This window comes from Paramormyrops kingsleyae, chromosome 19 (assembly GCF_048594095.1).
Source record: "Paramormyrops kingsleyae isolate MSU_618 chromosome 19, PKINGS_0.4, whole genome shotgun sequence".
Lineage (NCBI taxonomy): Eukaryota > Metazoa > Chordata > Actinopteri > Osteoglossiformes > Mormyridae > Paramormyrops > Paramormyrops kingsleyae.
The window spans coordinates 21,038,469-21,099,416 of NC_132815.1; the positions used below are offsets into that span (position 1 = coordinate 21,038,469).

The 60,948-nt window shown below is 47.9% G+C and overlaps 2 protein-coding genes and 1 long non-coding RNA gene across 3 annotated transcripts; 2 read left to right on the plus strand and 1 right to left on the minus strand.

Moving 5' to 3' along the window:
* Positions 1-23,255: 23,255 nt before the first annotated feature.
* LOC111841769 (uncharacterized) lies at positions 23,256-24,507 on the minus strand. Its single transcript, XR_011984051.1, has 3 exons — positions 24,268-24,507; positions 24,080-24,171; positions 23,256-23,598 (listed from the first exon to the last, which is right to left on the minus strand). It is a non-coding gene; the product is annotated as an uncharacterized lncRNA (long non-coding RNA).
* A 5,726-nt stretch (positions 24,508-30,233) lies between these two features.
* Positions 30,234-33,388, plus strand: actc2 (actin, alpha, cardiac muscle 2). The gene is made up of 7 exons (XM_023807746.2): positions 30,234-30,367; positions 30,851-30,995; positions 31,191-31,515; positions 31,816-31,977; positions 32,168-32,359; positions 32,734-32,915; positions 33,063-33,388. Exons 2-7 carry the CDS (start codon positions 30,867-30,869, stop codon positions 33,204-33,206), a joined length of 1,134 nt encoding a protein of 377 aa, XP_023663514.1. The 5' UTR covers positions 30,234-30,367; positions 30,851-30,866; the 3' UTR covers positions 33,207-33,388.
* A 2,203-nt stretch (positions 33,389-35,591) lies between these two features.
* Positions 35,592-38,414, plus strand: gjd2b (gap junction protein delta 2b). The gene is made up of 2 exons (XM_023807727.2): positions 35,592-35,964; positions 36,381-38,414. The coding sequence occupies exons 1-2, from the start codon at positions 35,894-35,896 to the stop codon at positions 37,222-37,224; spliced, it is 915 nt and encodes a 304-aa protein (XP_023663495.1). The 5' UTR covers positions 35,592-35,893; the 3' UTR covers positions 37,225-38,414.
* Positions 38,415-60,948: the final 22,534 nt, after the last annotated feature.

Sequence of the window (60,948 nt, forward strand, 5' to 3'; positions counted from 1 at the left end):
TTTGAAGCTGTCTGCCTGCTCCTTGGCTTCGTATCTAAAGTTCTTTTTGTTCTATGAGGGCTGCCTGAGACCATGGGCACACTGTCCTTACAGTACTGGCATAAGCTGCCGGAGCCCATAGACAAGCCTTTGAGAGGCGGAGTTTGTGAAGCAAACCAGGTGAAAGGGGTGGGGCCACAGGGTGGCAGTGAAATAGGCCACGCCCAGAAGAAGGCATGACTGTGACTAACTGCAGTCTAGCCCTCTTCATTATTCATGATTGTTTCAGTTATATTTTTATATGAATGGAGATTGGTTTTGCAGTGTTTGTTTAGGCTGCCTTTGACTTTGTCTCTAAGCCTTTTGACCTTGGTGAGCTTCAGAGGGCAGAATAAGGCATAAATACCGAGATCCACAGCGGATACAGAGAAAGTCGCCCCCTCGACCGACGACTTCACCGCGATCAGTCCAAACGGATGTGGGGAGGGTCGGGGACGGGATTGCGGAGCGTCCTGCGAGATCACAGCTCGTCTCCCCCCCCCCCGGCTTTGTTTATCCCTGCATTTGTGTAAATGTCCTTAAGGGGGAAGCTTTGCTTTGACCCACTAACGTAATGAACATTTTGTCTCTGCTTCAGTTTGCGCTCCACCGGGGAGGACGGCCTCTGGGCCTTTGAGCAGAGGTCCCACTGACAGCAGCACGTTCTCCACTAGAAGATACGGAGAGAACACAGCACTCTGGGGGCCGGCCGCCATGGCCGGGAGCCGTGCTTCAGTGTGGGTCCTGTGCCGGCATGCAGGCCGCGCTCCTTACGCTCTCCGTGTCTGGCCGGCCACGTCCCCTGTGCCCAATCCTTGACCCTGGCTTGTGGGTGTCGCCTGGAGACAAAGCTCCCCCAACCCCCCCGTGTGACCAACACCTCCGCTGCCCTGTCAGGATGGAGCAGAAGCCATTTATTTGTGCAAAAGGGTATTAATAGAAGCCTCAGCATGCTGTGATGCGGGAGATGGGGTCCCTCGGCCAGGATCGGAGTGCTGAGAATTTTCGGGAGCAGGGTGAGGGCGGGGATTGGGGGGGCGGGCTATTTTGGCAGGATTGTCCAGGGCATCTTCCAACACTCGATCCGTCTCTGGTTTCAAGGACGCTGCCTTGTGAGAGACGCAGCCCCCCGTAAGAGTGGCCTTATGTGTCAGCGATGTGATGAGATCCTCCTCCAATATAGCTGTTCTGGCTGGAAGATTCATCACTATCGGCCCACCGTGCTGACGTGTGACAAGGTGTAGGGGCGCCTATTCCTCTTCATGCGGAGGATCGTGTGTCTGCGCGTGTGTCTGTGTGAGTGTGTGCGCATATGAGAATGTGAGTGTGCACCTGTGTGTGCGTGAGTGTGTGTGTGCGTGTATGTATGTGAGCATGTGTGAGTCAGCACATGTTTATGTGTGTCTGTGTGTGTATATGTGAGTGTGCTTGTTTTACTGTGTATGTGAGTGTGAGATTATGTGAGTGTGTGTGTATATGTCCTTGTGACCTTATGTAAGCATGTGCTGAGTAGGTGTGTGAGTTTATGTGGGCATGTGTGTGTGTCTGTGTACGTGTGTCGCTCGGCACCCATGGCTGCGTCCTTTGGTTCTTCACCAGCGTTGTCCCACCCTCCCCACCTGCATTCCCGTCCCACTCGCTGTGGCTCAATCCGGATGCCGCCGTTTCCGGGGGGGGCTCCGCAGTCGCCCCCGCACGTGTGACTCAGGGATGGGGACGCGCCTCTCCGGCCTCCACAGTGGGACGTGCTGGGTTAGGTGAGACCCACGGCCTGTCAGCATGTCCAGCGCCGCCGCCCGTCTGTCAGCGGTGGAGCCCCCGCAGTGGTGGAGCCCCCGCAGCGGCAGCGGCCTTGGCAGGTGATCACCCCGAGACCCCGGGGCTCTGGCAGGGTCGAGTTACGCTCTGAAGGGGGCATCTGGCTCGGCAGCCTGAAAACAGAAAACATCACGTCCGCCTTTGCAGCAAAACAGTGTCAGAGCAAGGAATGTGTATCTGAGAGCTGGGGCTCTTCTCACAGATCAGTGAGCACCATGAAACCCGGCCTTCGGCTGTGATGCGTTATTTTAGCACAGAATCAGAAAAACATCCCGTACATCTTTGCTGTAATAGCACATGTAATACCTTGATCACATGCTTCTTAGCAGCAAACAGCCGTGAAAGCAGTGACATCAGCTCACAACTCCCATGATGCACTGCAGTGCAAACTGATTGACACTCAGTTTGACTACTGCAGCATAAATATAAACCAGGGAAAACAAGTGATCCTCATCTCATGTGACAAGGGCCATTTCTGACAATGTCCCTGCCTGCCTGTCTCTGCTTCTCGAACTGCCCCTCTCTCCATCTCCCCAAAACTCCGGTCGTGTTGGGTGGACCGACGTCCGCAAACAATGGTGTGCAGCTCCGAGGGATGATGGAGGTGAGGATGGCCGACGACCGTGCAGGTTACAGCCTGGTAATTGCGATAATTGATTTAATCACTAAGCTTAAACTGACCTCCATCGTGAAACAGGTGGCGTGAGGCACGAGCGTCATTTCGCTGAGAGCTTTCTCAGCCCCGGGGGCAAGAGCTGACCTCATTTCCTGCCTCCCTCACAATCGTGTTTCCATGGATAAGAAGACAGTTAATGATTTGAATCAATGATCAGCTGAGTAACAAACTGACCCAGGCTTTAGTGCAAGATCAAGGGGTGACGGTCGAGGTGAGGGGGGAGGGGGAGTCATGTGACCTGTACTGGCTTGGTGTCCTGTTGCTATGGCTCTTGGGGGGGGGGGGGGGTTGCTCTCGACTGAGGCTGCCTGTTCTGTACTTCTCTGTCCTTTCTTTGTAGTCAATTGAATATGACTGCAAGGCCTCATTAACCCTTAGCTACACGATGCATCTCCCGGCTCCCGTCTATTATGACTGAGGGCCCTGATTTACTCGCTCTCTTTGGAAAGCAGGTCTCTGATTTACAAAGACAAGAATGCCCCCTTCGTCTCCCATCGCACACTGAGAAACACCCCCCCCCCGCCCCTTCCAGCGGCACTGGGCCGGGGGACTGGTGCATCTGATCACGACACACATCGTCCTTCTGATGTCTGCTGCCGGGGTGCGGCCTTGATGTCTGCTGCGGGGAGTGCCTTTCCGGAATGCCTTTCCCCCTGCGTCCTTTCACGCGGGACCCGGAAGTGCGGTGCTGGCTGCATGGCGCCGGTGCCACATCGCCACGCCGAACAGAACGAGCACTCACCGCAATTTTGAATTGCGCCCTTGAAAAACATACCAAGCAGCTTCATCTACCAAAAAAAAAAAAAAAACCATAGCAAAGACTGCCTTCATTTCAGTTCTGTTTTTGACCGAGGCCATGAAACGTAACTATTTGAGAATATTCAGAATCCGCAGGGTATTAGTTCAATTCCTTGATTCTGTAGCTTCTCGAAAAGTCCTTGATAAATAAAGGAATATCACAGCCTCTGGTAGCGGCGCTGAAATCCCGGTCTGTCCTCTCGTGTAACATAAGCTGAAATGTCATTAACGGCCGGCAGAGTGGGGAGGGAGACGATGGGAGGGAGAGCTGTTCCTGCCGGTGCCTGGGGCCTGGCAGGGGAGGGGAATCGAGGCTCTTTATGTTCGGTGTGTTCGATGGCAGGATGCCGGTCCGCGGGGTCATATAACACCCCGACGAGCGGGACTGGCTCGCTTGCGGGGACCGTGCCAGCAGGGGGACAGGGGCCCGGAGCCGGGTTCAGGTTCAAGTGACCCCACCCACTTACCACCCCCCCCCCGCCGTGCTCACTTTTTCCATTCACTGCCGCAGGGAACTCTGCTTCTTTTTGCCAGCACACTGCACATGCGTCAGCGCGTCCCACTGCAACCGCGATGACTCAGGGTCTGTCGGAGGGCCCCCTGCTGGAGCTGGTGGTGAAGGACACGCGCATGCACCCTAATTATGCGGTCACATTCATTCACAGTAACTCTAATCCCACAGCTCGCGTTAACTCACACTTAAGGCTAATTACCGGCTCTCGTTAACCCGCAGTTACTGCAAGCCTGCCTGCCACTCCCGCCGCGTCCTGCCAGTACCACTCTGCTGCTGTTTTTAACCCCGTGAGTAGCTTGCTGCATTATGGTTGACCTGAAGCCACAGTTGTCATGGTGCTTTTTCTGACTGCAACGCAGCTGTAAAACGCCAAGGTCAGTCTCCCGTCTTCAAGCCCCCAGGGGAGTTTTCTGCTGTTGGACCAGCTGCAGGAGCCTCCTTGGTGCTCATGCTCCCAGTACGCATGGTGGACCCTTCAGATGGCCTGTGTGCCCCCCCGCCACAATAAGCTGCTCTATAACAGGACGCCTACCACCCATGACCAGGAGCGTGTGGGGCAGGCGGGCTGGGGCTGGGGCTGGGGCTGGGGCTGGGGCTGGGGGGTGCCTGGACAGGTGCGGCCCACTCCCCTGGCGTTCCCCACTCCAGGCAGCCTGCGCATTCCCAGCTGGTGACACATTTAGGCAGTCAAAGCCAACATTGTGGCATATCCACATATATCCCCTGCCTGGCCAAACCTGGCCCCATTTGTCTCCATTACAGACAGGGGAAGCAGGTCTTTATTCTGCTCCTTTGATCCTGATTGGGTTGCGGGTGGGAGTCCTTGGGGGGGGGGGGGGGGCTGCTTTGTACTCGTTGCTGTGTACATGAATCAGAGTCTGCATTTCATTTGGGATCTGCATCGTACCTTAATGCGCCATGAGCTGCAGGGATGCAGTACTGAGGTGCTGGAGTGTGAGTACTATGTGCTCTGTACTCACACAACTCACTCCAAGTGTGTGTGACTGTAGTGCCTCACTACAGTCACACACACACACTGCTCACTCCTAATGTGAGGTACTACAGTCACACTAACACCACCCATTCCTAGTATAATGTACTGCAGTCACACAGACACAGCTTACTCCAAGTGTGATGCACTACAGTCAAACACACACTGCTCACTCGTAATGTGAGACACTACAGTCACACTCACACCTCCTCTAGTGTGAGACACCACAGTCACACTCACTAGTGTGTGACACTACAGTCACACTCACACTTCCCCTAATGTGTGACACTACAGTCACACTAACACTGCCCACTCCTAGTGTAATGGCTCTTTTCCACTGTCACCAAAAACAGAGCTGGACTACAAACTGATGGATTTCCATTGTATATTATGTGAGCTGTAACCATGCTGAGACGGTCCTGCTTAATAGCAGTGAGCTGTAACCATGCTGAGACGGTCCTGCTTAATAGCAGGGCCAAAAGCATGACTAAACTAAGCTGGTTCCATCACCCACATCTGATTGATCAAAACGTACGGAGATAACTGTGATCTAAGTCTATATTCATGGATTATCTGAAGGAAAAATTGCATATTCCATATATTATGCATTATTTGTAGTGTCACACATCACAATGTATCGATGCATTCCCGATAATTCAGAACTTGAAAAGTTCCCACCTTCTACATAAAAAAGTACAATAGAATGAGAATTTACGCAAGTGATTGCTAATTCCACTAGTGTTTCATACTTGCATAACATGGTGATTTTCACAGATGTGCTTGCGGAAATTAGCACATAGTAAATCAGGATGTCCACCACGAGAACAGTAAATAAGCGACTCTTCAGTTTTTTTTGGTTTCTCTTCCGGACGGTTCCTCAGTTCCTGTATTCCATTTATAAAGTGCCATAAGGTACTACTGTCACACAGTCACTCTAACACTGCTCACTCCTAGCGTAAGGCACTCCTGTCACTCACATCGCTCACTCCTAGTGTGAGACACTAGTCACTCTAACACTGCTCACTCCTAGCGTAAGGTACTCCCGTCACACACATCGCACACTCCTAGTGTGAGATACTACAGTCACTCTAACACTGCCCATTCCCAGTGTAAGGTACTGCAATCACATTCACATTTGTTGTGTGATGTCACTATGAAAGGCATTTGAATGACACTATTTGGTCAGTGATAGGTAGCTATAACACCCTGGGACTGCTTCACAGATCCTGCCAAATGGTCTAGTTAGAATCCTCAGGGTCCTCATACTTCACCTTCACACTCAGACTTACGTCAGATTCTTGAAATATATGGGTTAATATATGTCTCTCCCGAAGCCTGGCTATCCCTTATCAAACTGAATGTGAACTTTACTGTCGTCTTACCACACAGCAGTATACAGAGAGACGAAATGGCAAAGCTCAGGGTCCCCGGTGTACATATACTGCAAATAAGTCAAGACATTGTGCTCAGACACTCCGGATTATGCAATATATAGGTAGTAGGGCCATACCCCAGTACAACTAACTACCATAAATACACAGAGACACATTAAATTAAATTTAACTAGTCTTGCTCTTAGTGTAAACCTCAGCTTGGGTGGGGAAAGCTCTGTATGCCTGAGATGTCTAGAGCATCGTGTTCTAAAATGGCCTGAGTACACAGATAGCATCATACAATTATGGATAATAATTTAGACCTGAGTATACAGTATGATAGCAGAATGGATTCATAGCTTATACAAATATGCAATCAGGGATGGGGAAATGGATGATTCTAACAGGAGTAATAGTGAGACAGCAGACCAGCCTGACCTGCAGGGAGGAGAGCCTGACCAGCAGGGAGGAGGAGCCTGACCTGCAGGGAGGAGGAGCCTGACTGGCAGTGAGGAGGGCCTGACCTGCAGTGAGGAGGGCCTGACCTGCAGTGAGAAAGGCCTGACCCACAGTGAGAAGTTGTTGACTGGCAGTGAGGAGGGCCTGACCTGCAGTGAGGAGGAGCCTGACCTGCAGGGAGGAGAAGCCTGACTGGCAGTGAGAAAGGCCTGACCCGCAGTGAGAAGGAGTTGACTGGCAGTGAGGAGAATATGACCGGTAGTGAGAAGGACCTTTTCTTTGTCTGTCTGTTTTCATTTCCTTACTCCGTGCTGAACCAGACGCAGTCCTACATCTGCACACACATGCTGCCTGTGTCCAATTTCTTGACAGCCTCACTGATGCACCGAACTCACATGGTATCATATGTCATGGGTCATGTGACAGCACCTGGTACACAAGGAACGTGATTGGACGATGTAGATGGGGCAGATTAAAGAAAAGGGTTATGAGAGGAGTAAAAGCATCGAGGAAAGGATGGAGCCCGTGTTTGTGTGGGGGAGGGGTGGTGAAAATAGGACGTGACGTCATCTCTTTTGCTTTTGAATGCACATTCAAGCCGAGTCCTCGACTGAGCGGAGTGTGATTCCTTTGTGGCTCCATGCATGATGCGCATGGCATTACTGAGACACCCCCCCTCCACCCACTGAGCCCACACACAAAGCAGCAGGTGGGAAACACTGCGGTAAAACCGCACATCCACGCCAGCAGTCACTGGCACACCTGCAACTGCTCATTTTTTAAAGCCATTATCTCCCATCTTAATTATGGCGAAATGCACCTCCAGATTCATGCTTATCATCGCGTCGGTGAATCACTGTGTGAGTAGCTCTAAAATTAGCACAGCCTTCTGTAGTCCCTCCCCCGGCCGCCCGCACATTGCTCCCGGTGTGACACCTGCTAATCACTGCTGGAGCAGCCCCCCCTATGCAGCAGTGCTTGTTATTTCCTGTTCCCACTGTTCCTTTGGTAGATGTGAACCGGAGTCACCATCTCTTTCCTTCCCACACGTGCTGTGGCGTGTCTTGCCGGAGCCGGGGGCAGTGACCGCTCCCGTTGTATGCAGTGTGGGAGGGTTTCTGCAGTCCAGGGGGGGCAGCCAGCATCGTACCCGAGACAAGGGGGTATCAAAATTGTGATCTTCAGATATGATGCATGGAGTCATAGAAAAAGCTAAAATATCATTTCAAAATAAATAATAAACAGAGATTCAGTTAATTGATTGGTGGGGAAAGATTCTGTAAATTGTTATAAATGTTTGGCATTGAAGCAAGAATCTGCATTAAATAAATCTATATAAAGTGTTGGGATTCTAGAGCCATCAGTCGTTTAAACAGACCCAGACTTAGGCTGGGAGGGGCAGACCGTTCGGCAGTGGAATTGTCTGGGGTAAAAGGCTGTTTCTAAGCCCCGCTGCCGTGGCTTTGAAGCTGCAGAAGCTGTGACAGGATGGATCGGCTGTGTGAAAGGGGTGAAGAGAGGCAGACAGTCTGAGCTCTGTGTGCAGAGGCTCTCTGAAAGCTGACGGCAGACGGATCAGCACAATAATGGCTCATTTGAAAGTAAAAGCAGAAACCGCTACGTGGCGATTATCTGCGTTCACCTAATCCGGAATATTCCGAAAGAAATGCAGGCGATGCCGGCAGTGGACGGGGGGTGACGACCACGGGGTTGCCGTGGTGACAGAGAGATGTGGAATGGGCCCCCGCCTGGCATGCCTGCCACATTCTGTCACCTCCCGGCTTCGTTTGTGGGACTCTGTCCAACCCCCCCCACCAAGTCCTGAAAGTTCACCTTCTGTGGAAGGATTGAAGTATGTCTTGCTTAATTTCTCACTTTTAATTTGTTTTTTTGTTGGTGTGTTACTCTTCAATTCATCCATCCATCCATCCATCCATTTTCCATACCAGCTTGTCCTATCAGGGGTGCAGGCGTCTGGAGCTTAAACCATAAAGCAGGGATTTACCCAGGATGCAGCGCCAACCCATCACAGGTCATGCACACACACACATTTGTGTTCACATCTTTGTGGGGACTGTCCATTCATCTCTATGGGCATAACCCTAATCCCAAAAATGACACCCTTAACCCATACCCAGCCCTAATCGTAACCATAAGTAACCAAACAAAATACAAGACTTTTGGCATTTTTCTATAAAATTGAATTTCCCCTTATGGTCCCTACAACGTCAAAATAACAGATTTTTATCACATTTGGTCTCCACAATGTAATGTATATCTGATCCCCCCACACACACATACACACACTGCAATTACAGTTTTTCTCCATTGGTTTGGCTCATTTCTTGAAACAGAAATTACATTCTCAAAACTCTAAGATCATTTGGCAAAACACTCTTACAGTTTAGCACAACACTATAGCTCACCTGCAAAAGCTCATATCTCTTCCAAAACTGTTCACTCAGGCTTCAATCTAAATCCCTTTCTCATTTAAACAGTCAGTGTCTCCAAAATGGCAAAGATCCTTCTCAATAGCTTTGCCTCATTTCTCGACACAGATCGGACATTCTCATCATTCTTGGTGCTTTTGTCAAAATAAACCTGGATGGTTGATCACAACAACATGGTTCACCTGCAAAAGCTCATAGCTCTCCTAAAACAGTTCACTCATGTGTCAAAACTACATTTCTTTCTAATCTGCTTAGTCAGTGCCCCCAAAATGCATCGTCCCTTTGGCATTGTGTGAGTACTGCCATACAAAATGTTTAGATGTTTTGTCACTATGGCAGAGGACCAACAATATACAACAGAAAAGAGTAGCCTCCAAGGTTTGACATCACAGATTGCACTCACACTACCAAGGAAATTATAACCATTTTTTATTCACATGCAAAGAAAGTTTCATACATATGTAAAAAGAAAATGTACATTACAGTAATAAATTGTATAAACATAAAATCAAAAAACAAGGACTTATTCAGTGGTCGCTGTACTCATTCTCCCGCTCTTGTCCACTGTCTTCACCCTCCTGATTATTTACACGCTGTTGTCCGTCTGGCCACAGATTCTCGTCCACATCACAGCGGATACTTTCTCTTGCAATGCAACGAGGGAAGAAACGGTGTGCATGCCGCAACCATCCCCTGCATTGATCTCCTGTAATGTCGTCACATGCTGCGTCCATAGCATGGAGCAGGGACGGCTGATCCTGAGCATGATGCTCATACACTCTCCACCTCCAAGCAGAGAAAAACTCCTCTATCGGATTGAGGAAAGGAGAGTAAGGTGGTAGGAACTCCATGACCATCCTTGGATGCGTTGCAAACCAGCCCCTAATGAGTGGGCTATGGTGGAAATTGACATTGTCCCACACAATTACATAAATGGGTAGGTGAGGCCCTATGAGACCTCTCTCATTTTCTGGGATAACATCGGTATAAAGGCGATCCAAGAAGATGAGGAGCTTGTGTGTGTTGTATGGGCCAAGACTGGGGATGTGAGTGGCCACACCATTCTCAGATATGGCAGCACACATTGTTACAGTTTTTCTCAGTTGCTTTGATGCATTTCTCACAACAGAATTGAAGTTTTCAAAACTGCTCGTTCAATTCCCACAACCTCTAGTCAGTTGTGCACATCATAACAGCAATTTCTGGTTGTTTTCGTCATTTTGCAATTGCTTTAGTACACTTAGGCAGATGCTTATGTGCAATTCTCAGCTATATCATACATCAGCGGTTGCTTATGTCATAATGCTCAAAATGCTTTGTGCTAGCCCTCTTTTGCATAGTCTTACACTCCAGACAAACTTGCCGTTTTGTCATTGTGTAAGTCATTGCAGTCAAAACTATTGAACAAGATATCATTGGCTATCAAGTGTATCTTATAGGTTTCTATAAAACTATTTTGGCATGTATTCACAATACTAATGATTTCTGCACAATTTTCATATACATGGATGATGCTGGCTTCAACTTGGCCAAAGGAAGGAGATAATCTGACTGAACAGAGAGCTGCTGTTGACATGCCAGGCCAGCAGGGTGGGAACATCACTATGTGTGCGGCTATTTCGGACAATGGGGTCCACACTCGCATCCCTCTTGTGGGGCCATAAAACACCTGAAGAGGAGATTGGTCAAGAAAATTTACCAAAGTATGTGATCATTTGTGATAATGTGAGTTTCCATCACTCCAATCCAATCAGGCAATTATTTGCCAACCACCCCAGGATGCTGATGGAATTCCTACCACCATATTCCCCATTCCTTAACCTAACTGAAGAGTTCTTCTGAGCTTGGAGGTGGAAGGTATATGACCGTAGCCCACATACACAAATGACACTGCTTGCTGCCATGGAAGCTTCATGTGGGGATATAGCAGCAGACGCCTTTGGAGGCTGGATAAGACATTCTAGGAGGTTCTTTCCACGCTGCATTGCAAAGGAAGATATCTGTTGTTGTGGATGAGAACATGTGGCCCAATATACAGGATTGGCTGCAATTGTATAAAGCATTTAGAGTTTCAGTATGTATTGTTTTTCCCTTTTTGACTTTGTAATAGTTTTTTTTCTCATTTCATATGTTATGCATGAGGCATTGAAATGCATTTTTTGCTAGACTGCAGTTGCAGTGTCTGGTATGTCACCATATACCTGTGCAATCAATAAAATATTCTTCTTGAATCAATCTCCTGCAATCAGTGTTTTTTACTTTTATGTTTCCTGCCCTTGTCATTCAGATGTTATGTGCATCAGAAAATGTTTAGATTGTGCCAATTTTATATTGATAACCCGACTTTACATTTTGGCTGCCATGTCCGTGGACGATGATTCATGGATTTGGGATTTTGATGGCACTGACATGTTCAATGACATAAGTACTTGCTTTTGAGACATGGACTAAGGATTTTGAAGAGGTTACCTGATTTTGCTGGTTATCCATGATGTTTTGCCATTTGCACTAAATGTTCTGAGAAATGCACTCGCTGTTATGCAAATGTTACAGTTTTTCTCAGTCGCTTTGGTGCTTTTCTCACATCACTATTAACATTTGCACAGCAGTTAGTGTATTTCTCAAAACAATTAGTGCAAACTGCAAAACCTAGTGGATAACCTGCAAAAGCAGGTCACTTGCTCAAAATCGATAATCCATTCCTCAAAAGCAAGTATTCATGTCAATGAAACTGCCAGTGTCATCAAAATGAGAAGTCTTGACACCATCTTTATGAACAAGATAGTCAAATGGCTTTGTCATGTTTTCATTATGACAGTTTACAGTATTCAGTTTTCCAATGGAAAAAAAGGTCAGAACTCGGTGAGACTACCTGAAAATGCTCAAGACAGCACTATACACTTTTTGTACAGCCATTTACAGTAAAATTACAGTAATGTACACTAAACATGAGATATTATGAGATGTTGGATTACTGTCCAATACTATACATACCTGTTCTCCCTACGAAATGTTTGAATGATTGAATTCACAGTGGTTCTTCCAACATTTGGTTGCACCCTCCGACCAGCCTCATCCATTGTGAGGCCGTGATTGACAACATGGTCAACAAGTGTTGCCCTAATTTCATTAGGAATCTGCCTATGTATTTGGCGTCTTCTCCCTCTTCCCCTGTTTTGTCCCCCCCGCATCCTCACCCCTCTTCCACGATGCTGACCTTCCATTTCTGTGTCACAGAATTGTAGAAATGGTACACCTGCTCCTGCTCGGTTCATATATGCTTGCCAATTGAGGGTTCATGGGATTGATCCATGAGTGACTGTGAACAAGTGGCTTGTCATTGGTTACAACTAATACTTCACACACCTCCTCGTCGTCACCTGAGAGAAATTGTTCAATTTAGGAGACATTTCCAGAAAAAAATAATAAAGAAAGGTATAAAATTTGCTTGACAGAATTTGATAACTAATTCAACAATTTTGTATGTAATGACTCAAGCAATGAAATGAAGACTATTAGTTTTATTGGGAACGACTATTCAGCATCCAAAAGTATAGTTCATTTTGACTGACATGACATAAGCAAATGATAATGTTATAAAACGGCAGAGAATTGTATGAAAGCAACTGATACATGTCCAAGGGCATTTGCAATTTGTTCAGAGGAAGGAGAAATTGCTACTATGATGTGCACAAATGACTAAATGTTGTGGAGGTTGCACTAATGGTTTTGAGACTTTTCATTCTGATGTGAGAAAAGCACCAAAGCGACTGAGAAAAACTGTAAATCCGTTATGAGAAATGCACCAAAGTAACTGAGAAAAACTGTAAATTGCCCCCTCGCTGGCCTGGGACATCCACCGTGGCCCGCTGACCAATGATGTTACGGCCACGTCTGCGGCCCTTGGCCAGGTTGAAATCAAATTTTCCAAGAAATTCATATATGATGTTCATGGTATTATGTTCTTGACTAATTTTGACATTTGAACAGACTATTGTGCATGTGATGACTTACACGATGAAATCATGCTGATATGTTTTGGAGAGAACAACCATTAGACTGAAAATCAGCTAATCAGTTTAGATCAGCAAGATCTATTTATTTGGAAAATGTGCCAAATGTGGGCTCATTGTGCTAACTGCAGGCTACTTGTACTTAATCATTTGCAAAGATGCACTGGGACACTTGAGACATGTACTAAGGCATTTGCAATTTGATAAAATCAATGAGAAATGCCATTCTGTTGTGAACAATTGCAAGGTGGTTTGGAGATTTGTCCATGTTATTTTGAGAATGTCATTTCTGTTTCAAGAAATGAGCCAAACCAATGGAGAAAAACTGTAACAGCATGTTTTTGGACTGTGGGGGGAAACCAGGGAACCCAGTGGAAAGCCCACTACGATACTGGGAGGGCAGACTGGAGCCCTGGTCCCACACCCCTGTCCCGCCCCTCCCTGCGGTTTGTTCACATGAAATGTTTCGATGTTCTGCTGACGGCTCACAGTTTAGCGGCAGGCTGGAGTGACGATGGCTGTATAAACACCCGAGACTGAGGTATTAGACAGCGCGTCTGGAAGGAAGGATCCAGTTTCCGATCGGCCACAGTCGCTGCCCTCTTCTCCTAGGCCTGCTGGCATTTAAGTATCTAGGCTCCCCGCGCATCTTGGCCTCACGCCGCATGGTTCCCTGGCTCCCAGTCGCATCCTGTGGCGTTAAGGCAAGCGGCGTCACAGTATCTGTCCGCCAGGTCCACACGCACGGCCGCCGCTGACAAGCAGCCCGGAAAATCTGACCTACTTCCGAGCTCTGATCACTCTCCATGTCACCGTCCGCACAATGCAGACGCTGATATCCCATCGCTCATCACGCAGACCCTGATATCCCATCGCTCATCACGCAGACGCTGATATCCCATCGCTCATCACGCAGACGCTGATATCCCATCGCTCATCACGCAGACGCTGATATCCCATCGCTCATCACGCAGACGCTGATATCCCATCGCTCATCACGCAGACCCTGATATCCCATCGCTCATCACGCAGATGCTGATATCCCATCGCTCATCACGCAGACGCTGATATCCCATCGCTCATCACGCAGACGCTGATATCCCATCGCTCATCACGCAGACGCTGATATCCCATCACTCATCATGCAGACGCAGAGCCAATACCCCCCCACCAGCTGACTGAATGTAGTGGGAAGGCTTGGGGGGGGGGGGGGCATTTAGGAGTCCTCCCCAGAAGGAGAGGGCAGGATCACAAGTTTGGCACATGCTCCCGCCCCCTGCCCCCCCCCCCTCCCCCCCGGAGCCTGAGGCCAGGATGGCCTTCACACACAGTGCAGGACCCACACAGGCAGACATGCGGCGTGGTATGTCACCATGGTCACAGCAAGGTTACCTTCCAGAGATACATCTGCCTTTTATTATTATTTATGCTCTTTTTATAATACATCAACTTCCAGTGTCATTGTTGGTATAAACCATCCAAAATTAATACTGTCCTGGCATCCTACCCCAGGTGCCCTCTGCTTGCTGCCGTAGACTCCAGGGTCACTGCGACCCAGTGCTGGCTAAGCAGGTGCAGAATGGATGGATGGATGGATGGTCATGTGACGGGACGTCCTGTTGGGGACACTCTGCCCCTTCAGCCATCGACCTGGGACTCGATGGCAGGGCCCTGAAGTGCTGTAGATACTAAATGTGAGCACTGCAAATGGAATTAGAGAGGAAGTGAGATGGAGTCCAGCACAGTGACCACATCTCATCTTCAGTTGACTGGCTCTCATGCTCCTCACCATCCATGTCCCTGTAGGTGCCTGAATCTGCCACCTTCTTCACCAACCGCAGGTCCCCAACCAGACGTCCTTAAAAGTGTACAGCTGCAGCAACCTTTTTCTGGCTCTCAGACCCCACCCTTCTCAGGTCCTACCGCTCTAAGACCCCATCGCTCTAAGGCCCCATCGCTCTAAGGCCCCACCCTTTTCAGGCCCCGCCCTTCTCAGGTCCTACCGCTTTAAGACCCCATCGCTCTAAGGCCCCACCCTTCTCAGGCCCCATCGCTCTCAGGCCCCACCCTTCTCAGGCCCCATCGCTCTCAGGCCCAACCCTTCTCAGGCCCCATCGCTCTAAGACCCCACCCTTCTCAGGCCCCATCGCTCTAAGACCCCACCCTTCTCAGGCCCCATCGCTCTAAGACCCCACCCTTCTCAGGCCCCACCCTTCTCAGGCCCCATCGCTCTAAGGCCCCACCCTTCTCAGGCCCCATCGCTCTCATACCCCACCCTTCTCAGGCCCCATCGCTCTAAGACCCCACCCTTCTCAGGCCCCATCGCTCTAAGACCCCACCCTTCTCAGGCCCCACCCTTCTCAGGCCCCATCGCTCTAAGGCCCCACCCTTCTCAGGCCCCATCGCTCTCATACCCCACCCTTCTCAGGCCCCATCGCTCTAAGACCCCACCCTTCTCAGGCCCCTTCCGGTTCACACATACACAGAACAATTCGTTACTGTCAAGGCTTGCCACTCTTAGGACCTCGCATATGCAAAACGGGATAAGATAATAGAATAAATTGATCATTATGTAACAATATTGCTTCAGTACTATTTCAGTCCTGATGTAAATGTATTTCATGTATCTAGAATGAATAACGCAATATGTAATGCGATAGCTGTTTCCAAAACATTATACCATCGAGAATGTTATAACTGCGGGGGTTTTTATGCATGTGACCCGGCAGGGATCCCAGCCGCATATCTGTGTGGTGCATGATAAGTTTCTGTGATGTAACATGCCTGTAAGCATGCAGTTCTGCCCCAGTAGCCACATTTAGCCAGTTTAACAGTGCAGTGACCACAGGGTTTAGTAAATGTTTGTCGATATCGGTGTACATTAGCCAGGTGGCTTTGGCTATACACAGTGAATCAAAGCTGCCTCAGTGCACGTTCTGTGTTTTCTCCCCGTGGAACACCTTCAGTCGGATCAACGCCGCTTTATTTGAGCTGGAAACATAGAGGTAGGCTGAGGTCAGACCCTAACTGGGCACCAGGGTGATCGCACGCTAATCTAATTATTGGCAGGAGAGCATTGAGCAGTACGAAGCATCACGGCGTTACCAAATAGCTACAGGGATTGAAAGAGCGTCTGCTGGACCCTGTAGATTTGGCCCAGTGATTCAATCAGCTCTAGCCTCATCAGAGGTTTCTGCAGCGTGAGCAGGGCCCCATAATTCTTTTCAAACATAAACTCATTATCTGCGGATTCTTTTTTTCTTTTAAATTAACAGCTGAAGGATCAGCTGTATTTCTGCAGCATATTTTGCTGTCTGTTAGCAGCAGAGTGACCTTTTTGAGAACAAAGAGATGAAAGGCAGCCGGCACTGGCCGCAGTAATGGTCGCCAGTGGCTCGGCATGCCAAGCAAAAGCCCTCCATCCATTCATCTGTCAGCTTTCACTGTTCATTTATCATTGTGTTTGTTGTTTTAAGGTCTTCATGTAGGTGTGCGACACCCTGGGTGGACACTGATCGATCACAAGGGACATCAAAACAAAATTCCTTCTGCATCTCAGACCCCTCATGTATAAGGATGTTCCGCCTCTAACATTTTACAAGCCAAACAATTAAAACACGAACACTGCATGGGCCTGTGACACTATTACAGACCCTCCAGCTCATCAAATGATGTGACCATCAACTGCATTAATCACAGAATGACTTCCCTAGATTGCATTTGACCACTTTATGGATCTGATCTTTGCTTACACACATATATTCTCTATCCATCTTCTAACCACTTATCCTGGTCAGTTGATCTATGAATCTGAACAATTTTCCATGATTGTTTACTAGGGTTGCAAAGGGCTGGAAAATTTCTGGAAATTTTCCTGAAACTTTCCGTTCCATGGGAAGTTAAGCTGGGGAATTTTGGAAATATTCCACATTAGAAACTTTCCATGGGAATTAACGGGAAAGTAAGGGAATTAACAAGAATATTCCTAGAATTTTGCAACCCTATTGTTTACTAGATAGATAGATAGATAGATAGATAGATAGATAGATAGATAGATAGGTAGGTAGGTACGTAGATAGATAGATAGATAGATAGATAGATAGATAGATAGATAGATAGATAGATAGAATTAGATATGGAAAAGCATCTATTTGTAGTGCCGTTATCTACAGACATCAAACATCTTTCACACAGTTATACTGGCTGTACGAGTGATGGCTGAGGCACGGTGCCTGGGCTGAGCATGGCGAAAAGGTCACACTGTCACAGCACGGCATTTGGCGGGGGACGAGCGCAGCCCTGACAGGCTGGAGTGGCCATTCTCTGTGGCGGCAGGAGGAAATGGATAAGATCGACCTGGACCCTGATCTGAAGCAGAGAGAGCCCATGATCGGCCCTCATGTAAGAACCGTGATGTGGCGGAGGGGGTGCAGGAAAGGGGAGGGGAATAGAGCATTGTGGGTAAGCTGGGGAAGGCCAAAGTGATGATGAAGCTAGCTGAGGGCAGGACAGACTGTAGAAGCCAAAACTTACCTCTAAGCCTAGCACTAACCGTAATATTAACTAAACCATAACCGTAAAGCTACCAGCCCAAACTTTCATTTTAACCCTAACCCTAACGCTAATGTCAAACCTAACTGTCTTAAGCCTAATCCAAATGGTGTACAGCAACATTACCCAGTGCTATATTGGATAAGATGGATGGATGGATGGATGGATGGGATTGATTTATCAAATACCAAATATTAATACTGGGCAATAAAAGGGTGAGATATTGCCGACTGTGACAGGAGAGTATGTCAGTGTCCTGCCTCCGTATGAATTTCCTCTGGTTTGTCTATAACCCTTTTTCCCACACTTGGAGTTTTTATACTGCAGGCTAAATGCGCCATGTCTGTTGGTTCATTATTTTTGCTTTTCATGCACCAGCCCGAAGCGCTGCGCTCAGAAACGATCGCATCTGAAGGCTGTCGAGGAGTCCTGCGACTTCCCGGACCATCCATGCGTTCAGACAGAGCTGGCATGGGGCGGGGGTTGGGGGGGGGAGGGGGGCAGGACACCGAGCCACTGTTTCTGAAATGTCACCTCGAAGGTACCTGGGGGGCGCAGGGAGCGCCTCTGTATTTTTAGCAACCTGAGTCGCTCGTGTGCGACTTTAATTTGTGTCCGGGAAGGATAGCAGCCGCAGTCTGGGAAGGTGTGTGGAAAACCGTCCGTGCAGAGACCCTTCCGGAACGCCGTCACCGAACGGAGGCGAAAACACGCACTGCCACCCTGCGGCCTTTTCCTAGCCTACTCCGTTACTGCCGGTCCACCGCCGGCCTCACGCAGCTGCAGATTTTCCAGCGCTGCTCGACTTGGTACAGCATCATTTCCTGCGTGAGAGTCCCGGCACGCTGCAGGTATTAAATTAGAGACTGGGTGTCAGAGGTCATTCCGGGCTGCTGCTACATTTAGCTGCTTAGCCGTGTGACAGTGGGCGGGGCGTCTCCCGGGACGGCCGCCGTTGGATTCCTGATGCCCGCCTCCCCGCACCCCGCCGGTGCTCGTTTACCCCCCCCCCCCCCCACATACACACACACACCACCCTGGGAGTAACAGCATTGTCCTTTCATTATTGCATAATAGTCATGTGACATCCACCTGCAACAAAGTATAATTTGCTCCTAAACAATATTTTTAAGAACACACGTGCATTTTTTTTTCATGATGGTATTTTAATCACCGTTGTACATGCACAGATACTTTAGGAGTTATTTGGTTTTTGCATATCACATGACTGTATCTGAATGAAGCGTGGGGTAAGACATTTTTCTGGTGCCTCTGAAGCAGGTCGGGAAAAGGTCCTTGCTGAACGAGCCAAGAGTGATATGATTACTCTGCCGGTCATGAGATTCAAACCGGCGACCTTCTGGGCACAGTCACCAGGGCGCCGACTCCTAACCGGAATTCAAGCACGACTGCATTTGCATTATTTTTCAGTTTCTACCATAGGACTCGAGGTATTTCTACCTGCACATTGATCTGCATGAGTGACAGATGTGGTTTCACCTTTTGTGCACATTCACCTGACTGGACTCAGGACAGGAGGTTTTTCCGAAGGTTCTGGCGCTTGCTGAGTCTCTCACTTTATTTTTATTGCACACACACATACACGGACACACACACATACACGGACACACACACATACACGGACACACACACAATCCCAGGGTCAATCTCTCTTGATATCTCAGTTTGGCGTTATTTTTTACAGTTTATTGAGCTCTCGTGACCCCCACACCCCCACACCCCCCTGTCCGGCTCCTGGCCTGTCGTTTTACAGATTGCTTCCTAAGTTTCCAACGGATGTTGTTTCCTCTCTCACTCGATACATTTTTCTTGGCTTCAGCTACCAAACTGCTTGTTCTTTATCAGCAAGACATGAAACCAGTGGATGCTTGTTCTTTTCTGTCCCGAAACTAAACCAATACAGGAAGACCCAGTCATGGCAAAATGAAGGAGACATCGACAGTGACATACGCAAATGCTGTCATGTCTGCGTGACAACGAACAAGAGCAGAACCGTTATCAGAACCGGGCTAATTCCCTCAGTCCTTTATCCGAGACGGATGTTGACAGTTAACAAGCTCTTCGATTTTATGCATCTGGCCTTACCTGCCGAAGCCCTTGTCGCTCTTTCTCTCACCAGTTATTGTTCCAGCGTTTCAGGTTGAATGCCTTTCTGAAAGGTACAGCAGTGAGGTCCTGGGGGGGCGGCGAGCTTCGACAGGGTCAGCCTCACTAACCGCCGCCTCCGGTGCGGCCGTCTCTTTATCACGTCACCGTTCAAATTGCATTTCACGGCCGAACGAGCAGCAGCCGCTTCGGGAGGGAAGCCTCTGGTTAGGAAGGTGACGGGCCGAGGGACGGGCAGCGGCTTGTTTGGTTTGCGCTTAACCGAACACGCCGGTGGGGGGGGGGGGGTGGTATGCAATGCGCCCGTTTAACACAAACTCATTTTCGGACACCGGTCCCCCCACGCGGTTCAGGAAATTCAATTGACATTGATAGAATTCTTAATGGGCTCTGGGAAATCGATGACCCCTGTTTTATATTCACAAGGCGGCCGTCGCCGGGAGGGGGGGGGCTATACGTGGACATCGAGTAGCTTGAAATCAATCAACCCCCGCAGCAGGCGATTGGGGGGGGGGGGGGGGGGGTCATTTCCAGCAAGCGGTGATATGTTTTTTGAGAGAAACTTAACCCAAAATTTGAGAATAGAGGGTTACAGCAGAAGAAATATATCAGGGTAATGTGGAGTCATGGAGGATGAATGGGCAGCCATTACTGTGATGTAGGAGCAGTTTAGGGGCCTTTGGGGGTGTGTGGGGGGGGGGGGGGCGGACATGTGCGCCCTTCCAAGTCCGCTAGCGTCGGCGCTAGGATCCCGACTCCTCCTCCATACCCCAGGCGTATGTGCAACATGAATAAGTCAGGGGGACGGAAAAGTCCGGCAACACGCTACCATCTGGCGAAATGGCTCTCCGCTTTGTGACCGGGGGGGTACAAAGTAGCAGGTATAACAGCCCGTGCACCCCTCCCCTTGCTGCAAGGTCATCCCGCTTCTCGGGGGCACTCTGTCTGGGGGGGGGGGGGTGGTCCCTGTAAGCACGCTCAGGCCAAGCACGTCTCCCAGCCAGGGACCGTCACACACTGGGGACCGTCACACACTGTAGGGACACCAGTCCTCCTAGCTGCCTGCTTTTGGGTTGGGGGAGGGAGCCAGAACCCAGGAGCGACTGAGCAACATTCTCTCGGTCCTCTCCGGACACTATGATGAGGCGCTGGGATCGTTCATGTCCCCCTTGGACCCATAGAGTCTCCTTTCATTCTGTTTTGACTGTCTGCCCCATTGGTGTGACACACAGGTCAGCTCTGAAACCATTAAAGCTTCCCTGTCTCTTCATCATTCGCTTATTTCAAGCTGAATTCTTCATAGATACATACTGTGGACCTGCACCATGGTTTTTATTTGCTTGCACTTTCTCTTCATTCTAATTGGATGCTTTTTGGTGCCCCCCTTGCACCCAGGCCCCAGCCTCCCCGAGTGGTGAGCCTGTGTCCTCCCAGCCTGCCTCTTCTCCAGGCCACTGAGTCTTCGCTCCGTAGTGCAGGAAGCGTGTAAATCCATCTCCTCGGCGGCGCCGCCGCGCGCGGCCGTCTGCTGCAATCCGGCACGGCCTCCGCACAACGGTCACGCTGTTTTGTTTACACGGAGACTCAAGTGCCGCGAATTCGGCCCATCGTGGTGAATTTTCCAGCATCCCCAGCAGCCACTCTGTAATATTCTTTCACCACACATTCGAAAAACCAAATGAAAATAGCATTAAGGAAACTCCCAGCCCGACACTAGACGCTGACTGTGGCCCCGACCCCTGTGGAGTCGTGATCTTTTATGCAGCGTCTCCAGGAAGTGGTAATGAAGCTGTAACACTCTTAATTGGCCCATATCACAGAGTCCTGAGGGTTTGCTTATAGGATTGACGCCTAATAAACAGCTTGTCTTTGGGATAATGGCCTGTCGAGATTTATCTAAAACAACGGCAGCTTTGTCTCTGCAAATTCACATGATCCCCGCATCATTGTTACTAGGGGCGCCGTCGCTAACGTACAGGGTCTTGCCCCCCGGTCGAGCTCGACAGCCCCACTGTCAGATGCACTACAGCAGGCAGGCATCCTGGGGGACGAGCAGCGTCGAGGACCCAGTGTGAGCAGGATTACCCGGAAAGTAATGAACCGTGCGCGACATTAAACCACCCTTGCCTCCCGGATATGTGTGGGGTTTCATTTTGCCTCATTTCCCTCCGACGCTCGTGCATTAGGCCAATCTGTGCTTGTCGTAGACGGTTTTCAAGGCTCAGTTTAAGAGCGGTCTAAATCCCTAAGCCTTATCCCCACCAGCCAATGTGCTTCGCTGTGATAACAGGCAGAACAAGCACGGAGCTGGCGGTCTTACGCCAGAGAAACGCACAACTTCCACATGAGCTAAATCCGCCTTAGCAAATGCACCAGCTCGGCCGTCTGGACTGCAGCGGCAGCAACGCGGGAAACTGCATGCGATGACACACGACAAGCTCCAAAGTAAGCAGAATGGCTACGTCTCATTGGTCATCGTTTTTAATAGTGCCTCTTATTGGTCAGCAGAATGTTAGGATCATCCTCTCAGTCATGGAATAGCAATGACAAGCGCTTCTTTAATGAGGGCGAACATTAATGTATTTACAGTAGCTGCTTTGTCATAGCCATATGTGTGTTATGCTGCTGAGATTAAACAGGAAAGTGTTTACGCACCATAAACGTTGATTTTTTGCAGAAAGTCAGGCTTAAGTTTTCAGACGGACTCTTTGTGATGGTTGACTTAATTACCATTGAGTCACAGAAAAGACCCATTTAATTGCTGTGCTACTAGGCGCACAAAGTATCTTGTATGTTCTTAATAAAGCTGGATACTTTCCTGATGCAGTTCGAGTCAAGGATACAATGTCAGGGCCTCCCCTTGGACTTGAGTGAGTAGCCTTCAGGCTAACTATGCTACTAGTTGGAAAGCAGGATTATTGTTTGTGTCTGAAATATGGAATTGTTTTGCATTATCCTGGTACTGTCCATTGGTCTTTCAGTAACAGCACAAACACACAGTCTATCCCAGGAATCGTAATGTGGGGCCATTTGAAGTTGCAGTTCCTTGCGTGTGCCTGGAGATCCTGCAGAAATGACACTGTCAAAGGGTGGCCTTTGTCTAAGGAGCTCATCCGGCACTCATCACTGTTGATATCTGTGTGTAGTAGATTAACATGACATACTCTATGACCACCGTTCATCTATGTATATGGCAAGTCCAGGCTTTAATAAAAATGCTATTAAGACATTGGTTAGTATAAGGTTAGAGGTGGGTATCCAGAATAACCTGAACTGTGGGAAGGTGAGGGGAAGCGTCTCGTTTTTCTCCATGCTTGTTGTCATTCTTAGGCGTCCCCTCGTCATTCGCGGCCTCCTCCTGCTCCCCTACTCCTCTGTGGACCTGTACTGGCATCGCCTTCGCAGTCACCGAGGGCTAATCCAGGCCACCCCCCCACCCCCCCCCAAAGATCCTGACTCCTGGATGAAGCAGATCCGGCCCTTGGGATTCATGCATGGCTACCACCTGCCACTTTCCTGTAAGTGTCGTACTCTCAGTCACAGAATCAGCATGTAGCGGAGAGTAAACAGGAACGAGGCCTCATAAGGCTCTGTCAGCGGCGGATGAATTTATCACCGAGACTCAGCTTATTGTGCAATTTATCATTTTCACAGTGTAATATATTTCATGTATAAATAACTAATGGCAGTGTGTTGGTGTGTGCAGGGACAGATACTGACAGATAGAGAGCGTTTCTGTGAGGACACCTCCACCGTCGCCATTCCTGCAGGGACAGGGCGTGGCACTTTCAGACGGTCTCTTCTCCCACCCTATAATGAAACCGTAAGACTTTTACAAAAAGGAAGTACTGTTCAAAAGAAACACAAATTAATGTGTGTGTGTGTGTGTGTACCTGTGTGTGTCTGTGTGTCTGTGTGCATGGGATGCTACTCCATTGTGTGTCTGATCAAATTTTAATACTCCATTTAGAATAAGGCAGATGCCTGAGGTGTCAAGATTTGCCAAAAGGAGCTTAACATTTTACTTTCTAATTCATTCATTAAACATTCATTTGTGGTTTTCTAAACTAAACACATTCTTCCCGGCACTGTGGCCTCTTCTCACAATGCAAAAGTTTTCCTGGGCTTGACCTGCCCTAGGAAGTTCCAGTATCATGTTTTCGGGACGTGTGCCTGCATATGTGGATGGGTGTTAAGGCCACTGTAACGATCGTTCATGAGACATGTGACAATTCCATCTCAGAAGAGAGACTTGGTCCCTAGGTAGATTAGGAACATCTCTAATAGTCACCTCAGCCCTGGTCTGTCTCAGAGAGGCTCTTGTTTTCCGCCCCACATCATTGTTTACGCTCCACTCGCCGTCCTCCGCTGTGACGTCTCTCGCTGTGCACATACGATACGCTCGGCCATTAAGTCTAATGAGCTTGCTGGCAGAATCATTAGTTCTGCCGGCTGCACTTTGGTGTCGCGGGTGTTTACCGTCCTGGCAAGGGAGAAGCCCCTTAGACAGGAGCGGGTGATGCCGTCTGCTGGGCTTCATGCCTGGTGGGGGTGGGAACCACCCCAAGCCTCAGGCCCCTCTGTCCATAAATGATCCTATTATGATGGTCCTATCCGTGTCTGGGGTACCGTCCACTGGCCTGACTGGACAGCCAAACACGTGAAGTGAGTGTGCTAGGCTAAGCGCACACACGCACACGCACACACACACACACGCACACACACAGATACGTTTATATTCATATCTTGGGGACCACCCATTCATTTCTATGGGCATAACCCTAATGTCAACAATGACCCCATTAACCCCTACCCATCCCTAACCTTAACCACAAGAAACCAAACGAAATGCAGGACATTTTTAGTTTCATGATTGCATTCACAAAGTTTTTATAAAATTTAGGCTATCCTTTTGGGGACAGAAAAAATATCAGTCGAAGTAACAGGTTTAAGTCAAATAAGTCAAAATAACAGGTTTTTTATCACATTATGGGGATCAAATGTCCCCACAATGTATTGTATACATGACCACACACATATAATGTAGTGAGGTGATTATGTCTCATCATGTTTGACGGACTTTCAGATGGTCACCCATTTGTGTCCACTGTGGAAGCCTGAATTTTATTCACTCTTTCCACAATAAACTGCATATAATTACAAGTTTTCTATAAGTGTGTCATTTATCACTAACAACAAATATTTCATGGTTTAATAATATTACTTTTGGACAAACATATTACCCTCGTTCCATAAATTTTATATTCGCACTATAATTTGAATAATTTAGGCTGTATTTTGTATTCTGGGTTACCCTCAGTCTGTATGGGTCAGTCACCTTGTTTATTGCAGACATCTCCTTGAGTCTGGAGTAATGGAGGCTGGACAGGCGCAGGCTGCTAATAGATGAGCTTCTCTGCCACTCGGCTGGATTAAACAGATTAAACATTTACCAGTGACCTGTTGGACTGGTACTCTCTGCTCCTCTGTGTGCTCCTCCATGCTCTCCTGCGTGCACCGCTCACTGCACTCCTCCGCCACCGGACTGCTGGTCCCCCCCCCCCCCCCCCCCCCCCCGCTGGCCTAGTTCCTCCTCAGAGCTGGAATCGGCCTCCCACCTCCCTCACTGCCATTAGTCACCGGCTCGATCTCTCGTGGGAGTATCAGAGATTTCTGGCGCGGGGGCTAAATTGGGCATAGATTTTGACTGGGATCCCATTAGCTGCTACAGACTCAATTGCTTTCCTGTATCTTTAAGTTGTCCAGCGTGACCCCGGCTCTGGTATATTGATCTGTTTCATTGTTCTGTAGATTTCTATCTAGTTTGTTGCTGAATCAGTCATTCTGTAGCTGCAGGAAAGCTCCTGGAACGTCTTTATTCTGCAATTGAGCGGTTCACCTGGGCCCCTGCTTAAACTTTAACTTGTTTTCAATCGCATTTCTCTCCCCGGCGTTGCACTGAAAATGCTAAAAGCACTATAGCAGCTTTATTGCTATATGCTATATGCGCAGCGGTGCAGTCGAGTGGAACTGCGGCATCGTGGGGGTCACCAATCAGGATGCTTCTGGTTAACATCCAAGGCCAGTGATGCAACTGTGGGTTTTGTCATGGTCTGAAATGCAGGGATCGTTTCATAGAGGGGGTCCTCCCCTGTCCCTCTGAGTACTGCGGCTTCAGCTGCTGGGTTTGTCACTTAGCTGAGGTGTGAATGATACCCCCCCCCCACACACACACACACAGACACTGAGGTTCAACTTGCAAGATTCTCCATATTGTGTGAGTGACTCTCCTTCCTCTGGTGTCCCTATATCCTGGGTGGTCCAGAGAGGTGGGGATGTGAGACGGTTCATCCGCCCCAACCTTGCGGTCTGTGTCCTCCGGCTCGGCCTCCTCATAGGCCCTTTCCCCACCTCATCTCGCCTCCTCCGGAGGAGCTCCACGGTGTAATCAGGGTGGGCTAATGGCGTGCAGGGAGCCTGCTGGTCGGCTTCCCGCTGAAGCGTTTTTCGGAGAAAAACACAAGCTGGAAATAAGGACCACATAGAGGTTCCTATTCAGATGAATCCTTATCCATTTATTAAAATCATTACTACATACATCAAGACCCATTTCCTATGACCTTCTCCATTTTGTATCAGACATCTGTCCAGACACAGCCAACTTTAGGAGGCTAAAAGAGTCTGTATCGTTCTTTTTATTTCATGGTCAGGAGGAAAAAAAATGTACCTGCAACACAATTTATCCTGCTGTGTCATTGCGAAAGCTGATTGTCTTCTGCTTGGAAAACATGGCATAGAAATATCTCTCAGTAGAAGTAGCAGCAAACTATAAGAATGAAATATAAATGATTGTGATTTTACACAATCGAGTTTTCTTCATTCAAATGTGACAAAGGACTATCAATCAGTAAGGCAGCCCGAACTCGTAAATTATCGTCATTGAGCTGTCTCCCTCCTGAATCTCCTTATTTTTCAAGAAGAACGTGTTTAAGAGCTGAGATTGATCTCTGCAGCAGTGAGGCGAGTATCTGGCCCATAGCTGGGCAGGTGGGAGCGATGGTGCCACCCGCCATATGGCCGTCACATGCAGTGATCCGGTTAGAGTCCATCTCAGGAGAACATCCCCTCTTCTCCGGCCCAAAACACACAAAGAAAACAGTGAAAGAGAGATGCAAATCCACGCCATGTTTTTAGCCTTCCCTATAAAGCCTCATTTGACTTCTCATATTTCTCTGCTAAATCAGCAGTACCTCCTGTGGCCGGTCGCAACTCAGAAGGGCTTAATAGCCATTCATCATGCGCCACATAAAATATTCCACATCGGAGGACTGGGAAGTACCTAAGCGAGATTTTCCCAAAGCGGATCTCCGAGCGTATACTGTCGCTGGGGCAGCCACTCGTTCAAAGATTAAGCTATTTATGTATGACTTCATAAATATTACATTTTTTGATTTCCAAGCTGTGCTTAACCTCATTTTCCAGACTCTTTTATTGATTGACAAGGGGTGGTTTTAAATACTGGGTCCTGATCTTCCCAGAATACTTTAAGATTTGGTCCCAAATCATCAAGTGCAATATTTGTATTTGTAACTTCAATGAGTTCTAGTTTGATTTCTTTAAACTAGACCCAAATCTGTACCCAGATGTCCTAGGGGCAAGCACGATGTGCCAATATTGCCCCCCCACCCTTCCCCCCACAGTAGTGATGTAATGAGGACGAGTGATGTGTATAAATATTTCATTTGGCTGTGATGCTGGGGATGGAAAGAGGCAGGCCCCATCCTGGGCTTCGGCGCGGGAGACTAAGAGAGAGGATATCCAATTAATCGCACACTGATATTTAATTTCACTCTCATACACTCTGCGGTGGTCCTGCTCCCATATACGTCACCCAGGGTTCTCTTTTGTCACCCTATGATACCGGACGCCACGGACCTGGTGACCTTGCCCGATCATTTCCCTTTCTCAGTCGCTGCGCGCCCCGCGATACGTACAAAACACTAACACCTGATTGGACACGTGAGGGTCCATGATCCCTGCCAGGAAAAGGAGGTGAGGCACCCACCGCCGCCCCCGGCATTGCGGGAGCAGATGGTTCCTAATATGGCCAGCAGGTGACGCCGGAGTGGGCCACGGCAATCTATAGGGAGGCCCGGAAGGGGTTAAAGAGGCATCTCGGGGCGTCAGCTGTTAAAACAGGGGGCCGCAGACACGTGTGAGACCGGCCAGTATGGTGTGAGGCGCTGCCCCTCCTCCGCCCCCTCCTCTTTCCCATCAGAAGGTATGACCTATTTATTTCACTGGTCTGCCGCATCCTTCTGTTGAGGTTTACCACCCTCTTCACGTCTTCAATCCACCCCCCCCCCCCCCCCCCATGCCTGTCATGAGAGGAGTCGTCCCTGCAATTGGCAGGGGGGCTGTGTAAGCAGTATAACCACGACCGTTCCCTTACCCCATCCAATCTGCGTAACCACATTATTAAAGACGACGACCAGTACTCTCTGTGAGACATGCATATCTCCCATCTGCGGGTTTCGGAAAGCCATATGGGTGGCCATTATGAGGTCAAAGGTCAGCCGGCATCCGTCAGCTGTTTTTCTTGGCTATCTTGGAGGAATCTTTCAAAGGAAAACATCTCAGGGCCTGATCGAGTGGGAACAGGTGGTCCTGAACACGTGCCACACCATGGCATGGTTTTAAGAAGCTGGTTATTTTATTAATCCTCAGTACGTTCAGTATTGGCCAGTGATATTTCATCTATATTCCATGCCAAAAAATAGGGGAACTGCATGATCCAAAACACGCAAATGGCTCTATGGCCAAAAATATCATGAAAATATGCATTTGACACAGATGCGCACTAGGTGAGGTAAAATGACAAACATATCAGCATTTTTAGGTGCTGTAATCGGGGCTTATTCCATAGTAGACCCTAAAAACAGTAGACAGAAGCTGACGCAGGACTTCAGTCTGTATTTATGGTGAAATCACATGTAGATGTCAGAGCAGCTGCCTTTCAGGTGCTCGAGCTGCAGCGCAGAACCACACTTCACACAGACAAACACGGTATGGACATTATAAAAACCCACCGGCTCCTACTTTCCGTTCTGTTTTCAGATATCTTGCTACCAGTATTAAATTCACACGCCAAACTGGCACGTTCACAGGAGGGCGCCTGTTAGGCCCCCATTGTCATTTTGGGGCTTTGATCCCGCGGGGATAAAGGCGCTATATAAAGAGCCCTCCTTCCTGGCTGCTCACCGCGGCCTCAGTCATGTTTGCCGTCGTCATCCTCAAAGGCCAAAGTATCAGATGTCATAACTAGAGAGCACCAGCGAATCGGAGGGTATCCTAAGCAGAGTAAAGCAACGAACTCATTTAAATGAAAAATAATTTTATATTCCTTCCACTATTTTATGTCCTGGTATTACACACTGTCCAGGATATACTTCTTGCATAATATTTCATGCATGCATTCTTTGAGCAAATATATCGGCTATTAAGTAATGAAAAAATAACTGATATATGTAGACTGGAAGGTGCCATAAACAAAAAATAAATGTAAAATTTAAAAAAATAATAATAACGGCTGACAAGAATAGCATATAGATTAATCAAGCAGCAAATCTGAGCTGTTAATTAAATTAGCTTTCACTGGATTCCAGGTACCATAGCCCTTTATTTACAATGAACTGTGGTTTTGTGCTTCAAAATGTGTAAATATATAAATGCATTGATCCAAAAGTTTGTTTTGATGGCACACAAGTATAAGTGGTTTCTCTAAGCCAATACCCAATTACCCAAGTAAAATCCATCTTTCCAGAGCTAATTCCCATTCTGAAACCATAAATGTCCATTACTTGTAATACATGTTTTAATTCTATTATGCCAGTATCACCCGAAAGAAAACAGTTTGACACCAGTCAACAAATAATAAGATGCAATAAAATAATTTTTAAACTGCATTAAAATAATTACTAACTTTTCGGAGCTTCGGTTGAGTATATAATACAGACAGAAGCATTACGCACAATACCATACCGAGCAATCCGCCCGTGCCAAAGTTCAAATCTATTTCTGGATTGGGTCTCAAAAGAATTGGATTGCCCATTATTACATGAGAGGATAACTCTAATGCTGCTTAACGAAAGAGGCAAAAATGCTAAAAGAGTCAGAGGTGTCACCAAAGAAATTTTCCTCCGGATTTTCTACTGGATTACGTATTGCCTTCTGGTTTTGAAGTTAGGTGGAACAAGGGAACCGTGCCAAATGGTGCTATAAATCAGGATCGAGTGAGTACACAACTATTACACCGATTTAGATTTAATTGTTTGTTTGTTTATTTGTATGTAGCCCTGTTCTTAACATGTTGAACTCCTGCCCTTCCATACATGGACTACGGTCCTTGAAGCCTGCGGCTGGTCTTCCTTCCATTAATGGGCGCGCAGCTCCCGATGGCGTGCAGGGTGACCAAATAAGGAGATAAGGCCCGTAGTGCCGCTACTAGCGCTATAAATTGGCGCTCGCCCTTAGCGCCGCACCGCCGTTTACTCAAGATCCGGATCTAGGTGCTGATCTGGTGAGTACGGGAGTACAGCTGACGTAGTAACCCACCGCTAAGAAAACTTTTTAGTTATTATTATTAATCTTTTGAAGCACTCATACTTTCATCGTTTTCAAGACGCACAACTGGATATTTTCTACCAGTCTTTCATGAGTAATTGCAATAATCCCGCCGAAGAACTTTAAAAGAAACGTTTAAATGAATTTAAATTATCGTTTTAAAGTGTTGTTTTGCGTTGTATTAAACGTTCTAGATTAACTATAATATTTTTATGTTTCTCAAGACACCGAGTAGAAATTGCGTGCCATCGGAACGATTTTCCTAGCGAAATGCTTAGAAACGGTTTTAACCGTTTGCCGCTTTACAACGTGATTAACAAAAACAAGTAGTTTTGCGAATAGCTACAGTATAATTCTGTTTTTTTTTTTGTCTTCTCGTTTATTTTCTGCAGTATCTGCTGATTGTCAGACTTACGCTTGTGCTTGGTCATTTCACTAGGTCCTCATCAGACATCATGTGTGACGACGAGGAGACCACAGCTCTGGTGTGCGACAACGGCTCTGGCCTGGTAAAAGCCGGCTTTGCTGGAGATGACGCGCCCAGAGCCGTGTTCCCATCCATCGTCGGTCGCCCACGTCACCAGGTGCGCCGTGGTACATCCTTTACGTAGAGGTTCATTGCAGCTAATGTGTGTCATAAATAGTGTAAATAACAGTCGTTTAAACATAGAACTGATTCAAATGTAAAATGTGAGGTTACCTAGCCATTATTATAATAAGCAACCGTTCAGTTTATCAGCTTTTTGGAATTCTTTTTGATTCCCCTTCTTCTCTCTCAGGGTGTCATGGTCGGCATGGGTCAGAAAGATTCCTACGTAGGGGACGAGGCTCAGAGCAAGAGGGGTATCCTGACGCTGAAGTACCCCATCGAGCACGGCATCATCACCAACTGGGACGACATGGAGAAGATCTGGCACCACACCTTCTACAACGAGCTCCGCGTGGCTCCTGAGGAGCACCCTACCCTTTTGACAGAGGCCCCACTCAACCCCAAAGCCAACCGTGAGAAGATGACCCAGATCATGTTTGAGACCTTCAACGTGCCCGCCATGTATGTCGCCATCCAGGCCGTGCTGTCCCTCTACGCATCTGGCCGTACCACAGGTGAGATGACGCACGTGACTGCTGCACATTCATCTCATCGCAGCCTACATGGGAAATTCCACTCGCGTTGTCATGGGAACAGGAATGATGGTTAAGGAATTAGACTGTGAACAGAAATGTATTTTTTCTGCTTCTGAAAAGAAAAGCCCTTGTACCCCTGAGCAAAGTACCTGACCCAAATCACTTTAGAGGCATCCAGCTGGGATCGTGGAAGTAATGTAGGTCTCCATGGACGCGGGCATATCTTAGCCAGAAAATTCTTTTCACACGGCTTGCTCTCTCACCTACTCATACTTTTAGGCATTGTTCTGGACTCTGGTGATGGCGTGACCCACAATGTGCCCATCTATGAGGGCTATGCCCTGCCCCACGCCATCATGCGCCTGGATCTGGCTGGTCGGGACCTGACAGATTACCTCATGAAGATCCTCACAGAGCGTGGCTACTCTTTCGTCACCACTGGTACAGTACTTACGATTCTCACGCTTTTATGCGGAATCTTTCCGTTTGTCTCTGTACACATGGAGAAGACTATAGGTGCCTTTAAAGGAATACATCTTACGATTATATTTATACAAATTAACGAATTATAAAAGTAAACAAAAATCCAGTGTCGGGCTAAGTGCTGAGGGCCAGAAGTCTACCCCAACAGCCGAGCGTGAGATTGTACGAGACATCAAGGAAAAACTCTGCTACGTGGCTCTGGACTTCGAGAACGAGATGGCGACGGCCGCCTCCTCCTCCTCCTTGGAGAAGAGCTATGAGCTTCCCGACGGCCAGGTCATCACCATCGGCAACGAGCGCTTCCGCTGCCCCGAGACCCTGTTCCAGCCGTCCTTTATTGGTAGGTATGATACTTGGCTGGCTGAAATAAGGGTTCGCCAGAAGTCGATATTTTTATGATTATACAATTCATTGAACTAATCAGGGCAAAGGACATGATCTGTAAGGCTTGGAAATATTTTATTATCCACATACCAGACTATAGCAAATGGCCTTCGCTATGAATGCTATAGGGTAGAAGCAGCTTGGGCATCACCTTTATTTGAATTTATGCAGCTGCTGAGTGGAATTTGGTGACATGGGCTTTAGCACCTGTCAACCCCCCCCCCTATCTCCCCCCACGTGTGGCCCTCTGATATCCTAAAAGGGTTGATGTTCCCTTTATTCCTCCAGTCCCTGCACATTCTGATTGATGTCCTTCGTTTCCTGTCACAGGCATGGAATCTGCCGGTATTCACGAGACCACCTATAACAGCATCATGAAGTGTGACATCGACATCCGTAAGGACCTGTATGCCAACAACGTGCTGTCCGGCGGCACCACCATGTACCCTGGCATTGCTGACCGCATGCAGAAGGAGATCACTGCCCTGGCTCCCAGCACCATGAAGATCAAGGTAACCCTCATTCCCGTTGCCTGTCTTTCTAATGCACTGATAAGCAGACAATGAAGGAACTGTAAAGACAGCCTAGTGGCCATAGTGTGTCATTGCAGTCATTATTTATGGAAGTCTTCACTTTGAATTCTCTCTTGTCCTCTACAGATTATTGCCCCTCCAGAGCGCAAGTACTCTGTGTGGATTGGAGGCTCCATCCTGGCCTCGCTGTCCACCTTCCAGCAGATGTGGATCAGCAAGCAGGAGTATGACGAAGCTGGTCCTTCTATCGTACACAGGAAGTGCTTCTAAGTCGCCCCAGTGTCACCACGCTCTGCGAAATCCATCACCTCAACAACAAACCCACTTAGGGATGCCAGAGATGACAAGGTTCCAGCAGGTCTCCTGAATGTACAGTTTGTTTACACACAGATGAAATTTATATGTAGATATGTTTTTGGTTTATAAATAAACAAGCCACGGGACATGAGAAATACTGTGTTTTATCATTATTCATCATCAATGAAGAACCAACAATGTACTAAATATGACAGAACTGTCTTTTATTGACATACTTATCTGAGAGTATGGATTCTGAGTACTGTGTAGGAGCCCATACATTCTGGAAATGTATATGATATTTTGTTTTAATATTTCATTTAATTAAAAGATTGGAGATAATTACTAATAATTCAGTTCATCTGATATGCAATGATCTTGGGTGACAGCAGGTGGCATAATGGTTAAAGATACCTGAAATGAATGGGTCACATCGCCAGATGGATATACCGTTCTACCCTTAAGTGAAGAACTTAATCTGATTTTTTCCAGCATACTGTCCATCTGTATAAATGGGTACAATTCAAGGGTTCCTGAATAAAGTCATGAATGAAACACAAAAATATTTAGTGTTGTCATAATTTTAGGCGTTAAACAGTTCGATTTAAAACTTTGTATATTAGAATGTAGTAAGTTTGACATTGTTGGTAAATGTATTGAAAATTGTTTGGAATACGAATAAAAATTAGCACAATTTAATGTTAAACACATCAAACAATACTCGATAAGTATATTATTCAATAATTATAATGACTCATGAATAAACTTTACCAAATAATTCTTGAACATTGTGTGAATCGCAGATTAAATGCTTTCATGGTAAAAACAGTTGCATACCGAATTAAAGCGTACTTTTTAAAATTAAAAATGTACGATCTAAAATGCAATTAAAGCGCGTGTATATCTATACTACAGCTATATAAACACATGACCACAGAAACATATTTATATATATATATGATACAATTTGTTTTTGTAGTTTATATATGGCTACCAAATGAAAGACATTTTGATTAATGCAATAGCCCTTACTGTATTTTCTCTAAATTTTACAGGTTAAGGTAACTTTAGAATGACTCGGACCCTGTCAGTTACCAAGAACACTAAATAGCATCTACGAACAGCAAATTATGTGACCCATCACACACTGGAAACTCTGACTGCATTACATTTATTCTGTATTTGAGTAAATCTTGAAATACTGAAACCATATCACCTGGCCCTGCTTTACTGTATATTATAATGTACAAAAAAACTCCAAGAGAAAGCATTTAATATGGGCGAAATCTGCTGAGTGTTCGGGCTGTAAACTTAGATTTTTTTTATTTATTCACTCATTCATGCACGATTTCATTCATTCACTCTATTGATTTGCACATTAGTCAGCCTACATGTTACGTGCATACATCACCATAAACGACGCGCTATACAGTAAGAAAAGACCATAAAGTTTCAATAATCTAATAATACATCTAACTAAGCAACTTAAAATTAATTGCTTCACCGTCCGAATTTGTTAGATCAGGTGAACATCAGGTCATACATATTTAACCAAGTTGACTGAAAAAAATAGTTTGGATGCAAAATGTTTTTGGTGAGAACGCAATGAAATTATTATAATCAGATTAACTTACCTCAACGTCTTCATTACATTAATTCAACCAAGTTTTTTATGATTGAACTCTGTCGATTACATTGGTCTGTCTATTTAACTGTGTCTATTTTTAAATGCTCGAAAATAACCGTATAAAGCGATTATGGTTCGGTATTATACTTTCGCTTAGTGAACTTGATCTAAGGCATTATCGGTGCGTGCCAGACAAACAAAGGCGTACTACCAAGCAAGGGACCGGCAGCAAAGGCATCTGTCCAGAAGTCACATAATCGCTGTTAGGTTTCTCTTTCTGACAAATCGAGCTGCGCTGCCATAAATAGAATAACCACCGGCGAAAGCAAAACCAAGTACAGATTTTAAAAGGTAAGTCAAAACATCCAGCTGTGTGAAGAATAAAGCATAATTTACTCGGTGTGTGATCGCAGTCCTCGCTTCCCACCGCCACCGTTACTCTCATCTCTCACTTGCTGACTATAATCTGGAAATCACACATTACTATATATGCCCGGCCCAACCCTTTTTTATGAGTTGCAAATTAGAGGCAACCCCAGATACTCTGGGCTTATCAGCAATAATTTTATTAAGGATTAATCTGGCGCTCGTTGTACTTTCAGAGAATAATGAATAGGAGAAATCCTCGCATTTTTTGGCCGCTCTCCACCAACCTGTCTGCGTTGTGACGCAGAAGGACGATACTTAAAGCGGGATTAGCTCTAGCAAGACATTAAGTCCAGCCTCCTGTATTGAGACGTGGTACACGCACCCCCCCGCCCCTCATCCTATTCCGGAGATCGGAAATAGGAGGGTTTTGCATGCATACAGCAACCAGTCAGCACTTCGGGCTCAAGCATACGGGCGTGTTGTTGGATCATCGGGTGAAGCGTTACCAAAGACTACGGGCGGCAACGGTGGCAGCACCGGCGTGTGATCGGGCACCCCGGCCAGATAAAAACACAACCTCTGGAGAGTAAAAAAGTAAAAACGATCCATATTCCATAAGCATTCGCGCAGTCTGCTTTGAGCTCTTGCATCCGGATGAACAGACATGGGGGAATGGACCATCCTGGAGAGGCTCCTGGAGGCGGCTGTCCAGCAGCACTCCACTATGATAGGAAGGTAAGGAGAAAAATGGCCAAAAGTAGCCAAAATTAAAAGTTACGCGTATTAGAATTTTGCGCACAGACTGACACCGAACTCTACCAATATGACAATATATCCAGTTGAAGTGTTACCCAATATTATGTTCATGGTATTGGTGACACCCAAATAAATATTAAAAAAAATAGATGTGTTTGTGAGCATCTTTTAATAAGATGGTCGTCGCGATTAAGCTGTGACAGTAGGTTACGAATTTAAAATGGTGCTTTTGTGTTTCAGCACTGGACAGCTCCCAAACAAGCGTTAGGTTATGAATCAAATGTTGACAACGTCTGTAAACCCCTATCCTCTCAACTCAGTCGCTGATTTAAATCACATAAAGCAAAATATACTTATTGTTTGCATTTCCCCCTTTTGTTTTTGTTTTCTTTTAGGATCCTATTAACAGTGGTGGTGATCTTCCGGATTCTGATTGTAGCGATAGTTGGAGAGACAGTCTATGATGACGAGCAAACCATGTTCGTTTGTAATACCTTGCAACCGGGCTGTAATCAGGCTTGCTACGATCAGGCATTCCCGATCTCTCATATCAGATACTGGGTGTTTCAGATTATAATGGTGTGCACCCCGAGTCTCTGCTTTATTACCTACTCGGTGCATCAGTCTGCAAAACAAAAGGAGCGGAGGTACTCGACCGTGTTCCTGTCGCTGGATAAGGATCAAGATCCGATAAAGCGAGACGACAGCAAAAAGATCAAAAACACCATTGTGAACGGAGTACTTCAAAACACGGAGAACTCGACTAAGGAAGCGGAGCCCGACTGTTTGGAAGTGAAGGAGATCCCCTGCTCGGCCCTGAGAACTACTAAGTCAAAAATGAGACGGCAAGAAGGTATTTCAAGATTTTACATTATCCAAGTGGTTTTCAGAAACGCGCTGGAGATTGGGTTTTTAGTAGGTCAATATTTCCTCTACGGATTTAATGTCCCCGCAGTTTACGAGTGTGATCGATACCCTTGCATAAAAGATGTAGAGTGCTATGTCTCCAGACCGACGGAGAAGACCGTGTTTCTGGTCTTCATGTTTGCGGTCAGTGGGATTTGCGTGGTGCTCAATTTAGCAGAACTAAACCATTTGGGATGGAGGAAGATCAAAACGGCGGTGAGAGGGGTGCAGGCCAGGAGGAAGTCCATTTACGAAATCAGGAATAAAGACCTGCCCCGCATGAGTATGCCCAATTTTGGCCGTACTCAATCCAGTGACTCCGCTTATGTGTAGTCTTCGGAGTGGACGATACAATGCATATAAAAAGATTATTATTAAACCGTGAAAATTCCGCTTGCCACTGACATTTGTGTTAGGCGGGGTGGATGGATTTTTATTTGTCTTTTATAGACAACAACTATTAATGTGGATTGTGTGTATGTTTATCTTACTTATCAGAAAGCACTAATGCGACTTTTTAGTAAGGTTTATATTTTGTACAAAAAAAACAATAATAATAAACAAATAAATAAATGAATAAATAAATAAATAAAGTGCTAGACGAAAAGCATAACCTGGACGTGTTCACACAGCTATTCGTTTGTACACTAGATCTACAGTTTCAAAAGTGTGAAAGTAATTTGCACTAATGAACACCCGAAGCCAAACGTACCCGGTATGTGTGTTGTTGGGTGTTTTTAACGTTTTCCACCGATTTTAGACACCTCACACCATAGCGATGAAACACATTGACTGGCTGTGTTTGGAAGACAGAGGATACTTCAGATTTATACATATATATATATATGTAATATGAATATATCGATCAAATATGACTACAAATTAAATATATAAATATATATATATATATATAATACATTAGCATTCAATTGTATGTTTTTACTTGCCTGTACTCACACCACTGACCTTAACGTAAGTAATCATTTCATTGCTTTAAAGTTGCATTGCAAAGCAGTGTCGGGCGGGTTTTCAGCAATCGCTAACGTCTGTGACTTCCTTAATTTATTACACACCAAAGCAGCAACTGCTTTCATTTGTGAAAAGTGTTTTACCGGTTTTGTGTAATCAAGTGCCATACATGTACATAGATATATACTTATAAATATATACGCATATTATAATCGTCATCATGAAAGCTATATTACATGTTTGGATTATGAAAAATGCAGCCGCCCTTCCTTTCCAGTTTGAATCCTTGTCATTTAAAAGAATCGAATTAATCTTTATATTTTTATTTAGCAGATGTTTGAAAATAACACAGGACTATACTTTTATGCAGAAGAAGGAGATACACGTGTTCCTGACCGTTACGAAGCTAAATTAATTATAGCACAAGTCTAATTTGTATTTAACGAAAAAGGGCAATGTCTACCTGCTCTGGTGCTACTGTTTCTTTACATAATGGTTTAAACTGTCACTGTAAGTCGAACCCAAAAGAAAATAAAAATATGGAATGAACGCGAGTTTTGTGTGAAGTGTAATGTTTGCCGGGCGAAGAAACTGCTTCAAGTAAATATAATATCTTTGACAATTGCGGAATTGCCTCAGGGAATGTTAATGATATGTCGTACTGACGAAGGTATGCTTGAACATATGAGGCTTAACGCCTCAGTCGGAAGAATATGTTTGTTAATGAAGGATTTTAATAATTTGGGAGAAAAGCAAGTCTTTTAAGTTACATCCAATTTCTAAAAGAGCTCATACTGTGTTCTTTGTATTCTGCCCGGCTGCCAAAAAATAACCTGCACAAAGTTATTTACACATATGAACGGTGCAGAAAGGTTCTGACAAGGTCAAAAGCACCCTGATGCATTGTGGGAAGCTGACCCGAGGCTTTGCACATGAAGCCCTGGAGCTCATGGGCTCGTTCATCTGCTTAAGGAGGATGCAGAGCGGTAGGTCATCCGCTCTTCATGAAGGTCGCGGCGAAACTGCTGAATCTGGAGCCCCAGCCCCAGAGAGTGGCTTCATGCTGACCATCCGCGATCGGTTTTGGGTGGGAGGTGCAAGGGGGTTGGGGGGGGGGTGCAGCGGAGTATAGAGGCGTGGCTGGGGATGGGGCTGCTTGCTTGCGGCAACCAAGATGACTCTGCAACTCCAAGAAAGAACTGAAAGACCAGCCGGCTGTATGATGCGTCAAGCCGAAATCCAGTGGGAACCCAAAGTTTCTCCCAAGCAGACATGAAAAGAAGGATAAACCTGGGGGGGACACCTTCTCTCGTGGGACGGCTCTCTCTTTCTCTCCCTCTGTCTGTGTGTCTGTCTCAAATTAAAACTTAAACCTGAAAATCCACTTTCCGTATCCTCTCAAAGCTTACGAAATGTAGATGCATCAGAAACTCGATTAGCCAATGACAACAGAGTACACAAAGACTTAATTCTATGTGCTAGTAATTATAGTTTCTGTGTTTTTCCGTTCTTTATTTTAAAAAAGAGCATTTTGGGCATGTAAGAACGTAACTAGTCACAGCATCCCCTGCTTTCTTCAGTGAATGTTGCTGTAAGTGTGACTCGGTCCCTGTTACTCCCAAGGGGAAAACACGCCGTTCCTATATCTGCCAGATCAGTGCAGCTTGCGGAAAGTTGTTCGGTTTTGGAGGAGAATCCAGTCAGCTTTGCTGCAGTTTTGAAGCAGCTCTGTCTGAGCTTCTAGAAAAGTCAGACCACAGTCAGAATCAGTGATGACATTCCTGCTTCGTGCTGAAAGGTATCCAATCACACCAGGAAAATGAATCATAATTGAGACATGCTTATATCACTATAGTAGTCGTTTTTTTTTTTTTTTGGGGGGGGGGTCCACACTTGGTGTGCTCTTACAGGAGCCTAGAATCTCATCAGCATCCCCCTGGTGCCAGATACACCCACGGAGAAGACCGTAAGATGCTGGGCTCTGAAGCCGGGGCTGGTCCCGTCACGCTTGACTGCGGAGTCCGGAGTATCACCGCCAGTCGCAGCCCTGCCCTTTAGCACAGTAATACTTTCCCATCGGCAGCTCTGGCGAGAGCTGCGTTCCCAGGCAACTGCACCCCAAACTTACAGCTGATCCTGATTCATGTCATATGCACCTCCATGGTTTCCTGTCAGCTGACATCTGCATCCACAAGGCCGTTCTCGTTAATTAAAAGCAGTACCGATTGCTTTCAATATACTCACACCTTTAACGTATGTGTCTTTAGACACTGGGTTTGAAGACCTGATGGAAACAGGCTGTGAATGAATGTAAAAATGCAGTGATGATGCATGTTCTTGCCATTTCCTGTCACAGGAGCTGTGTGTGCTGATTGTGATGCGTTCTCCATTCATGTTCGCCATGTTAAGGCAGATAAGTTTCACAGGCTTTCATTGGCTGCTGAGACTAAAGGAATTTGAGCTGACGAATCAGCTTAAAGGTTCCTGTCCTTCACGGAAAATGAGACACAGCAGAGTGGTTGAGGATGTGACCTCTGACCCCGGTGGAACTTTTCCTGCATGGGTGCGGCAGTAATGCATCCAGCTGTGTAAATATATACCTATTGCAGGTGAATTCAGATAAACAGAGCACCAACTGATGGCGAATGTCTTCATGTACAAGAACACCAGCCTCTTCTTCATTAGCATCAGGTAACAGGATCACAGTTCAGCTGGTGTTCAGCCATGAAGGTTGGAAGAAACTCAAACCAGGACATCTATTCAAAACTGTCCATCAAAACTCCATCTGAGTGGATGAATCTTGCAGTAGATGCCATCACTCTGTCTTTGTCATCATTGATTATTTTCTGATCCATAATTGTTTTGCAAATCCTTGTTATTTTATTTTATGCGGGGACAGACTTGATGACATGAGCTCTCACCTTGTATGGGAAGATAAATAATGAGTAAAAAGCATGACTGTGTGAAACGTAGCTTGTTACCAGGCAGGTACATGAGGTTTCACTACGCTCCATCTAAGAATGACCTCACATCTTTTATTCAGACCTGCAAATATGTTGCAGAAAAGAGGTGGTCTTAGCTCCTGGAGACACCCAACATGGCTTCGCGCAGCACAACACGAAAGGCGGGGGTAAATAATTCATCTTCACGCAGCCCGCGCTGCATTTTGCTAGCATACGATGACAGGGATTGGCGTTAAATGCCAAGATCGAGATTGGGAGTCACGGGGTGCCTGTCCGGCCCGCTCATCTGCAGCCGCTCTGAGTGTCGCGCCGAGGCTGCCCATGGCTCAGCAAAGGTTAGAATCCGTTACCCATGAATCCCCGACTGTGTCAGACTCTCTGGACACCGAGGCAGAGGTCACACCTGGAGACATACGGCAACCCGAGTGGGCAGTCATGCAGTCCTGCAGGGGCCCCGAGGGGGATTATCACTGCAGAGAGGATCCAACAGGACACCTCTACCTGATCTCTGGTTCAGCGTCCAGGACAAAGAGAGCTTGGTCACCATGGCAACAGCAGGTATGACATGTTCCTGTCCACAAATTCATCCAGTCAACTTTCTGCACCTTAGAGATCGGCCTTGAATGATCCCATGTGCAAAGTGACTCTCGAAAGGCTTTTCCCCTGGAGCACATGGAAAGAACAGGCACCTCCTCCATGGCTTACACTCAGCCGGCTGGAAACATCTCACACCAGAGCAGCCTTTCCAGTTTGGACAAACAGACACGAAAATGACTCAGAGGCAAACAGCATGTGTGCCAGTGCAAGCTGATTAAAAATTAAAGCTGGGATTAATTCCTACCCACTGGTTTGTGCTTAGGTGCATGTCTAGGAATATGGCAGATTTTTATGTTGAGATGCACTCTTTTTATGCAGCGCGTTTCCGACGCGTTTGCGGCAAAGCCGGACTGATACGCCAAAGCTCAGAGATGATTGGGTGCGATGCTGTCCTGTTTTATATATAAGTTTCCTTTCATTGCATTACTCTAGAGAATCAAAGCACTGAATCATTGTTATACTCAGAAAATAAACCACTAAGGCAATGTTCCTAAGAGCTGAGAGATCTCAATATAGGCACATTAGAGACTTCACAGCAAACAAATTGAGTGCCATTTTCTGAAACACGCATTTTTTTTTTTTAACAAAGAGTTGAAAAACAGTCCGACATGTTTTCTAAAATACTGTGTCTCCTTTTGTCCTGAAAATCATGTATCTGTTTTCCAGGCTATTTCCAGTGCTTGAGGCTTGGCCCTGAGGGAGGGGGGAGGGGGGTGGGGGGCTGATGTGCTGATGCATTTGCAAAACACACACAATAACCTACAGAGGATGGAGTCTGGTTAGCATCGCACACATGGTGCCCTTTAGCGAGTAATGAGACGACCAGCGTCATACGTTGCGTGCAACCTGCCCGAAAGAGGCCTTATTAGCGCCGCACACAAAATGCGCTAACTGACAAAATTGGCCTTGTTAGCTTAGCATCATACACATAGTGCCCTTTAACAAGGAATGATACAGGTTAGCATCACATGTGCAGTACATTATGCAGCCAAATGAGCTTGTCTAGCATTCCAGATATAGCACGCTATAACGAGGACGGGGCACGGCGCAGTCACCACATGCTCCGGTAAGGTAGGGAACACGACAGCTAACGAGTACGGTGAGTCAGCCATACGGCAAAATCCGCTGAGGATTAAACCAGGCCGGCATCAATCACGCAGCGGTCCACACCCTGGGGCGCATGCAGAATTGCAGCCATTTGCATAAATGCGTTTTCGCGCCGGCGCGTGGACGATGTCGGTGCCGCAGAAGTCCCCAGCAGAGGAGCATGCAGCAATGATGCAGAAGGGAATGGACCCCCTTCTGGTGTTCACACACTCATGCTGCTCCCCAGCCTCAGCTGACAGGAACCCGGCCCACTAAACCCAACCCTGTACTGGGCCGAAGCAGCCGCGACCTGATGCTGGGCGAGAGAAAGCTAAATACTGTGACGCATTACGCGAGCCTCAAACCAACACTCCCGCCTTCCCCATGAGAGCAGCTGAGGTGAGGTTTTCTCCAGCTTAAGGGATTTCTCCCCACGCTTTGATCTACCACCAGTAGGAGACAATGATGCTAGTGTGATCACGTCCACATAGTGAGGAGCCCCCGCCCGCCCGCCCCAGACCAGTGCTAAAAACTGAAAGGATCAGCCCCCAGATCTCATCCTGGCTTCTGGACAGAATGCCAGATCTACACTCCTGGTGAGCTGATGCGTTTCCACGGTTACGCCCGATAGCCCACAGTGCTCCATTAGCATCAGGGACCACGGCCCCCAGCTCTGTAGTGACAGAGGGAACCTGTCCGTCTGCAGTGGGTAGGGTGGGGCCAGCGCTCGGCCACTCCTCCTGCTACCAGGGTGTGTGTGTGTGTGTGTGTATGTGTGTGTGTGTGTGCCTGATGCTTCCTGGCAGGTCTGGGCAGCGAGTGCCAGAGACAGCTGGTGTGAAATCAGGAGGAACATTTCAGGAAAAAAAGAAAGTTCACCTTCTGGTGGCCTTGATTGGTCTAAAAATAGTTTATTCTTTTTGATTCCCCAGGTTAAATTCTAAGATGCAACAAAAAAAACCCTGCAGATATGACTCACTAATTTAGATTTTCTTTTTAAAGGTGCGTATGACAGCAAATGCTTAAAACTGTATTTAATATAACTGCTGCATCACGAGTTGTCTCTCTTTGCCACTGACTGGTGGAATTTGGAGCGTGTCTGAGTTTACTTTACCGGACCACTCAACACACACACATTCATGGTGCTTCGTGATCACTGCTAAAGGGTCGAACAGGAGGCACAAAACAGACGGCAGGAGTCTCTTTATATTAAACCGTCATCATCAGATTCTTTGCATTTTGAGTACATCTATAAGCAGACCTACTCAACCACATAACCACACATGTGGGTGCACGTCCTGTGTATAGAGAAGACCAAACGCTATGGCCTAATACTCCAGGGTTTATACTGAGCACAGGTCATTCCAAGCCTTATATTGATGAATACTGTAAGTATACTATGCATGCTAATGCAGCGATTAGACTATGTGTAATGAAAGTGAAGTGAAGGGCTTTCTGAGGCGCAGGTCATCTAAAACGTGCCCTGTTCGAAAAGGACACTTACGAATAATTAAGAACCGCAGCAGAACTTAAGATATAATGCATGGCTGCCCGGCGGTGGCTCGGGGTGATGCGGCGCTCATCCGTCATGGCGGGCAGGGCGCCCGCTGGAACCCGGTACAGACAGCGAGGCTCGTCAGCCAAGACAAGATTGAGTTGCGAGGTCGGGCACGCTGTGGACGGCCCGGCAGCGGAGGAGAACGGATAGGCAGCGCTGAGGGCGTCTCCGTGACGATGCCGCCGCGCTCCCCTGGCAGCCGGACAAGGGGCCGCGGACCGTGGTGCATAAATGGTTCCAGACCATTTGCTGGTCAATGAAATGAGCGGGCAGGCCTCTGCAATCAGCCACAAAGCGCTCCTTGTCTGATCTGATTAGTCACCTCGCAGTTCAGCCTGATAAGTGACTCTATCAGACGGAGGAGGTTTCTGGAGGGGGTGGTATTCACAGCTACTCCCCCACCCCCACCTTCGTGCGCACCTTTAAACACACACACACAGAAAAACCTTAGGGAGGAGGGGCTTCCCTCTATATCATGTCATCTAGGTTCTTTATCACCAAATTCTCTGTAAGAAGCCTGCAGAGAGAAGCTGTATCCTTTTTTTTTTTTTTTTAAAAAAAAAGAAGGTTCATTAGTGCTTCTGAAACCCCCGTCTTATGGAAGGTTCCGTCAGAAGCCTCCAACTTCTGCCATGAGAGACTCCCTGCCCCACGACAGCGTCTGGCCCCTCATGCCCAGGATGAACTGAAGGCGCTAATTAGACTGAGGTACCCCACGGAGCGCGGCTCAGCTCGGCCTGCCAGGAGCGACTCCCTGCTCTCAGCCCCTTGGTATTTCAGCTCACTGCAGAGGAGCCAAATATGCATCAGAGTGCTGCAACCTCCTGCAGCCGCTCACCCGCAGGCACACCCCCTAGGCTCCGCCCACCCCAGCACCAGAAACCTATAGCAGCTAGTCTTTAAGGTCACATGATGAGTTGGGCAGACGCTGAGCTCGATGGAATGCAGGGGATCAGTGGGGTGGAGGTGTTGGGATGTGGGCTCCAGAAGCTCGTTTATGGCTGCAGCTGCAGGCTTGTCAGGGACCGGGGGACACGCTTGAGCTCCGCCCCAGCACACAGGCCTGTTGAGAGGGGACTGCATTAGACCCAGAGCAGCACTTGATCTTCTCCGGCCATCAGGGGCAGCAGACTGTGTGTCTGTCAGGGCGCCTAACCCTTCCGACCAGCCCCCAGAGAATAATTGATCCCATGACCTTGTTGAGAAAGGGGTCAATCAGAGTCAGCAATCAGGATTGCAGGGGACGCCATGGCGACGCCTACACATCATATGGGGGGGGGGGGCTCTTTCATGGAACTGTGCAGGAAGGACCGGCTGTCCCGTTCGGATGCAATTCTCTTGACAAGGTGAAGGTAAGACAAGTACCCCCCCCCCCCCCCCCCCAGGTGCCAGCTGAGGCAAATAACCGACTTCCCACATTAGGTCAGTACTTCAGCAGCAGGATTGACAACCGACACCCATTTCTTGGGTGCCAAACCCCCCCCCCACATTCACACTCACACGTCTAGCCCCGCCTCCTCTGATGCAGATGATCCGCCCCTCTCAGGCGAGGCCAAGGGGGGGCACTCCACATCTGGCCTGGCCTGGACCGCTCACCCCCAAGTGACCTTGCCAGGGCCCCATGTGGTGTCCCCTTTCTGGGGATGGGCAACCCCCCAAATTCGGGAAAAACACCCCATCTCTGGGACTATCGCCCACTGCAACGTATGCTTGTTATTTTTTGTGCAAAGACATGATAATGCCTCAAGTGTAGATGAAAGAGGGAAGGTTCAGATGGAAGCTGCTCTTCTCAGGTGAGAAGATGCCCTAATGAAGCCAGTCTAGAGACAGAGAGAGAGAGAGACTGCAGAGACATCCGGAAGACGTACGAGTGAATCCCCAGCGATAGACAGAGCAGGCTTGGAGGTAGCCTGTGTATCTGTTGGTTCATTACTCTTTTAGTTTCCCCGCCCTTTACTCACTACCTATGCGGCTCTCGCTGGATCTGCAGAGGTATAAATAGTGCAGATTATCAAGCTAATGAAGGCAGACGAGCAGATTGGAGCGGAAAGCAGCAAGCATATGGCGCTCCTGGAAGGAAAGTGCGTTAAGCATGATCCCGAATCGGGAGCGCGGCCCGCGAGACGGAGAGGGTGAGGGGTGCGAGACAGACGACCACCGCAGGGCCCCCTCGGGGGAGTGGGGGGGGGGTCACCAATGGCCCCTTTTTGCTGCTTCCGGACAGGTTGAGTCACACCCCATCGTAAGGGGAGCCAGGGTCCTGCAGCCCGGATTAGTGCAGGTGTCACGGAGGGGTACAAGGAGGGCGAGGTGAGGGGACTCTGCCACCAGGACGTGTCACTGCCAGGCCCCACCAGCGGGGGTGGGGGGGGGGGGGGGGGGAGGCTTGCCCTCACCTGCTGTCCTGCTGCCAACAGCCCAATGAGCAGCCAAGTGTCCCGCTTAGAAGCCTCCGCTGCCCCCAGCTCTCCTCCCGCATCCTCCTCTCCTCCCTTATTCCTCCCGTTCATCTCTCTCTTTTCCTCTCCTAAACAGGGATCGTCACTTTTCTCTTTTATTATTTCTTCCTCGCTACGTTAAGCGGAAGGATCCGGAAGGCGCGGCCGAACAGCGCGTCCCACAGCCTCTGCGCCGGTACAGGAGCAGCTGCTGGCTCCGCGGGAGATGGAGCATCTCACGACTGCGGCTCTGCGCCCGTCAGCGGCGACGGCGGCTCCCGTTCCTGTGCTGGAGGGGGGGGGGGGGGGCTGCATGCACAGAACGCAAGGGTTTCATCAGCCAGTGAATCGCACACTTTGTCCCAGGCAGTGGTATGTAGCGAACTTCAATCGCGGGGCATCGGCATGTTTGATGGCACCCCAGCTGTTGGGCAGTAGCTACAGGTAACTGGAGCGGTCGCCACGCCTGCTGATGGTGCTGTTGTGAGAAAAGCACACAGTACGCCGCACTGATTCACCGTGACACAATCACCCACCAGAACACACAAATTTAGCAGCCTAAACATTCATTCTGTGTAGCAGTTTGTATTATACACTCCTATGTTAAGACTATATATATATACAGTGGTACCTCAGTTCTCGAACTCATTAGAACTCAAATTTGTTAAAAGTTGAACCAACCAGTTAAAAAAAAATTACCTAGAGCTCGATCTGAATCTCAGAAGTCAAACCGTGAACGCCGACCTAAGATAATTTGTACGCGCGGGGAAATGAGTCACGCGGCACGTCTCTCAGCAGAAACAAAGGGTAACGCTTCAATTTCTGCCTCGCATTAGCTGTGATAGCATCGTGCATGTTTACACTAACTGAATACATATATTTAGACAGTAAAAATACATTTAGACAATGATAGACAGTAACAGTAATTATTATTATATAATAAAATACATTTCAAAATAAATATTTCTTATTCATTATTTAAATATTAACAATAAATCATTAATACATTTAATTATAATAATATTGTTGTGCTGAGCAGGGACAGAATGGAGACAAAGGCGCAGACGTCAGGGTATCGGGAATACGGGGTTTAATTACAGGTAAGGCAGGCAAAATGCAGACGGACAATACAATGACCGGACTGGGGAAACAAACTGAAACGCGGACAAAATACAGAGGACTACTGACAACAACCAGAAACAGCTGATAACACGGGGATTCTTCACGGGGTTAAGGAGGGGGCGTGGCTCACGGACGATCGGGGCAGGACACATTGTTTGGATACATTGATTTTCTTACTTTACAAATTACTGTTTTGATAAATGTGGTTAGATGTGTTTTCTTGTTTTATCCGGTTCATTTTGTGTTTAAATGCTAAAAAAACATATTTAGGTGTATTTTTTTGGGGCCAGGAACCAATTAATTGGTTTTCCATTATTTCTCATGGGAAAAATTCAATCCGGAGTTCTGAACAGATTAAATTCTAGTTCTGAGGTACCACTGTATATATCTTAATTTCTCAGTTACTCAGTTCCTCTAAGCTGACTAGTTTTAACAAGATGTCTGTCCTCTCATCTCTATCCATAGTGTCACATTACATGTAATTCATTCATTTATCATTCTATGTAATTCATCATTCCTTCATTGGCAATATAATAATAATAATAATAATATCTATAGTTATATTTACTGTGATCATTGCCCCGCCCACTTTGTTTTCATTGGTCTCTCATTTACATCCGACATGAAAGCCCGTGGTGACTGGGCGGTTTGGATCTTCTCTGGCACATGCAAACCCCATGTGATACTTCAGCTCAGGCCTGGCTACATTAAACTGGGCTTTTTCTGAGAACGTCATGATCAGTCCCCATCCCCCAGGTCATTTATCTGTCCTTTAACGTGTCTCCCATGGTTCCATCCTCCCTCCGCTGATGCCAACAAACCCAACGCGACGAGGCGAGTAAGCAGAGCTCTGACTGCTGCTGTGAACAGTTTGTGCGCATAAAAGCACATTCCTGTGAAAAATAAGACACTAAGAGAGTACAGGTGAAATGTGATGCAAGGGAACAAAGGCTGGGGTAGGTAACTCACAGCGGTTCTGGAGCAGGATCAGGGTCACGACCTTCAGGGGGGTGCAGGTTGCGTAAGCTCATATGGAGAAGGTGATCTATGCAGGTTAGAAATTCAGCACGGATATAGATGGTCCAAAGATGCCCTTGCAAGCCTGCTGTGTGCACGACTAAAAATGGATGGTGCTGAGTGGCAGGGAAGGTTTTATCCAGATGACAATTAGCACACATAATAATGAAGAGAACTCAATGAAAGGCATCCGCCTTCACGTCAGAATGTGCAGAGAACTCTGCGTTTGAGCCCCGGAAATCTCTGCTTCTTTTTATTGAACTTCAGCACAGTCTCGCTGGGAATAGCTGCAGCCGTAGCTGCAGCTTAAAGGAAATAAACGACGTGGCCCTGACGCTGATGCGTGTCGAAGGCGGGTCAGCACGAGCCCGGCCTAACGCGAGACGCCTCCGCCCCCCCGCGGAGCCTTCCGGACACATGGGGAAGGTGAGGATGCTTTCCGCTCCTCACATTTCTGCTCCATGGACTCCTTTTGCGTGCACACACGATGGGTGCGATCGATGTGGTATTTTTAGATCCACACACCTGATCCCGACGTCAAATAGGTGCTCGGGTCTAATATTAAACACAAACATACATACTTAGTTTCAGAAACACCGCGCCTGCATCGCGCAAAGGGCACATTCAGCCAATGAGACATTCAGGGTCTAATACAAGCTTCCGAGTCACATCCCACAGTCCCAGGGATGTGTAGGATAAACTGGTGGAAGCGTTGCTAGGCCTAAGGGGTTTTAATCAGGCAAATCATGGCTAACCCCTCATTCCCCTGAGGACCCCAGATGACTGCCCACCCGGAGGAGATCGCTGGTTCACGGCCAGAGGCTTTCACATGCTCTCACGTACAATAAACAAAGGCTTTTCCTTCGTTTACCCAGCCTGCGGGCTCAGACGGCTCCAGCTGTGGTACGTGCCGAGATTTCCATCACACGTCATTGGGCGAGTGAAGTAAAACATCTCCGGCGCTTCCCCTCTGTCAGGCGCGGAAGAAAGGAAAGACGCGCTGGCACGCACACATGAAGACACACCTGGCAAACGGTCCCTGTCACGCCCCTGTCGCAGCCTCTGCCGTACGCCCCCACGCGCCACACACACCGCGCAGTGACGGCGGAGCCAGGAAGTGAAACGGAAACACCAACACACACACACACACACACTGGCTCCTTGCGGCGTGACTGCACCTTGCAATGCAGAGGAACAGGAATGCGTGCCAGTGACAATCCTACCAAGGGGGGGGGGGGGGGGGTATTTAGTGTGGATTCGTCAGTAACGAGGGTGGGGCACTTTATCATGGCTCTACTTAAGCCTTTGCCAGGTTCAGCAGTAGTCGTGACAGAGAAGCCAAGCTGAGGTGCCCCTGTTAGGACCCTCCAAGGCTGTCTCTGCTGCCTGATTCGCCTTCAGAGGGCCATGCGATATGGAACGTCCCTCCTGAAGACTTCCTAACGTCCAGCCGCTCTCACGGAGTAGGGGGCGGAGCGTCTACACCCCGCCACCCAACACTACCACACGCATATCAGACCGACAAGCTCTAAGGAGCTCCAGGATAAAGAGATTAGACTCTCTCAGCCGTCTTGGCAGGCACAGCGGACGGACGCTAATCCACATCGGCACACGCTGGCCGTGTGACGCAACCACGCATGAGCTCAGCGTGGGAACCTTCCTTAGAGTCCTACCAAAAGACACCAGGCTTTAGGATGACGGGCGGCATGACGCATGCCCAACCTCCCCGCATCACTTCCTGTCTAGAGCTGGTCCTGGCATGTCCCCAGCAGAAGTCTATTAATACAGCACAGTAAATCAGGGGATCCCTCCCCAGTCATAAGGAATAACCCCCCCCCCCCCCCCCCGCCAGCCTCTGGCCTGCTTTTCCTTGTGATTAGCAGTAGATTACCAGGCCGACTCGTGCGCTGAGGAGATTAATGAGCTCCTTAAACATTATGCCGATGACACTGCTAAAGAACACTGCCAAACGAATCGTCGGCAGGCCTGCATGCGTCGTTTCCATGGCATCCCATCATATTAACGGGCACCTGTCAATCACGGGGTGGGGGGGGGTTTGAATGTTAGCTCACATTGCCTCGCTGGCTGCGGGGGCACGAGTGACCCGTCATGCTCTCTTCCCAACCTTCAGCCCTGAGCTCACCTTAAATGCAGGAACCTGAACGCCTCTCCGTGGATGCATCCACTCCTCCTATTTCCTCAGGAAATCATTTAAAAGGGCCTAAAAGGATCACAAAGGTAAGCCTGAGGGCCCCCTCTGATATTCAGGCGTTTAAGAAGAAGCTCTATGTGGCCAATGAGCTCCATCGAGCAAAATCCCTGTGAATAATGCATGAAGATTCAGATACGCGGGTCACCAGTGCTGAGCACAGTGTGTGTGTGTGTGTGTGTGTGTGTGTGTGTGTGGGATAGCTGGCGCCTCTCGGAGGCCAGAGACATGCTGAGCAAGGATTAAGGAAAGGGTGACCCTACATTCCACATGCACACATTCAGAATACAGACACATTCACACACACTCATTCACTCAGAAGGCTCACACACTTCCCTGTTCTGGCTGCAGCAGCAGTCAGTGGGACCCTGGGGCCTGTAAAAATGGCCCCTCCCTTTCTCCCCCCCCCTCCCTCCCTTGCTTCCTTCCTCCATCAGGACGCACTCGCTCCCCGGCGTGCCCCCATTCAGCCCGGCTCCAGGCCCCTGATCAGATTACCACCAGCCTCCGTCCTTCTCTGCTGAAATATCCCATTTCCAGCGGGAGCACCGAGTCTGCAGGAATGACACGTCCCGCAAATGTGTTTATGGCCTCTGAGGGCGGACGCCTGCCAGTCCCCCTGCTATGCAGCAATACGCTCATGCATAATTTACACTGTCTCTCAACACACTCATTATTTAAGCAAGTCTTCGTATATGAGCGGCTACGATCGCTCAGGTGCGAGTGTTAGCACTGAGACTGTCATTCAGCAGCAGTTTACGCATTTAACCCAAGAGAAGGAAATACTTCAAATTCAAAATAATACCAGCCTCTGTACCCAAAATAAATAAAGGAGTACCTCATAAATACCTACTGCTGTTAAGACTTATGACTGAAAAGGTACACTTCAAAAACAAAGGATGGAACACGGGCTATTTTTGTACACTATAAGCAGATAAATGGAAATGCTATTTTGCCTCTTGAATTTTGTTTAGCAAATTATTGTGAAAGCTGGCTGAAAGTATACCATCAGATGCTGTGGGCCTTTGTGGGTTCAGTTCTGCTCAGTTTTGATGGCATTAGTAACTGTTCCATCACGTTCCTGAACCAGGCAAAGAGACTCATTTTAAACTCCCGTGAGACAGGAGGATTGTAAATGTGTCTGTATCTTCTTGCTGGAGTCAGGGCTGCCTGAAACGTGCTGCTACTGAGAGGAAGGATTCCTCCCCTTGCATCGGCGCGGACAGCCACTTTACCGGCGTAATCCTCAAGGAAGATTACGATCAACGCAGCCCTGCGCTAATTCCAGCTGATCGTCATCCCCCACTGCCCACGGAGAGCTCGACGATGGAGACACCCCTTCCTCAGTTTCCATAGAAACAGTCAACACAAGTTACATCTTCATACACTGGTGATACAATCAAGCTCAGCCTGAACGGAGGGGACACAGATTTGGTTTAGGGCCCTGTCCCTCTGGTCTTCATTTCCCTTCCAGTTTAGGACAGTTTTGTCCCCGTGATGCAGATATTAGTGGCACATTGCTCTCTGAATCCACTGTTTAATGGTTTGTAAAGTTAAACCCAACTGTCTTTTAACTGAAACTCACCCTAAAACTCAGTAGTACACAATAGCAGATCAGGATCTTAGTACACAATTTGCACATTTCAATTTTTAATTTTATCTTATTTTTTACAAAAAGCACTATTAATAACTGGGTAAGACCAAAAACACAAAAGCGCAGTGTTGAAATAAGTTTCCTAAGCTGCTGTTCATCTTTAGTTTTCGAGGCAGACAAATCGCTCTCTGAATTGGGCTGGTTGATTTATCAAAGTCTGATTTTGCAGTACTTTGATTTTTAGTCAATAAACTGAGCAGTTACTCACCAGCAGATGTGATGCCTGTGCTGAGTTAGGAGGAACCTCAAATAAAATCATTATGAGGTCATGCACCCAGAGAGGGACCCTTCACTCACAGCCAACTTTGTCAGGAGTCACCCCAGCATAAGTCCACACCTCACACTCTTTGGAAGGAGGTCTACCTAAACCTAGATGAAGCTGAATGCGTCAGGCTGAAGGCCTTATAATGAACCCGAGGAGTGTTCTGCCTTCAAAGGAAACCGCACCGCGGTGCATATCAGAGTATCAGAGCCGAGTGACACCAGCTGCTTCTCCTGGCAGATAAAGCAAGACTCTGACAACAGCCCCAGTGGCTGGTGGGTTGCTTTCATTCTTCCATTTTTCTCCTAGCTGGGGGAAGGCGCTGTCACTGCATATCAGGCAATCTGTACACGACCGCTTCCCGTTCTGAGATACCGTCTGCTTATTGCTGCGGGCCACTTAACTTGCTCTCACTCTGTCACGCCCGGGCACCGCTCACGAGATACGAGGCACAGGAATCCAGGTAAATAGGTAGATGAAAAATTAGGGGCAGAGCGGCAGCGTAACTGGCATGTTCCGTGTACTTCCACGTGTGCTCCCTGACGGCCCGCGCCTGTGAATGGAAATGGTGCCCTCCTTGGCACGGCTCAGAGATTAGCAGGACGGTCACGGCTGATGGGCGCTTTGTCTCCATCAGTGCAGACTCTCCTGGAGAGTAGGAGCCAGCACGGAGGGGGGGGGGGGGCAATTTGTCAACCCACTTCCTTAGCTGGAATGAGCCGTCCAGCCAAGGGCGGCCTATGCCAGCTCTCACATGATGGAACGGCATCTCCAGTGGCCTACATGCATACAGGAGTCTAAAGTGATCCTGAGTCTAATGTAGTCCTGTACTAGAGACTATGCCAAGGTCACGGTAAGATCTTTAAATATAACTTACAGAGCTTACTAAGTAATATTGTATTTATTAATCATCCAAATACACATAATATATCACAGTTTTAGAACAAAGACAGAAATTCACATAGATATATAGTCATGTAGAAAAATGGTCGCGTAACATGAATGAAAGTCAAACTAGAGAGACTAAAACTCTGTTCCAGTCATGCTATTTCTGTCCAGCTGGGACAAAGATCAAACACGACAGATCAGTTTTCTTCTCCTGGTGAGATATCTGATCACCATTGAATGATTTTCAGCCCAATGAGGTTTTAAACACAACTGGGAGTTTTGGGTTTCAAGATGGACCAAAACTTTTCTGGGATGGTTTCTCATGTTTAGGACAGTGAAACTGGGTCCCATGACAGCAATCCAGCACGTTTGCCTCACCTGAATATGGGGTCAACAAACAGACAGACAGGCAAAAATGACCAGAATTTCCTTTAAGGGGAATTTGATGTCTCTGCAGAGACGCCTTCCATTAAACTCCTGGAGGATTTCATGAAGTCTTAGAACCAGTCTTACAGTGATAGGATTACCAGCGAGGCGGTTCAGAGTATGAAAATCAGGGGATAAGAATGGATTATGGTACTGAAGGCACATCAGGTGAGAGGCTTCCTATAATACCTGCCCCCCTCCCCCAAAAAAGGATCAGATTCTTTTCTATTTAACAGTAAACAACTTATATTACAAATGTAATGGATGCCGATGCTATTTTTACAGACCACAGATTCTGACCATCAAGCGAGAGGAGGAAGAGAGGACATACAGGAACAGCAAGAATTGCGGACGCAAAACTGGATATTCATATGACACTTTTAATGTTTTATTTTTAAACTGGGAGCACTTGACTGTATGGGAGAATGTGATTGGTGGACTGTATGGGAGAATGTGACTAATTCAAAATGTAAACATCTCAGGTTGAGCCCCCATGCTGAGGGAACACGGTGCAGTAACATTCAGCACCTCACGCTACGTCTGAGTCCACCATCGAACCATCTAACTTAGCTACTTAAGGAAGCAGCTCACAGCAGGTCCTGGCTCACTGCTGCCACTGGGGATATTTCTGGTGTTTCCTAGTCAGCACTAATTTAAATCAGTCGATATCTTAACAGATTTTCAGGATATCACCCAGTTTCCTTTAATTGCTCCGTAGAACTATTGGATTTTGACAGAGAACCCTGACGGTTTGTCATACCACGTTAATACAATATCTATGAAGGTCACACGTTTCATTTAAAGTTTAAAGGAAAGTTCCTTTTTTAATAAAAAAAATCAGCAGCCAGTCAGGCAATATAGCTGTAAGACTGGCGTGCAGGTTACCATTCCCAGAATGCTTTGCCTGGATGTGAACGTGTGCACCCACGCAGGAGAGCATCTTTTTTTTTTTTTTTTTTATTGCCCACCACCCCCCCCCCTCTTCGGAGGACAACTTTATTTTACATTACATTCAAGAGTAAAGATTGTGGCCGCTCCGAACTCACCAGTACCGTGGAAAAGGAGAAAAACAGGGGGGGTACAGAAACAACAAGCGTAAATAACAGACATCAATCACCATGGGGAGAGGGGGAGAGAGAAAAGAAAAAAAAAAGGTATACAGAAATAATAACACTAATAATGTAGGCGGGATGGAAAAAAGATGAAGTATAGGGGAATACAGAATACAAACAACCATAAGAAACATAACACTCATCAAACAACAAGAATTATAACAACATCAGTGATACTAATAATAATTAATACAAATCGGTATTATATATATGTAGCATACACACACGTAATCGTACCGTTATATATGTATATTTCAATTCCTAAATCTATAACATACCCTAAAAAGTAATAATAATAATGATATTGATCGCTCAACCAGTCTTGTATGCATGTGCAAGTGTAGGTGTGACCTGATTTGTCATTGGATGTGCTGGCATTTAATGCCGTCAGGGGAGGCGGCAGCACCCCCCCCCCCCCCAGGCCCAAGGCGAGGGCAGGAGAACCAGGCAACCAAGGCCACCCTACTGCCCCCCCGGCACAAGGGCCCACAGCCACGCATCCCAGAGACAACCACCCGCCCAACCCGAGAGGGAGCCCGCGAGGGACTAAGGGGGCGCCAACCCCCGCACAGGGAGGCCCGCAGAGGGAGGACGGGCGGCGAGCCCCCCAGCCCCACCCGCAACCCCCCCACCGGGGCAGGCGGGTCCAGGGCCGAAGGGCCCCACCCACCGGGACCACCCCCCCCACCCCCCGGCGGACGGCCCCCCACACACCGGGGGAGCCCCAGCCCCCCCAGCCCGTCCCCCGGGAGGACGGGCCGCCGCCCACCGCAGCGACCCGGCACGCCTCCCCCCCAACACTGCAGGATGATCCAAGGGGGGCCCATACAAAGAGCCCCCCCCCCCACCCGGGAGCGGACCCGCGGCGACCGGGGAGCGGCAGACACCCCGCCCAGCCCAGACCGAACCCCCCAATCCGCCTAGCAGGGCCCAGAGTGTCCCAAGATTCCCCGGACCGCCCGCCAGGGCCCCACCACCGCGCAGCAGAGCCAAGCACCACCCGGCCCGCGGCCCAAGAGAGGAGGCCGCCCATACCCGCCAGGGCCACCCGAACCCCCCCATGATGGGTCTTCCCCCCGGCGGGCCACCCCACCCGCACAGGGCCAGAGACAGAGAGTTAGGGGGGGCCCCTCAGCCCCCATCCCCTCCCTGACCCATGTTGGTGTGAAGTGTGCATGTACATGTGTGAGAGAGTTGTGTGTTTATGTCTACTATGCATTAAAATTAGTGGGTGCAGTTCGGGTATGAGGGCCCCACCACTGGCAGTCCCCCATCCCCCTCCCCGCACCCCCAAGGCCCTAATGTAATATGGACTGCGTATATGACTAAGGCTGGAGAGCATCTTGACGCTGCTGTCTCCCAGGACCTAAATGCATGGCTCCAAGGCTGGCCTGGTCAGGGCAGGCTTGGGGGAGCAGGGGGGAAGGAGCCAGAGGGGCTGACAGATCACACCCAGACACCACGATAACATCTCTCCACACTGCCCGCTGGCTGATTACACTGGCGATCAATTCTGGCGGGAGGTATTTATGGCCCCGAGCCAATAAGGGCCGGCTTTGGGTTGAGCTCTAGGGGAGGGGTCGCGGTGGCCCTGAGTTATCGCCGGCAGGGTACTTGCCCCACGATTTATGCTTGGGTGCAGGGGATCCTTAAGTATGGCCGCCTGATGAGAATGTATAATCAATAAGCTAATAGCCAGCACAGCGGCTTGCCGGGCGCGATTTATGGGCGCGCTTTAATCGGTGCCCCAGCCAGGCCCGGAGTCCAGCCTCGAACCCGGGCCGACCATTTAAAAGCCAGGACATGGCAGGTCTGACAGCCACGCTCAGCCTCGAGCATGCAGACCCATTAAGTTTCATTTTAAAAAGACTTTTACCACATAAAACCACAGACCATAAGTGGGGCTCAGTAATCACACTGCACCGCCCGATAAATAAAATCCATGGCGATGTGTCACAAACATGCCAGGCATGTAAACCAAAGGCTTGTTCTTGTCTTATTAAATTTATAGCAAACCATCCTATTTAACAGTGTATCCATTGTAACAGCAGCATGATTTATGAAAGCGAAATATCTGACCTAAGGGTATAAGAGAGAGACCTTCCAATGATTCTCTGTACAAACAGCAAGTAAGAATCAGATCCTCTGTTGACACCGTTCTGGAGAATTTGACTGCCCCGCTCTGCGGAGAATGTAAGAGAGCCTGCATCACTGCCCCCTTCCCTCCCTTCCCCATCCCTCCCTCCTCCACGGTAGAGCAAAGATTGATTAAATCAACCAATTTCTCACAGGAGACAGATGTTCGAGTCCCACGACTAAATCAGCCCGTCGTAAAAAAAAATTCAGGAGAAGGCATGGCAATCCATCATGGGTAACGGCCACACGCGTCGGGGGCCCACGAAGCGGCCGGCTCCTCAGCCGTGTCCGACAGCTCCATCTCCTCATTTATGGCCTCTGTGGGCTGCCTCTGTGGGCTGCCTCAAGGGGAGGCGACCCGGTTTTGGAGCACTGCTCCCCCCTCTCATCTTGGCAGCACCCAGGGGGGTGGGGTTCTGGTACAGTGATATTATTTGGGCTCAGGGCAGGACAACCGGACAAGCACTCAGATCCAGATAAGACCAGACACTGAGACTTAATACAGATAAGACCAGAGACTGAAACAAAAAGCAGATAAGACCAGGCACTGAGACTCACATTGGATAAGAACAGAGACTGAAACTAAAAACAGATAAGACCAGACACTGAGACTCACATCAGCTAAGACCAGACACTGAGACTCACATCAGCTAAGACCAGACACTGAGACTCACATCAGCTAAGACCAGACACTGAGACTAACATCAGATACGACCAGACACTGAGACTCACATCAGATAAGACCAAACACTGAGACTCACATCAGATAAGACCAGACACTGAGACTCACATCAGATAAGACCAAACACTGAGACTCACATCAGATACGACCAGACACTGAGACTCACATCAGATACGACCAGACACTGAGACTCACATCAGATACGACCAGACACTGAGACTCACATCAGAAATGGCCTGACACTGTGACTTACACCAGATCAGGATTGACACCAAAAATTATTAGACTGCATTCATGAATCATCACCACATTCTGACACAAAATGTTCACACATGCATATTCAACACTTAGATGAGGCACACACATACTGCATATGCTCACGTTAGAAAACCTTGTGCTGCATAAACATGCAATTGAGCTACACCCACATACTGAACACTCACTTAGGTGAGGTACACATACATACTGAACACTCACTTAGGTGAGGTACACCCACATACTGAACACTCACTTAGGTGAGGTACACCCACATATTGAACACTCACTTAGGTGAGGTACACATACATACTGAACACTCACTTAGGTGAGCTACACCCACATACTGAACACTCACTTAGGTGAGCTACACCCATATACTGAACACTCACTTAGGTGAGGTACACCCACATACTGAACACTCACTTAGGTGAGGTACACATACATACTGAACACTCACTTAGGTGAGGTACACCCACATACTGAACACTCACTTAGGTGAGGTACACCCACATACTGAACACTCACTTAGGTGAGGTACACATACATACTGAACACTCACTTAGGTGAGGTACACCCACATATTGAACACTCACTTAGGTGAGGTACACATACATACTGAACACTCACTTAGGTGAGCTACACCCATATACTGAACACTCACTTAGGTGAGGTACACCCACATACTGAACATTCACTTAGGTGAGCTACACATACATACTGAACACTCACTTAGGTGAGGTACACCCACATACTGAACACTCACTTAGGTGAGGTACACCCACATACTGAACACTCACTTAGGTGAGGTACACATACATACTGAACACTCACTTAGGTGAGGTACACCCACATATTGAACACTCACTTAGGTGAGGTACACATACATACTGAACACTCACTTAGGTGAGCTACACCCACATACTGAACACTCACTTAGGTGAGCTACACCCATATACTGAACACTCACTTAGGTGAGGTACACCCACATACTGAACACTCACTTAGGTGAGGTACACATACATACTGAACACTCACTTAGGTGAGGTACACCCACATACTGAACACTCACTTAGGTGAGGTACACCCACATACTGAACACTCACTTAGGTGAGGTACACATACATATTGAACACTCACTTAGGTGAGGTACACCCACATACTGAACACTCACTTAGGTGAGCTACACCCACATACTGAACACTCACTTAGGTGAGCTACACCCACATACTGAACACTCACTTAGGTGAGATACACCCACATACTGAACACTCACTTAGGTGAGGTACACATACATACTGAACACTCACTTAGGTGAGCTACACCCACATACTGAACACTCACTTAGGTGAGGTACACATACATACTGAACACTCACTTAGGTGAGCTACACCCACATACTGAACACTCACTTAGGTGAGCTACACCCACATACTGAACACTCACTTAGGTGAGGTACACATACATATTGAACACACTCTTAAGTGAGCCACACACACTTAAGTAAGGTACAAACATTTACTGAACACATGCTTTTGTGGGACACACACTCATACTGAACACACACTTAGGTGAGACACACACACAATGAACACACTAGGTGAGGAACACCCATGTAATGAAAACATGCTTAAGTTAGCCAAACACACTCAGACAAGCTGCACACATACTGAACACAGCATGCAGGTGTACGGCACAATTCTATCCTGAGCATGAAGTATATCTAATGCCTGAACATGGCAGGTATTTTTGATGTCAGCACAGGAGCGATACGTGGGACTTGTGAAGGGCGACAGCCGGACACATATCCCATCAAGGTCTGACTGCGTTCCCCATGGCTGAAGGGCTAACCGGCTACCGGTGACTGAACACGCTCTGCCCCTGCCTTTACCCCCCTCCCTGGGACATCCACGAGGGACTGGCAGAGTATTCTGAATGATATCTGCGCAGCGAAACTCGCTGCTGCTCTCGGGAAGGAGGTCACCCGTGACTCGCTGCTGCTCTCGGGAAGGAGGTCACCCGTGACTCGCTGCTGCTCTCCCGCTTAATCAATACCCCCATGGCGCCTGTCCCACTTCCAGGGTGTCGACGTACTTACTACACGCTACACGGCACACAAGGCCAGTTACGGGGGGCAATCACACAAACGCCACAGAAATGTAATAATTCCATGAATAACAATTAATCCTTTGAGTTTTATAAATGGCATATAAATCACCTAATAAAGTATGATAGTAAAACACATAATAAAAATGAATAGGTACAGTAGCTGACAGCAAATTACCCATAATGCTGTTGGTAAGGCTGTGCTGTTATTATGGGGTACCTGGCAGGGCGTAACTCAGGAGTTTTTGTCGGCGGTTCCTCTCAGGCATGTGAGGATTGCTGATGCCCTCGTTTAAAGCCAGGCCTGGTCATCCAGGCTGACAGATGCCCCCCCCTCCCTTCCCCCGCCATGCCCCCCCACACCCCCATCATACTGCTGACACCAGGGCTCGGGGACCCGGGACTGACAGGTCTAACGTGACGTATCTGCCTTGACATCCCAGAGCAAGGAGGGATGCGAGAAAACAAAAGTGCTGACTCCGGGCAAGAGGTCACCATCCAGCAGGCCGTGGGGACGGGGGGGCAGCGAGCTGGGAGGGGATCTGGCCGGGGGTGCGAGGACAAGGGCTCCCACAGG

What these genes read in the sequence shown, in the direction of transcription:
- actc2 (XM_023807746.2), top strand. Translation starts at nt 30,867, where the DNA reads ATGTGTGACGACGAGGAGACCACAGCTCTGGTGTGCGACAACGGCTCT. An exon ending in TCGGTCGCCCACGTCACCAG is followed by an intron (nt 30,996 to 31,190) that starts GTGCGCCGTGGT and finishes CTTCTCTCTCAG; the next exon opens with GGTGTCATGGTCGGCATGGG. An exon ending in CGCATCTGGCCGTACCACAG is followed by an intron (nt 31,516 to 31,815) that starts GTGAGATGACGC and finishes TCATACTTTTAG; the next exon opens with GCATTGTTCTGGACTCTGGT.
- gjd2b (XM_023807727.2), top strand. Translation starts at nt 35,894, where the DNA reads ATGGGGGAATGGACCATCCTGGAGAGGCTCCTGGAGGCGGCTGTCCAG. An exon ending in CACTCCACTATGATAGGAAG is followed by an intron (nt 35,965 to 36,380) that starts GTAAGGAGAAAA and finishes GTTTTCTTTTAG; the next exon opens with GATCCTATTAACAGTGGTGG.